Source organism: Camelus dromedarius, chromosome 28 (assembly GCF_036321535.1).
Source record: "Camelus dromedarius isolate mCamDro1 chromosome 28, mCamDro1.pat, whole genome shotgun sequence".
Taxonomy (NCBI): Eukaryota; Metazoa; Chordata; class Mammalia; order Artiodactyla; family Camelidae; genus Camelus; species Camelus dromedarius.
In genome coordinates, this window is record NC_087463.1 from 24,357,224 (window position 1) to 24,428,796 (window position 71,573).

The 71,573-nt window shown below is 47.3% G+C and overlaps 2 protein-coding genes across 3 annotated transcripts; one reads left to right on the forward strand and one right to left on the reverse strand.

Moving 5' to 3' along the window:
• Nucleotides 1-12,953: 12,953 nt before the first annotated feature.
• On the reverse strand, nucleotides 12,954-44,272 carry FBXO15 (F-box protein 15). Of its 2 annotated transcripts, none has more exons than XM_064480433.1 (9): nucleotides 43,934-44,272; nucleotides 40,779-40,883; nucleotides 36,363-36,605; nucleotides 35,622-35,831; nucleotides 32,329-32,455; nucleotides 30,942-31,024; nucleotides 29,855-29,997; nucleotides 17,324-17,448; nucleotides 12,954-13,320 (listed from the first exon to the last, which is right to left on the reverse strand). In XM_064480433.1, exons 1-9 carry the CDS (start codon nucleotides 44,056-44,058, stop codon nucleotides 13,051-13,053), a joined length of 1,431 nt encoding a protein of 476 aa, XP_064336503.1. In that variant the 5' UTR covers nucleotides 44,059-44,272; the 3' UTR covers nucleotides 12,954-13,050. The 2 variants fall into 2 exon arrangements, with proteins under 2 accessions (XP_064336503.1, XP_064336504.1); XM_064480434.1 differs by lacking the exon at nucleotides 43,934-44,272 and adding an exon at nucleotides 37,984-38,127 and having other exon boundaries at nucleotides 40,779-40,823.
• Nucleotides 44,273-51,508: 7,236 nt separating this feature from the next.
• TIMM21 (translocase of inner mitochondrial membrane 21) lies at nucleotides 51,509-59,055 on the forward strand. The gene is made up of 6 exons (XM_010998917.3): nucleotides 51,509-52,130; nucleotides 55,616-55,678; nucleotides 55,775-55,872; nucleotides 58,200-58,273; nucleotides 58,360-58,465; nucleotides 58,565-59,055. Exons 1-6 carry the CDS (start codon nucleotides 51,830-51,832, stop codon nucleotides 58,658-58,660), a joined length of 738 nt encoding a protein of 245 aa, XP_010997219.2. The 5' UTR covers nucleotides 51,509-51,829; the 3' UTR covers nucleotides 58,661-59,055.
• The last annotated feature ends 12,518 nt before the right edge of the window (nucleotides 59,056-71,573 follow it).

A 71,573-nucleotide genomic window follows, 5' to 3' on the forward strand; every position in this document is an offset into this window, starting at 1 on the left:
AGCCTCCTCTGATTGCTCAAGGTGGAGTCAGTTTGAGTGGAACTTGGCTCAGTTCTCTATAACAATGGACATTGGGTTGGCTAATTTCATGTGTCAGTTGCCCTGGGCCACCGGTGCCAAGACATTTGGTCAAACATAATTCTGAGCATGTCTGTTGAGGATGTTTCTGGATGCAACAAATATCCGAGTCAGCGCACCAGGTAAAGCAGGTGACCCTCCCCCACGTGGGTGGGCCTTAGCCCAGCACTGGAAGGCCTGTTCAGAACAGAAGGCTGACCCTCCACCCAAAGACTGCCTTCGACCTGGAGCACTGGTTTTCCCCCTGGCCTTTGGACTCAAACTGAAACATCAGCAGCTCGTCCTGGGTCATGAGCCCGTGGACAGCAGATCCTGGGACAGCTCAGCCTCCATAATAAATCTCTTTTTACATATATGCATTTTTTAGTTGGTTTTATTCCTTTGATAACTATGTAAGTTTAAAAAGCTAAAGATCTAATCTGTTCTTGGAAAAAATAATTAGTACCTATATGTAAACTAAATATAAGTGCAGTATACTGTATATACGTATTTACATGCAATATAACATGTATATAGAGTCAAACTGTAATAAAAATTATAAATAAATAATAAATGAGTTTTAGACTAATTGAATTTAATGATTATATTTACTTCACATGTTCCATTTCTTACTGAATCAGTTTTAGCCATATTTTTCTAAAACATCATTAGTTTTCTTTGTTTTCCATTGAAATAGATGAGTTCGTGCTGTTCTCATATTTTTCAACGTCTGTCATATCGGTACTTCTGTTCATTTCCTCGTTGCTATGACTCTTTGTATCTATGCCCTTTGAGGGTAGTTTTTATTTTCCTCCTTCCACTTTGTTTTGTACTTTTAGAATGTCTTACAAAAAGCACGTATTGCTTTTGTAATCCACAACACTCTAAGAAGTCTATTCCAGTTTTGGGAGGGAAAAAAATCAGGCCTCCGGGAATTCTTCCACAATATAAAGCAGCACCTCACCAGGCAAAAAAATCTCACCCTGACGTGTCTAGTTAACACCCTAAGATTTTACAAATTGGCTTTAACATATACTTCTGTACCTGAAAATGGGTGTCACGTGGCACCTTATAAAACAAAAACAATGTGTAGGGATGACTGTTAAAGGAAGCTGAGTCAGCTTTGTGTCACATCTTCCCTGCAGGAGCCCAGGGCTGTGCTCACTCTGGTGGGGGAAAGGAAGCACACTAACCCCACGTCCTCCTCTCTTGTCTCCTGCAGATACTGTTCCGCTGTTTCCATGACCAGGGTTTCCATGTTCAGATCATCCGGGTGCTGGCATCAAATTTGGGGCAACAGACTTAGAAAGGCCACTTCCCTCAATGGAAAGAAAGTAGATTAAGCTATTTTTACCAAACCCTAATATTCTGAGAAAGTGTAGGAATGCAATGTGTGAGGTAAATTACTTCATTCACTTTTCAAGCAGGAGTTGTCTGTCAATTACTCGACTCCATACTTGCCACTCCCGGGAGCTGCATCTCAGCGTTTATTTTAAACAGTAGTACCACATGACCTCAATTTATCCGTATCTTACATTTTAAGCTATAGAGCAACATAAGTGAAAACATCGTCCTCATAGGTCACTATTTAACTACCAGTTTCTTTTTACTTTTCAAAGACAGACAGGCTCTCCCACTCATAATCTCTTCTTCCCCACTCCGCATGGTCTGCAGAGGTGGCAGGTGGGAAGGTAGTTCTGCACATGATAGAAGTGGTGATTTATCACTGGTGAGGTTCACAGATTACTAAGAGAGCTTCTCCCAGTGTCTCTTAGGGGAGCTTCATCCCAATTAAGTGCGTCTCCCAGAGACTGTCTCTGGCTGAGGAATTTCACAAAAGCTACACTCCCCAGGACAAAGCTATTAACTTCTCTGGACATGCACAGCTCTAACACGTGCTGGGAGCAGAGACTTGAGCCCAATTTCCAGTATTCATTTGCCTCTAAAAATAACTTGCCTAATCACATAAACAAAGCACCGTTTTTCTAACGGCTATTAACGGTCTGTTTGAGTCAAGTCGGGGAAAGACATGTACTTGCATTTACTCCAACAAACTCACTTGGATTCGACATTTGTTGACTGCCTACTACGTGACAGATGACATCAATTTATCACAGTAATTTTCTTCCCTGGGCAAACTCAAATAAGTATGAGGCTTTATCCATTCAATGTGTCCTCTGCGGGCTTTATTTAGCACGCTATCTTGGTCAGCATCTCTTCCAAATGACATCCTAGAGGTCATTCTGAAGGTGAACCACGGAGTCAGAGCCAGGACACAGCATCCTCCGCTCTCGCCAATGCCCAGATGGTCCCGGGGAACACTGTAGCCTCGGTGCCATCACAGTGCTCTCAACTTCCTAAAATGGAACATTTCAGCTGCATCCTGAATCCTCATCCGCACGGCTAACATCTTCCCTCGAGTTCTCACAGGGGAGCTGCTGAGGAGGAGGGAGAGGATGACGCAGCGGCGTTCAATGCCATCTGCAGCTGATTGTTATATATATCAGGTTTCTGATCCCAGGACGGGCATAACCGACTTCCTCTCCTATGGAACAACTTCTCTCAGATTCCAATTCAGCAAGTGGAGAACAGAGTTGTGAGCCCATTTTTAATTCATGGGGAGTTGCGATGCCCTCGTTGAAGGCTGTCCAGGAACTTTTACTCGAGCTCTGAAAATTTAGCCGTATCTTCAGGTGAAATAGACACTGAAGGGTGAAAACAGGGAAATTACTGTTGAATCATGGACAAATTTTATTACAGACTGTGGGAGAGTAAATGCTGTAGAGACAGGTAATCATTTGTACCTGCTCTGTACCAAGTAAATGTTGGCTATGTTGAATCTCATAGCTTGGGAAGGAGCCTGAGTAAAAGTAGCTCTCTCCACCCTGTCATGTTGATCTCCCCTGTTTCTCAGCGCCGGACCCCGTCCTCCACCGGACTCTAAGGGTCTCGTGATCAGCTCCATGAGGGATTTCCACTCTCACTGCCGGATGACTTGTCATACTGTTCCCGGCACCGATGGGACAGTAAGAACACAGTCCTCTGCCTGAGGGTGCATTCCTGGTGAATCTCCAGAACTCTTAGGAAATCTTTTCCCAGAAAATGATCCCTGTTAATGCTTCTGGAGGCAGGAGGGGGAGAGGGAAGCTGCCGCCACAAGACACGTTTGTGCATCAAGGGCTGCCTGGGGCGTCAGGCATGGCCACCTGCCAAATCCGCACCTGCCTCTCCCCTTGGCCAGTGACACAGGGCTGGCCTCAGTCCCGCTGCAAGTGCTTGCGCCGCCCTGGGTGCTTTTACTGCCGTTGCTCACTCCTTTCTCTGGAGAATGCACTCTGGGTTACACATGATACACGGATCCTCGCCATCTAGAGAGGGCACGCTGCCTACTCAGAGAGTGGGGTCCTCTGCTTATCCCAGAATGCCCGCCTGAGTGCGCAGCACCGACCGTGCGGTACTGAGGTCCTGGAATGGTTGCTTCCGGCCTCCTCCACCCAGTGAGGCAGACACTCCCCGGGCCAGGACAGCCCTCCTAGCCGCAGCGCTGCTCTATCTGGAGACACCTGGCTCTGCCACAGCAGGACTCCCCCTCTTTCAAGATTACAGTTCCCAAGAGAGGCCCTGGCTGGGCAGGCTGGGCAGGCTGGGCGCATCTTGAAGGCAGGGAGGATCTGGGATACCCTGACATATATAAATAACATCCCCCATATGCTAGGAGCTTGGTGAGGGTTTTGGGAATGAATGAATGATTGCAGACCCCTTAGATCCTTCTGCCAGCAGCAGTTTCTCAGGGGGAAATGTACAACTATCACCTGGTGGATTCAGGGCAGAAAAGTCCTGTCGCCAAGTTCAGGGGCGGAAACAGCTCTGAAAGTCCCCTGTGCCCACTGACTGCTGCGTCTGTGCAGAGAAAGTGAAGAAGGGGAGGGTGGAGGGCGGTCTGGCCCCAAGGCCATGTCTGATTTGTGCCTGAAGCCAGAAACACAGGAAGAGACAAGTCCGTGGGCTTCTAACCTTAGGGCACAGTAACTGCCTCTTTGTAAATGAGTCACTGCCTCTTCTCAGGGCCTCTACTGGTGAGAGAGGCATTAACTCTGGGCTCACCTGGACCTGCTGGATCCAGAGCTGCAGTTTAACCAGCTCTGCAGGTGAAGCATCAACACATCAGAGCACAGCCAGGAGCTGCAAAGACGGCAGACACAGGGGTGGGGGGGGCCAGGGGGGTGAACAGCTAGAGCAGGAAGGGTGTGGCCCAGAGCCTCCCTTTCCTGACACTCCCCTTTTTTAAAAAATCTCTGAAGCTTTAAGCCTAACAAAACTAACCTAAAGAGGTAGCTGTGCCACTGAGAGGAGAACTTCAGCCCCTGGGGGAGCCCCAACACCGCAGCCTCCCACCCCAGCCCCCACCCCCACCACATGTCTATTGTCCTTGGTAGGGGGAGGGGGAGGGATAAACTGGGAGTCTGGGATTGGCAGATACAAACCACTATATACAGAACAGACAAACAACGAGGTCCAACGGTAGGGTTCAGGGAACTAGAGTCAATGGCTTGTAGTAACCTGTGATGAAGAATGTACATGTATAACTGAGTCACTGTGCTGTCCACCAGGAGCTAATACAACACTGTGAATCAACTATAGTTCAATTAAAAGAAGTTTAAAAATAAATGGGAATAAAAAGATCTGAAGGCTACCCTCAGTGTTCTGTCCAAGAAGCCATGGTCGGCATCCAACACAGGACTGGGTTTCAAGCCCACGCAGACTGTGAAGGGAACAGTTCCCTCCGTGGCCCAAGCATCCATGTATCAGTATGCGGGAGCCACTGCACACAGAACTAGTGCTCCTGGCGGCCATTAGGTTTGTAACATAAGTCACAGTGATTATGACGCATAGTTGTACTTCCTAATTTAACAACACCTTTGAGGAGGACACAGGATGGTGACATAAATCTCTGAGATGACGTTACGCAGCTCTCTGCCTCCAGAATGAAAATGTGAACCTTTTCCCAGAACCAGAGTGGAAGGTTCTCCACAAAACAAAGTTTTGCCATCTGGGGACTTTTTCTTACAGAGAGCTTCGAGCATTTCTTTGAAAAATAGTTATGAATGTTCCATCATTACCTCCTCGTGATAGAGGGAAGAGCCTCCGATGTGTGACTCGCACGGAGAGCACGTGGGAAACAGAAACGTCATGCGGCCACCCTAGAGGGCTGCTTCACAGCAACCCCCGCACAGCCTCATCGCTCAGGCAGAATGCAGGACGGGGCGGGCTGGCAGGTGAGCCGTGCAGCGGTGGCCATCGGAATCTTATTACAGAAAGAAAGGATCTTGTTCTGGGAAAATGGGTGGATGGGGTTTGTAAATCCGCAAAAGACACCACTTGGTATCTCATTCCGTGACAACCACAATTCGTGTGCCCTAATCAAAGGCAAGAAAGCAGGACACGCCGGAGAAGCACAAGAGCCAGGGCGGCGAGGACCCCAGGGTGTAGGTTGTGTGTAAGTAAAAGACTAAGTGATTTTCACCACAGGCTCCGCAGTCCAGCCACATCAGGCTTTAGCAGCAGAGCTCAGGCAACCATGAACTAAATTTCAGATCTGCAAATACCTTACTACATTAGCAACGTTAACAGAATTACAGATAAAAGGTACTCATAATCCCATGGCTTCAACAAACCAAACATGGCCACTAAGCATGTTCTTACATGCTCGTTATTTCTTCCGAGTCTAATGTTCTCATGTGAACATTTAGTTACCATCAGTCTTATTTTGGGTTTACTATTTCCACCAAGTCTAAATGCAATCAAAACATCACTGCAGCTAAAATGGTCGAGTCCAGACACTCCGCTTTATTTATGCACACACGGCATGAACAGACTGCCCTTTTTTCTCATAGGGACAATCTTCCACGACTGAGTGAACTCCCCTCGGGAGGTAACTCAGATTTACTCCTCAGGCTTCCTCCGCTGGTGCTTTGAGATCTCCCTCAGCCCCTCTGTAAAACCAACAGAGGGAGGATCAGGTGGGACCAGACTTACTCGGTGCATCTCCTGGGGGGAGGACTCTGGCTAATGAGTCTCATTTTTCTTTTTTACAGTTAGTTAGAGGCAGGTGTTGGCACGACACGGCGAGAATACTCAGCAAGAGTTATCCAAAGAGAGAGCCCACTTCCTAAAACAGTGAGAGCCTGTGAGAGCTTCTAAAAAGGTGCCTGAACTGAGTGCCCACCAGGGATGTCGGCACGTGGAAGTACTGTCCATGTTGTCTTTTTTAAATAGTGGTAAGAACACTTAACATGAGATCTACCTTCTCAATAAATGTCTCAGTACGTAAGATAGCATCGTCCACTACAGGCACTGCATTGTACAGCGGATTTCTAGAACTTACTCACCTTGTATGACAGCAACTTTAACTCCGTCCCCACTTCCCCCTCCCCCAGCCCCTAGCAGCCACTATTCTACTGCTTTTGTGAGCCTATTTTAGATCACAAACTGGAGTCATCTGGTATTTGTCCTTCTGTGACTGGCTTATTTCAGTTAGCACAATGTCCATAAGGTTCACCCGTGTATGGCAGGATTCCCTAATTTTTTAAGGCTGAAGAATATTCCAGTGTGGTGTACACACCACACTTTCTTTATCCATTCATCTGTGGACGGATATCTAGATCGTTTCCATGTCTTGGCTATTGCAAATCACGCTGCAGAATAACGCTGCAGTGAACGCGGTGGTGTGGGAACCCCTTCCAGATCCTGGTCTCAGTTCCTTCAGATATACACCCAGAAGGGGGATGGCTGGATCACGTGCTAGTTCTATTTTTAATTTTTTGAGGAACTGTCACAGCATCTTCCCTAGTGGCTGCACCGTTTTGCATTCCCACTCACCACGTACAAGGGTTCCAGTTTCTCCACATCCTCACCAGCACTAGTTTATGGGTGTTTTTGAGAACAGCCATCCAAACAAAAGCCAAGCTGTGTGGGATTTTGTTGCTTGCTGGCTTCTGCTGTTGAGTTATAGGATGCCCATCCTGTCTCCCAGGAGCTCTCTTATTTTGCTTTCCACACTTAGGTCTCTGGTCTAGCAGGAACGTGCTTCTGGGTGGGGTGTGGCTGGGCCCACTTGTCTTTCCTCCAGACAGCTGGCCTCCCACATCAACTGGGAAATCCCACCCTCCTCCCTGCTCTGATGCACCTTCATCACCAAACACGCGGGGTGGGTGTCTGCTTCTGCACTCTGTCCTCTGCTCCATTTGTCTGTCCTTCTCCTGCACCAAGGGCGCTCTCACACTTCCTGGCTTTATCCTAAGCCTTCCTCCGTGTAGGCAGACCCTGCCCCCTCCACTTCATAGTGACTGGGTGACTCTCAGTTCTTTATGTTGGAATAACCAGTTTCACTGGTCTAAGGCACAATTCTTTCAGACAGTGATATCCGTTAGGCAGAGCTGGCTTCATTGTGTGTATTATTTACATCATGCAGACTGTCTACTCGATGTCGTGTTCTGGAGGGTCACGCGTCCACAGTGCACGCAGGCGTGTGTGGCCCCAGGCGGGCCCGGCTTTGTGCACCTCTGCGTATGTAAGCTCTGAGCCTCAGCTCCTCATTGTACGATATCACTGTTGTGCCTTCCACCCCACTGGGTCTTCCTAGAGACACAGGGAAGCTGGGTGCTCGGTGCCAGGCACACAATAACCTCCCGATTTTTTAAAGTGAAAGTTGTGGTTATTAATCATGGCGAATTTCTCACTTTCTCCCCAGGCAACATGGAGTCAGTGAGAGACCACTGTGTTTACTCTCAAGTCTCTGGGCACTTCTCTGAAGCAGACACATACAAATAAATGTATTTTTTACACCCATTTCACTGTGACTCAATTGGATGACGGTATGTCAATTAGCAGACACACACACCTGCCTGTGGGGCAGTTCCCAGGGTTCACTGTATGATCGAGAGGCTGAAAGTGAAGGGAAGGGCTGACCAAGCCCAGCAGTCCGGGCTGAGGCTGAGCCAGCTCAGGAAGACGCTAAAACCGACGCCCCGAAAGCAGCCCCCGACTTTTACACACTTCCCTGAGCACACGCCATCCCTGCGCAGCCTGTTCTGGAACAGAACGTAATTTTACGTGCCCCTGAAATGATGCGTGTGTGCGTCTGAGTCCCCGAGCAGCCGGCTTCTCATGTCCTGCTGAAGGCAGGGCCTGCTCGTAGCTGCCCCGTTAAGCCATTCTGGCCCCAGACCAGCCCTTCCTTTTCTGGGCTCCCACCAGTGGGAGATGCACCATTCAGCCCCCTGAACTGTGCAGCGCCCGTTCCCTGGGCGGCCCGCCGTCCCCTCTCCCTCGCCCGAGCTTGGTCCTGCTGCGCGTGCCGATGAGCACGGCTTTCGGCCCCAGTGCTGTCTGCAGCCGGGATCCACGTGAAAGCGCCCTCAGAGAGCCCAGGTGGTGCTCCTTGAAACCACAGGAGACCACAAAGGGCGCGCTAGGCGGAGCTTGGAGGCCGTGCTGTTCCGGGTACCTGGGGTGGGGCACCGACATGTCTGCCTGCAGTTTTTAATGCACGTTTGTTTAATTACAAGCACTGGAAAGGCATTTTTCACAGAGCGATTTTCCTGTGTGAACATTTCCTTCTGCAGCAGTTATAATCATTAGGCTTATAAGGAGGTGCTAATAAAAACAAGAGGCAACTACCAAGTCACATAAAAAACCATCTTACAAAAAGGTCAGTCAGATCTTTGGTCTGACTTTAAACCAGATGAGATTTTACACGTGGAGTACACCTGCAATAAAAATGCCCCTTTGCACACGTGGTGGGAACACTGCTGCGTGTGACTCACACTTGTTTCCTTCGCCAACTGCATAATGAAGTTTGCACCTCTTACTTTTCTTGAATTGATTCAACTCAACGAGCCTGTTCTCAATCCTCAATTCGCATTTGAGACACCCCAGCGTACCAGCTCCTCCTCCTTTGCAGACAAAATGGCTTCCTCTCTGACAAAGGAGTGTGATTAATGAATGCTTTTATTTCACGTGTCTGACAACTTAATTTCAATACATACGGTACTAAGATGGCCAACCCCCAATACAGCCAAATTACTTACATTGGGCATAATCTGTGAACATTTATGACACATGGAACTAATACTCATACGGTGTTAGTATTTTAATCCTTCTGAACCTCCTCTTCCCCCACGTCCCTTCCTACAGCCACACGCGGGGCGGAGCAAGGCAGGCACTGCAGCAGATTGGGGGGGGGGGGTCCGCCTGGCCCAGGCAGGGGGGAGGAGGCCGCACGTGCAGGAGCTGGGGGGTCCTGGCGGAGTGAAAAGCATCTCCTCGGGCAGAGCATCTGACCACAGAGGGCTGGAGCCAGCGAGGAGGGGTGGCATCGGCCAGAGGTGGGCTGCAGGGACGGGACTGCAGGGTGGCCTTTCCGGCCCCTCCACTGTGGACCCACCATTCTTCCCTCTGTAACTGGGCATCTTGTGGAGGGCACTCCAAGCCTACGCCAGCATCTTGCCTCTCATCACTGTCACCACAGATTTAGCACCCACTGATGGTTCTTGCTATGTTTATGCCAAATGGTGAAGACGAAAACTTTTTTGAAAACTAAAAGTTGATAACCCCAGAGACCTGTGTGCAGCATTGCAAACTACAGCCTGAAGGCCAGACACAGCCTGCCGCCTGTTGTAGTAAATCCAGGTTTTGTGGAACGTGAGCCGGCCCTTCGTTTCTGTACTGTCTGCAGCTGGTCTCATCTCTATGGCTCAGCTGAGTAGCTGCAACAGAACCCACGTGTCCCACAGAGCCACAGCTCCTACTGGGCCTTTTACAGAAAAAGTCTGCCAACCTCTGCCTTGGAGAAAGGATTACGTTCATGAAACAGGTACAGAATGTCTTATATGGAACTAGAAAAAGAACTCTTATGTAGACCTGGTTCATCAAAATAAAAAAAATTAAATAGAAGAGTTGAAAAAGAAAACTGAGGCACTACTACAGAAAGCAGTACAAAGGACTAAGAGATGGAAGATGGAAAAGATAAGAGACTTCAGAGGATCAATCCAGAAAAATTTAAAAAAACAAAAACAAAAATAGAACAGAAACTTGTACACGAAGTCTTAGATTAAAATGACCCATAATGAATGCTAAAAACCTACTCTCAAGGCACATATTTTGAAATGTCAAAATACCAAGAGTAAATTCCAAAAGCTTCCAAAGAGAAAAAGGTCAGATCACATGCAAAGGAAGATCGACCCAAGTGGCATTACATACACCAACGACAACCACAGATAAATGCTCATGAAAAGTGTTTTCAAAGCTCTAAGAAAAAATATTCCTCATCCTACAATTGGTAGCCAATTAAATTATTGGACATTTTCAGAAATTCATGGATTCCAAATGCACCTCTCACACCACTCCCTTCAACAGCTATAGGGGGATGCATGCTACTGAAGAAAGGGTCTGCAGTGGACCCTCAAATAACACGGGTTTGAACTGCACGGGTCCACTTAACACTCAAGTTTCTTTCAATAGTATATACTACTACACCACACGATCTGAGGCTGGTTGAATCAACAGAGACTGAGGGACCTAGGATACCAAGGACCAACTTTAAGTTATACTCGGATGGATTTTCAACTATATCAAGGGTCAACTCGAGCATTGTTCAAAGGTCAACTGTAACTCTAGAATGAAGATGATCCACAAGATTCACACAGGGAATGTCCCAGGATGACAGCTGTCCAGCAGGGCTAGAGAGAAGATTAAAACAAATAGAGGCAGAATTTCAAGAATGAAATAGCTTGGGGGAAGTAGTTCAATTCAGAGGTTATTTGATATGTTTAAGCATTTAGGGGAGGAAAAAAAACACTAAAAAATCGACCAACATATGAAAATCTGGACCTAAATCTTTAAGGAAAAAATCTAGGTGCATTGAAAACCAATGCAGGTTAAAAAAGAAGGCAATTATTAATCCAAGAAAAATATAAAGTTATAAAAGAGAGAAACATCACTGGGAACAAAATTAGTCATAGTAACAAACCAGAACAACGTATTTTAAATTGCAGTGATTATTTGGTCTGTTTCAAGAGGAGCAGTGTAAAAAAGCTGTATTTTATCTTCTGTAAATCACTATGTGCTAAAATCAACAAATCCAGAAACACCTACAGAAGAGTATTTAGAAACATGGATACAAATACAAGAAACTGCTTTACAAAGCTAAATATTCTCTCAACCAATGAAAGGGCCAGCGGGGGCGAGGGGGAGGCTTGCAGCATCGCTGGGTCACGTGTGCTGTGAGCACGTGGCTTTGATGAGACTCTTACACACGCTGTGACTGTGAACACCTCGCTTACCCTCCCCAGCCCTGGCCAAAAAACACCCCTTCAAAAGTTAGCCCAGATGGGAAGGGCTCCACATTCATCTATCCCGGCCACCTTGGGGCTCACACAGCTGCTGCACTTCCCTTAGAGCGGCTTCCACTGATGCGACAGCTACTGAGGACAGATGACAAGCCTGGCGCCGCATCAGGTGCTGGAGAAAGAGCAGCGAACCAGATAAGGAGGCCCTGCTCCCGGGACCCGCCGTCTGCGACGCAGACCAGTGCTGTGGCCGTGAGCCCCGTCTTCGGGATTCCCAGCTGTACACTACCCAGCCTCCCACATCCTCCGAATATCCTCAACTGTGGACGAGGACGACAGCTCTCACTTCCAGCATTCCCAGGACACCTAACCCAGCGGGCTCAAAGAGTCACTGTGCACTGTTCAGTGGGTATCTGCAATTCAGTCCTGCAGTCCTGCCACCTGCCCCTCCTGACACCTCATCCTCTTCTGTCTCGGCTCACTGCTCAAGCCTCTCCACCCCCAGATCTCACCCAGGTGGGGCAGGTGCTCCACATCCCCTCTTTGGTGAGACCACAAAGCAGCATCGCCCTGTGCTCTCAATGTTGGACAGAACTCAAGTTCCTCCCATCCCAGCAGCTGCAGCCCAAGACCAAGGAGGGCGGGACGGGGAGGGCACTTTCAGAGGAGGGATCCTTTTCAGCCTCACATTTCTTGGGTCAACAATCTAACGTCTGTCCCAAATCCTTTATCACTGTCTTCAAGCCTTTATTCTATACACACACACCCCTCAAGAGAAAACGGATCAGATAATAAGAGAAGGATGAGAAACTGAGGAGGAGTTTAAACACACATGTTCCCCTGCCGCTGCCCTGGGGGGGAACACACACATTTCAAAAATCACTGAGAATAACATTAAGTGAGAGATACAAATAGGATAAAAACTAATCAGTACAATCCAAAACAAAATTTAGAACCAAATTTAGAACCAAATCCCTGAAAAAATATGCTTAGATCACCTCCATTTGAACCCCAGGTGTCTGCCAATTCCCCTAAAACATGTTGGCCTGTCCTGGCCCCCAATAACACAGAGCTGGGTGTCGTAACCGTATCTGCAGCACACTTCACTCTTCTGAGGAATAACAATTTCTTCTGATGATTTCAGATTCATCTTTCCTTGTGAGGTAGATCATCTGTTTTACTTTTTTTTTTTAATACTGATGTGGCTGCTAAACACCACGAACGTGGCACTTTCTAATTTTAATGAATACCATGAAGTTCATATCTAAATACATTTTCTTATTTGGGGTCCTAAGCAGGAAAGAAAAAAAGCCTAGGTATACAACACACACACACACAGTGACCACGTGCTTAAGTAGAGTGGCTTGTTTTTTAAGTTGTAAGAGCAGAAGAGAAGTATCTTTTCTTTTTATTTTATATGAACTTCCACTGTGATGTGCTATTTTCATGTTTTTAAAATTTAACTTAATCTTCTAAACATTCACTTTAAAATGACTCAGGAATCATTTTGATGATTTTTCATTTTTCATGTGAAATAAGAGGACATCGAACAGACTATGGCTTTATTTTAACTTCCAATACCAAGAACAAAACTGGTTAGTCCAAAATAAACATATAACAGTAATGTGCCACCTGCTGCTAACATTCAGTATTTTGTCCCAAACCAGCGGTTTATTTTGGCCACGCTCAGGTAGAGCACCAGGCTGACGATAAAGTACTCCTCCGTCTCCTCGATCCACACCAGCTCCATGTGCACTCTTCCTTCCGGGTCCACGTAGTCAACATAGTACGTCTGTCCCAGGAAATGAGGGCCGTCAGGGGGCCCGGAAGAGGCTCTCATACAAACCGGGGAACTGAAACACCAGAAGGGTTTCCCACACTCATCCAAAAGAGTTATGTCCATTACAGAGCAACTCTACAAAATAAGCACAAAGATTTACAAGTGTAAGGAGAAAATGGCCAACTAGACTGATTTAATAAATGCAGAGCTGAAGTCTCGCCAGGAAGGGTGAACAGGAGTTGGGTGAAAGCGGGAACAGCATATGCAAACACGTGGAATACTCCACACGGCTGGAACAGGGTGGGGCGGGGCGAGACTGAGGCTCAGGAGGGCGGAGTCAGGGGTCAGATCAGCTCTGTCCATCACTGGACCCAGCCACCCACATGCAGCGGCCAGTGCCAAAAAAAGGCAGGTCAGACAAAGGAAGGAGAGTGGGGGGATGGGGCGAAAGCAGGGAGCACAGTGACGGGGCAGCGGTCACCATCCCACACCAGTGACCAGACAGTGAGAGCCCCAGTGACCAGTCGCAGTGATTCAGAGGAGAGAAGAAATGGAAGAAACACTTATGGGACAAACCGAGCAGAATCTGGTACTGGAGGTGAGGGAGAAGGGGTCTCATGTCCTGTTTTCTCTCCCACAACAGAAGTGCAGGATCTAAAACACCAAGTGAACAGACACCACTCCATGGAGACATGGGCTGGGGGAGGAGACAGCTGGAGACACTGACAATTATTAATACTATTAATCAGCTATATTTTACATTTATTTTTAACTGTGGTAAACTCATCAGTTCTCCAGCTGAACTACTGTGAAGTCCAAGCTCAGTGGCGTTAAGTCCAGTCACACTGCTGTGAACATCAGCACCGCCCACCTCCAGGGCTCTGACCACCCTGCAAAGCCAGAACCCCGGACCCGTCAGACAACAGCTGCGCACTTCTCTCCCCCAGCCCCTGGCAACCATATCCTACTTTGTGTCTCTAAGAGTTTGATACACTAGGCACCTCGTGTAAACGACTCCCACAGTATTTGTCCTCAAGGCTCATCCATGCTGTGGCTTGTGTCAGAATTCCCTTCCTTTTCTGAGGTGAAATAATACTCCACTATCTGTACGCACCACCTGTGCGTATCCCTCCATCCACCGATGGACACCTGGGTGCCTTCTGCCTTTTGGCTACTGTGGATGACGCTGCTGTGACCGTGAGTGTCCAGTGAGAGCTATATTGTTTAGCACATTTTAGGTACCGGACACTAATGCAAGCAGTTTACACGCACTAATTAACTTACTTCTCAAGACGCTGTGAGGTAGGAGCAAGGCTGAAACCGTCTAACACCTTTTCAGGTGTGTCTCATTTCCCATGACTTCTGCCCTATGCTAGTGTTTTTTTAACTGGAATTTAAATGCTTACTTCTAGAAATCAGCAGAAACTGAGCATTGATATCTCTATTATACGCATACAGACATGCTGTCAGTGTCTCTATACAGATAGAGACAGTGCCGATATCTGTCTAGAGAGAAGGGCAGAGAACCCCAGGCATGAGCATCAGCACAGCTTCTGGAGGTCTGCACACGTGGAAACGTGGTCATGAGCACTGGCCACATGGGCTTCTGTATGAGCCATCAAAAAGGGTCTTGACTCAAAAAAATGCATATCTTAAATTTAAGGGACACAAACATTCCAAAATTGAAAAAACCAAGATGGCTTAACAAGTGACTGGTGTGAACTGGTTCTCACCCAGGAGGAGACCCGAGTGAGGAGCCAGCCAGCAAGAAACACCCCGAGTCCCGCAGCAGTGTGCAGACCAGCAAGGGCAGCAGGAGCCCCGCAGAGACTGGGCCTCGCCCTCTGACGCCTCCCCAGGTCCTAGAACAACGAAGACCAGGCTGATGAGAGCCCGGACCATCGCCCCTCTGCTCCGGGCGCCCCAGGGACCACAGCCCCAGGCGGAGGGGAGGGCCTCCCCAGGGGCAGGCGCCCTGGGGCTGAGCACGGGAATCACAGCCAGCACTGGAACAAGTGGCTGTCAGCACGGCCCTCTGAGGGCGGAAACTCCGTGGCAAAACCCCAGATTACTGAGCTGGCACAGGGTCCCGCGAAGCTGGGCTCCCTCTAGCTCGTCGCCCTTCATGATCTCAACCACTGGGTTAGCAGTCCCTTGTCTTACCACTTAAAACCTCACCAAAGCCAGCAGCACAGAGCTGGTGTTAGAACCAGGTGCAGGAAGGGCCATGAGAAGAGAAGGCACCACCCAGAGGCCGACATTTCAGGGGCAGGCCAGGGGAGGGCGCCACAGGGAAACCAGGAGGGAGGGACGCCAGGCGAGCAAACCGCTCACCCTCCAAGCCCCTCAATGACTGACTCTCCTGCCTGGAGCCTTCAGCTTCAGCACTGGGACATCTGAAAGAACATCTCCCAGAACCGCCTCCATCTGAAAGTCCATGCTCTCTGGTCCCTGCACACCCTACAAAGCGCTGAGCACACAGTGGAAACACAAAACCCTCTAACAGCTTCCAAACAACACTTAAACTGAGATCCAGATTCTGTACCGGGGTGGCCTGCCCAGCGGGAGCTGCCCCGCTGCCTTCCCAGCGGCCCTCCCGCCGGAGGTCCAGGGTCCAGGCAGCAGGGAGCCAGGTGACATGCAACACCGCATTTAGGCCCTGGCAGGCACAGGCAGATGGAGGGGTCCAGTGGGCACACAACCTCGTGTACAGTCCTGGGGGGGGGGGCACAGGGGCCTCGGCTACCACCTCCTCCTGGAACCTCACCCCTCCTTCTGCACCCTGCCTGAGAGCCTCCTCTTCCTTTTGGCTCCTTCTCCATAACAAATGGCTTCTGTCCCTCTGGGGGTGGGGGTGGGACGGGGGATGTTTTCAGAACCTCCGTCAAGCCTTCCTCCCACTCACCCTCCATCCTTGTCCTCGAGAGAGCTACTTCCAGTTGTCCGTCCCCAGGTTGCTCTCCCTGGGCTTGACTGTGTAGGCTGCACACCGCAGCAGTAGGCACAACCCATCTTCCTGGGGGCGGGGAGTCAGCCCTCCTTGCCTGCACCCTCTCACCAGTGACCTTGGCCAGATGCAGAACCCACTGTCTGGGGAGGGCACAGGCCTGGCCCACACAGCAGTGGCATCTTCTCCTGAAGGGTTTGATTTTACAGGCATCACCTTCCTTCAGCTCCACTTGACAGCAATACTTGGCAGCAAGCTGGCCGAAGCATCTTTCTTAAGGGGGTGGGGGACAGCCACCTGCAACCCCTGACCCTGAGATGTGCCCTTAGGGGTGCTGCCGACCTCAACTCTCCCTGCGTAAAGCAGAGCCAGAGTCACACTGGAGTATCTCGCTTACATTAAAACTGATGCCAAGCTCCATGCAGATTTAGAAGTAACATCAAAATAACACCACAAATGCCAAGTCATGAAAGAAAAAGCGACAGGAATAAGGACAAGAAAAGCCTCACCAAAAGAATCACCATCAGTCGACGCCCTGAGAGGATCGGAGGGCAGGCAGACCGGGAGAGCGTCCGATGCTGACCGCACCGGACACTCAGCAGGTCTGCCGGCCGCTCAGCACGACTTTGCAAGACAGCAGGGGGACCACTTACAGAGCAACTGCCCTGTGTGGAGCCACCATAAGCATGTCTACATGTATTTTAAAACATAATCTGGCTTAAGAAACAATGACTTGCCTAAAATGTGATTTTTTTTAAGTTGAATAATCTACGATATAAAATACCTGTTTCCTGGAACTTACAACTGCAATAAACGTTAAATTGGTGTGTGAATAATTAAGATGTTTTTGAGTAAATGCTTTTTGCCTGGTCCAAGCTGCAGCTCGGCTCTTCCTCCACAAAACGAGCAGCCGGAAGGGCTTGGACGGAAGGCAGGGTGCGGCCAGCGCTGCTGGGAACCGGCGCTGCGTGCACCCACCCTCCCGGCCACCACGCTAGGTGGAAAACAAAAGGCGCTCAACAGGCATTTGAAAAACCAATCAACTGACTGTCACTGGCTTAGAGCACGTGCACAAATCTTCAGACACCAGAATAAATGTAGGATTTTCAAAGCAGCATCATACATGTATATCAACAGACACTTTTATTATTAGCAACATACAGGTTATTTTAAGAAAAGAAAACAAATTACCTTTATACAGCCATCAAAAATATTAGTTTTCCAAGAAAGGCCAACTTTTCCAATAAGAGGTACGTGTTCGACGTTATTTTTAGAACTTATCACAATGAGCTTCGCATATTCATTTTCTATGTATCCTGAAAAGATGTAAGAGTTTTAACATTACTATATACCAATGCAGGACAACAAGTCAAGACTCCTCAGGTTCGCTGCCCAGTGAAGGAAGCTCCCATAGCTACATACTGGTGGGGGTGGGGGGACCCCAGCAAGGCTGACTCGGGTGTCTGCCGGAGGCCAGGGCGGGACCGCAGCTGCACTCCAGAGGCAGAGAAACGAGCGCGCCCCAGAGTGAGACCCAGACGTGCCTGAGCACGGAAAATGGAAAATCCAATCTGTGGAGCTTAAAAAAACAGATGCCAGATATTGCACAGAAAAGGCACTAAGCATGAAGGAGAAGGAGAGAGATGTCTGGAGAAACAAGGGGCGAGAGCAAGCGGATGTGGAAGAGATAAGGGAAGGAGCCCAGCACACGAGGTCTTGGCACAGCGTGCAAACAAGCAGAGACCCTGGCACGTGCTGACCAAGAGCTGAGACCAGAGTCCGGGCCGCGCCGGCGCAGCTGGGAGCTGACCAGGGGCAGCCGTGCTCCCGAGGCCCCGGGGGGGGGGGGGGCAGGCTGGCTGGGCCTCACATAAGGGTGCGCCCCAGGCACGCACTTCAATGCATCCTGAGGAGGGAGCATCACACGTGACCACGTCGGAGTCTTTGCCCGCACGTGAGTCGCAGGCAGGCAGGTGGAAGGAGAGTGGAGAAGAGCCCACGTCCTTTGACCCCAGGCTGTTTACTTCACAAGACAAGACAAAACCAAAGCGAAGCTGTCTTGGGAGCCAGAGCCCCATTCTAGAATTTCTATATGGTGTCCTCGCTTAAGTGTAACCAAAAGATTGGGAACAGCTGCCTCCTCACGGACAGGACTGGGCTCTGTGTGGGGCTGCAGCCCTGTGGGGCCAGGAGCCCTCCGGCTCCGAGGACAGAGGCACCCGGGTCCCCTCCCCCGCCAAGCGCTCAGCAAGGCCCCTGTGGCTCCTGTCCCGCTCTCCTAGGCAGTCACCTCGGAAGCACGAAGGAAGCAGGAGGAAAGCGAGGTCTCGGAGGAGGCATGGTAAGGTTGTCCTGATCTGACCAGACATGGCTCTGCTCCGTGTCACCGCACAGCCACGTGCCATCCAAGAGGCCCCACCTGGCTGGTGGCCCGCTAGTGCCACCCCGAGAACTGGAGGTCATTTTCCATGTGGCTTGGCCTCAGGGCACTGCAGAAAGTAGACCCCAAAGTACAGGAGCCAATAACATCTCAATGGCAACTGTCTGAGTTAATAGACATGAAATCTCTGTAGGAAGCAAGGACTGCAGCTGTTCCGTTGTTACTGGACATCCTCCCACTTCAGAACAACTGTAACGTCTTCACAAGTCAGAGAGCCTTCCACCAGCCCGCTGTAACTGCTTACGTTTCTCAGACAGAAAGAGGTGAAGCTCTTTCTACACATAAGCAATCTGCACACAGAACATGTGTGAAGGTTGAGTGTGAATAGAACAGGTCATATTTTTGAGTATTTATTGTACACTGAGCGTGTGTAAGCACTTTGTGCCTGGCAGCTTAAAAGAATACCTTAAAATAGCACCATTAATTAGGTGTTATAACTTTTGAACAAACCCACAGGTCACGCTGCAGGTGAGCGGCAGGAACCTGACCCAAACCCTGGCCTGTGTCTAGAGTCCATGTTACAACAGATTAAACAGATACAAAAATGGAGACACATGATCACCTACAGGTTTACAGACTAGCTGAGAATTTATAATGTAGATTTAGGTTCTCATGAAGTTTTGTTTCCATATTACCGCCAACAGAGAAAATCTATGAATGCGCAGACAAGACGCGCTGGGGAGGCAACTACGGCTCCGAAATCAGTGCTGATTTCTCCCTGCTCACCACCTCTCCACCCCGGCTCCCAACCTTCCCCAACTAGATCGTGAGCACCCCGGTGCCTTCACCGAGACATGTCCCTCACACCTGGGTCAGAGTGAACCCTGTGAGGGTGCAGCAGGAGGGAAAACAGCCTCTGACAAACGCATGGGCAGAGGCCTGGTGCTTGGGGCTGGCACGGGCCGCGCTCTGGAGTCCACCACTGGGTGAGAGGACAGTGCTTTCACAAGAGAAGCCACAGTGTGTCACACATACAAATGCAGAGTCCAGCGCTCCCAGAGACTGCGGGCTAACATATCCTTATTAAATTTCCGTGCTGCTTAAACCATTCAGAATAAATTCTGTTGTTGGAGACTCTAACCTTAACCTACCAGTATATAAGACCATCCTCCAAATGCAGAGAAATACAACTCAAAGCTCACTACCCTTGGCTTCTCATGATGAACACTTAGAAGCATGGACTTCAGAGTCGTAAGGACCTTATTCCAAACCCTGCACAGGCATTTACTAGCTGTGTGACCATGGTCAAGCTCCAAGCCAAGCACAAGGAGATACAAATAGTATAAAGCTTTGTGATTAAAGGAACTAAAAGTAAATATTACCAGTACAGGGTGGATTATTATAAATGCCAGGCTAACGTTGCTAAGCACTTTAAATGTATTATCTCAACAATAATATTCTATCTAAAGAGCCAAGCCTATTGCCAAGCAGAAAGCAAAAATGTACCATGTTCATGGATTGCAAGACTCAATACTGTCAAGACATCCATTTATCCAAATTGATGATATTAATAATTCAATGAGAAAAGAAAGCCTTCCCACAAATGGTGCAAGAACAATCTGCTAGTAATAATTGGGAAAATATAATGAACCTCAACCCTTGCCTTATCCTTAACACAAAAATTAATTAGGGATGGATCATAGACCTAAATGAAAACTAAAATCATAATCCAGCTGAAAGAAAGAATATCCCTATAACCTGGAGTAGGAAAGATTTTTAAGGCAGAAAAAAGAAAATAATACCATTTTAAAAATTAATAAATTAGATTTCATCAAAGTGAGAAGCTCTTGATCATTAAGAGACCACTAAGAAAATGAATAAGCAAGCCATAGACTAGAAAAAATTTTACAAAACATATATCTGACAAAGAACTGGTATTTAGAACATATAAAGAACTCCTACAATTCAGGAATAAAGAGAAAAATACTCTTTAAAAAAGAGAAAATGCAAAAGGATTAAGACACTTCAAAACAAGATATGCAAATAGATAATAAGCTTGCGGAAAAAGTGCTTAACATGACCTACCACTAGGAAAATGCAAATCAAAACCACAATGAGACACTGCCCCCAGCACATGCCAGAGCAGCTGAAATTTACAAGACTAATAACATCAAAGGTTGCGCAGGGCATGGAGCAATGAGCACACTCACACACAGACAATGCGAGTATACAATGGTACAACCACTCTAAAAATAAAGTCTGGCAATTTTTAATCGATAAACCTGCCCTAAGATCCAACAGTCCAGTCCTAGGTATTCAGCCAAGAGAAATGAAAACACAAAAAAGATTTTCACAGGAATACTATAGCAGCTGTATTCACAACAGCCCAAAACAGAGAACCACCCAAATTTCCTCTCTATCAACAGGAAAATACGTGAGCAAATTCTGGCATATTCGTTCAATGGAATACAACTCATCAGTAAACAGGAATGACTGTCAATCTGTGTCAGTACGGATGCACCTCAGACACTATGCAGAAGGAAAGAATACAGACACAGGAGAGTACGTGCCATGCGATCCCACTTATACCAAGTCCAAGAATAAACAAAACTAACCTATGGTTGAAAAAAAGAAAAGAAATATGTACATGGGAGGTCTTGTAGTATTCTTGCAATTTTTTCTAAGTTGGAAAGTATATCAGAGAGTTACAGAAAAAGCTCAGAAGGAAGAACTTCAGCCTTGGACATGAGATCCAGAGCCATCAAGAGCTGCTGTGGGAGGAAGTCAACTCAGATCACAATGAGGCAAGAGTGGCCAGAATGGGAGAGAGAGGACAGACAGACAGGCTGCTGGACAGAGAGTCCCACTGATGGGCAATGAGCCCACGCAGCAAACTGCATTTGAAATTAGACCTGCTCCTGGGTCCTTCAACATGAATGCTTTCTGCTAAGCCAGTTTTAGGTTAGGTTTTCTAGGTAGAAAATTAAGTTCTAGATAGCTTTCAACCAAAAATAATCCTTTTTTTAGTTTCAGGTGTAACTGCATTTTCTTAATTGGAGTATAGTTGATTTACAGTGTTTCAGGTATACAGCAAAGTGATTCAGTTATGCATAAATATATATTCTTTTTCAGATTCTTTTCCATTGTAAGTTATTTCAAGATGTTGAATATAGTCCCTAGGCTATATGGATCTATACAGAAGTGCTTTTTTTCTCTTTTAAAATAATTTTTGAATCAGAAAACATGAATACATTTCTAAGTAGAAGAGGAATTGATGGAAAACAGGTCTGAGAGAATGAAGAGACAAGAGACCAAGGGCTGAATAAAGGTCCCAGGACAGGTCGGAGCAAATGTATTTAAACAGGAGCAGAAACAGGGAAGACTGTTGTGGAAAGAAGTGAGACATCTTTTTCTCTAAAACAGGGAAAAAACAAGACTACAAGAAGACTGTGATCCATGGAGACACGCCGGCAGATGAGGGAGGAGGTGAGGACACACTGTGACTCCCGGCACAGCAGGTAGGGAGCCCGGAGACCAGGGAAGACAGCGACATCCTGGGAATACGAGGGGGGCCACCAAGAGCTGACTAAAGGATTTCCGAGCACCGACCAGGGGTAAGCTGAAACCTGACAGCCCCGTGGACGTGTGTCTGCGATCTTCTCCAAGGGGCTGAGGGGCAGTCACGAAATCGCCAAAGCAGCGTCGTGGGCGCAGATGGAGGGAGGCCACCAGGCGACAAGGAAAGGGACTCTACGGGGCGACAGAGGACAAGACCACTGACAGTGTAACCCAGGCTGCGCACCCAGAAAAACGGAGCTAGAAGGGGAACCAGAAGAATGAGAAGAAACCCAAACAGGCAGTAGTAGTGAGGAACAGGAACCACGCACAGTAAAGAAGGTTGTGGTCTGAGACAAGGCTCTGAGCTCCAGGTCCTGGAGAGTGAAGTCCAGCACACTCACACACACCAATCAGACTGACATCAGGGCAAAAACCGGAAAACCCATGATTTCTATTTTTTATTGGACTTAGTTCCTCAAACCACTTGTTTTAAGTAAGAGATTCTATTTCCACAGCTGCCTTATAAATGTCTATTAAAAAAGCACAATATCCTGTTTAAACAATATCCTTGGAAACAAAAATATAAACAAAATAAATAACTCATATCCTTCCTTTCAAATGATTAAAAGAATCAGGTCACCAAAGAGAAAGAACAAATCAAAATCTGAGGTCAAATCTCAAACAGAAGTCAAGAGTCCTGAAATGCAAAAACAGATGAAAAGGGGTCACGTAAAGGTTTTGGGGACCTCAAGGCTCCTCCTCACAGGCCCCGTGTTACAGGTGGGGTGGCCCCAGAGGACACAAACTGTGCAGCCCCAAAGGACCCCTCCTGGTTCCAGGTGCTGCTGTCACCATTTTGAACGTGGTAACTTTCTAACAAGGAGCCCGCGGTTTCACTTTGCACTGGTCCCACAAATCACGTCGCCTGTCCCACTTCAGTGAAGGTGCCAGTGACCCCTGATGAGCCCTGACGTAAAACGTCTGGAGGTCTGCGCCCCCTAGTCTGTGAGCAGTCATCTGCAGTGATGGTTTTCCACAACGGGTCACCAAATGAACACAACAGGAAAAATGTGAGTAACAACCACTGATGAAGATGCTATAAAGAATTATCTGCCCCAATTTCTCTAGATAACCACCACCTAGAAAGCACTGTACGTCTTCTAATGCCTTCCTGGTAGCAGGAATGCTTGGAGAGGATAATCTGACCTAGAAACATAGGAAGTAATTAGTATCGAGGAACAGAGGGAACAAAAAAGTATTTTTGGAATCACAAAAATAAAAATGGGATAACATGCTATTATATGAAAAATACCTTAAACAATAAAAACTTTAAAAGTAGAATTTCTTAAAGAGCGGTTTTCTGGGCTTACCAGTTTCTACTGCTGACGTGTTGAACAGCCCAATTTTTTTGGTAGGAAAAAAGAAGTTTCTAAGGCCCATAGCTTCTTTTTAAGCCTTCAGTATTTTCTTCTGTGCCTTACAGAGTAAGGCACTGAATATTTAATCTGTATTTTAATGAAAAGCATATTGCAAAATCCCTATAGAATATAGGACAAATCTAACAAATAGATAATGGAAACAATCCAGGAATATTTATTTACAATGGCAACACAAAAATGAGTTGAGAAAGGCATAGGACCTACAAAAAAACATTTCTCCCAAGGGCAGTGAAGAAAACTTAAACAGATAATCCAAAACCCTAAATAAAAACACATCAGTTCCTTCCAAATTAATGTACTCATTCGATACAAATCAGATCAAAATCCAAATAAGACAACTGACAATCTGGCCAAGTGATTACTAAATGTATCTAAAAGAATGAATAGATGGAAATAACTGAGAAATCTTTGATCAAAGTTCATGAGTAAGAAATTTTATATTGGGGGAGGGACGCATTTTCATAACAAAATACACAAGTAAAGCTTTAAATATCTTCCTGCCTAGCGGAGATACAAGAGGAAGGGGCCCTGGTCCCCAGCAGAGAGAGAGGGTCCTGAGAGGGACGGGTGTGGGAGTCGCCAGGCTGGTGTAATTTTTATGTTAGTCAAAAGGAAGCATGGGTTTAAAAAACGAAGAGAAATTATCTAAAGGGGACACAGGTGAACATTCCCCTGATCTTGAAAGTGGAGACCTTCTCTGTGTAAAAATTTTGGAAGAAAACAAGAAGAAAAGACTGATTACATACAACTGAAAGCTTTCGAGGGATTCAAAACAATATACACCAGATTAAAAGAAGACAAAATGGGGAAAATATTTGCAACAAATGTAACTCATATAAACCTTGTAAACGTTTAGAACAATGGAGCCAATCAAAAACAAATGAAAATTCAATTAGAAAAGAAATATAAAAACAAGACAACACTAGCAGCACGCCACATTCTGGAGGCACTCCCCATTTCCTCCTGTTTCCGCACTTCCGTGCTCCAGGCGGCTCACCTGGCGGGTCCAACGCGCTGGCACGCACCTGCCACAGGCGGTACTGAGGGGAGAGCCCATGAAGACGCCCCTGAAACGGCCTACCTGACAGCTGCTATAATAACCATAAACCTCTGCCCCAGTCGGCAGGCTTTTCTAAATAGTCCACCTAACATTCAGACAGGTGCAAATGTAAAACTTTAAATCTGATGTCATTTTCACTCCCTGCAGCCGCCCCTACCGTGCTGAGAGTCAGGCCAGGGGGCTCAGACCTCACTGATAACATGGACCTCTAGGGCCGTGCTGAGCAAACATCTTATCTGTGATAGGGAGAAAGTGTTCTTAAAAAGAGGGGCACAGTGCTCTCACCCCTACTGTAATGGCACAGTCGGGATTTACTAAACATGCCACCTGGTACCACAGGAGAGTTTCTCAAAAACCATAGAGGACATTTGAGTTTGTACTTCTGTAAAATGTGAGACCAACTCTGAGGGCAACAGTGCCCCCTGCTGATTCCTAATCACACAACTACACGCAGAGGACCCAGGGGAGTCTAGTGTGAAGTCAGGGTGACAATTTCTTCTTATGAAAACAACAGATGAAACGTGAATTCCTCCCACCAGTCTCCCGTTCTCCTTCATTTACTCAGCCTCGTACACGATAATCATCCGACTGTCTCAGCCGTGGGTCAGCATCAGCGGAACACCGGCTTCAGCAGAGCTTCGGCAAGCCAGCAGAGAAGGGCCCCCGCTGGCCACACTCGTGGTGCAGCACTCTGAGAAGACAGAGGCACGCACACAGGAGATCACCTCCAGAGCACACCGCATGGAGGCAAAGGGACAGAGGAGCCAGTGCTTAAAATCCTCATCTCTGGAGTCAGACTCGGATGCAGACGCAGCCCAGCCAGGCCTGCTATGAGGATTAAGGGAGGTGATGAACGTAAACATAAAATGTTCAGCAGGAACCTATGGCAAGCGCCCGTAAATGCTCTCCGGCACCATCGTCGTCGTCGTTACCAAGGGCCGAGCTCAGGAACGGGGATCACACACACAGCTTACTCAACGTGAGGCTGTGTCTGCAGGGAACCAGGAGGAGGCATCCTCTTCTCTGAAGCTCCAGGCTCCCCCGACTCCTTAGACAGGCCTTAAGCCAAATCCTGGAGAACAGAGATCGTGTCGGGTAAGATGGGCACCGGAGGACCCGGGGCTGGCGTCCAGGGGAGTGGGAGACCCCGGCCTCCGTGAATACCCACCCAGCACACGCGTTTGTGCCCTGAGCAGAGACGAGGGCACGCTACCCCCTCGGCAGTGTATAGCAGGAAAAAGGGTGAGACTTCATCCTCTGTTTCAAACAGCAGGATAAAGGTAAATGGGTTGAAGCAGACAGAAGCGAACCCGGGCCCAGTGAAAGGTGGAGTCGGCACACCCTCACGGCAGTGGGCGGGCTGGTCCCCGGGAGCAAGGCCAGCCCAGCAGGGGCCACTCCCCACACCCTCTTTCAGCCCCTTCCCGAGTGTGAGCGTCTGAGAGTCTGGGCACAGCTGCAAGAGTGCTGCAGAGAATCAAGACGCCTGACAACTAAACAATCCAAGCAGCCTGAGAACTCCAAACTCCAGAAAAAGACCAAAATAAACCTAGACAGACGGTTTCCAGGAAATCATTCAAATATTAAAACTACCTCAGTGAAAAGCAGGAAACCTGATGATAGCTGGATCAGAAGCAGCTTTTAAAAATTAAAAAATGGAAAATATAGATACTCTGTGAGCTTAAGTAGGAAACACTAAAAACCAAATAACAAACTAGTAGCTTAAAAATAAGCATGTGTGTGACAAGAGGAGCTTATAGAGATTCTAGGATGTTAAACAATAGAAGATGTGCCAGTGAAATTCACTATATTAATGGTGTAAAGGAGAAAAAATCATATCAGTAGTTGCCCAAATGTATCTGGTAACATTTAACAATCATTCCTGATTTTTTAAAAATCCTAAAATTCCAAGAAAAAAACATACTTAGTGATAACACATTTTATTAACTTAATTCCCCATTAAGTTAAAAATACCTTCTCATAGAGGGGAATTTGCCAATGTCTTTCAGAGTTAATGCACGCATTTACCTTTGAGCTAGCAATCCTATTTCTAGGAAAGCATCCCAAAGACAAGCCAGCAGAATACAAAGTGATAAATGAACAAAGCTACTCACTATACAGTCGCTGCACCATCATGTGCAGCAGCAAAGGCTGGAAGCCACAGAAACAGACATTAAACTACCTACCTACACGTGTTTTAAAAAAGAGAACGAGAAAGATCTGTATCTCATTCTAAAGACTAATCTCCAAAATGTATTATTAATTGGGAAAAACTAAGGAACTTAAAAGTAAGTACAGTATGCCTCATTAAAAAAAGACTGAGAGAAATATGAATATCCTGATGTATAGCATTACATATTCAAAAAGAAACATTTACAGAGTAAACCTTAGGCTAATATAAAGGGTTACGTTTGGAGGGAGGGAAAGAACAGAAGTGAAGGACAAGGACACAAATGAATGTCTCTGAGCTACACTGTTTCATAATTTCAACTTTGGATCATATATACCTGATACGTAATTTTTAATGTAAAAATAGAATCAAAGCAGTCCCGAAAAATAAAAGATCAACTGAAACAAATCACTGTGATTGTATATCAATGTGGTAGCATAACCACACAGAGAATTACTTTAGGCGACTTAACTTTTTCTTTCTAACATGATATATCTTAATCACATAAAGAACCACAAGGAAAATCTTAGTTAAAAGAACATTCAACAGGTTCATCGTTAGTAATAATATCAGTATTTTTCTGAAATTATATATTTTGATATTTGGAACAAAGACTTTCAGCATAAGAAATGCAAGTATATAGTCAAAAAAGTTAATTAAAAACCCTAAGATCTTTAATGAATGCATGACTTATTTTTTCACATTATAAAATCTACAAACTTTGTAGCTCTGCCTACTGAAAACCCTAAAAGGAATGAAAACCCAAGAGCAACGTGCATCCCTAGGGTCTAGGTTATAGTCTCTAAATACCACAGTGTAGTGGGAACTAAAAGGAACCAGAGCTCCTGGGGAAAACAGCCAACTCCAGGCCTGAGCAGGAAACAGACAAGGTGAGCAGTACATTGTCACGTTAGAACGCAGGCGAGTTACCAGAGACGACCAGAGTCATGTGAACAGAACAGGAGCAGATGACCAACGACAGGACAATCTGAATATCACAATAACAATAAAAAGAAGAATGGCTGCAAGTAGACTAAAATGTATAATGTCTATTTTTTAAACCATGACTTCATAATAATACCCACCCCCCACAAAAAAAACACTTACAAGTCATCTATGAAGACTACGAGAGCATTAGTCCCTATTCTGTGAGTTAATAAAGAATCAAGCCTGTCCTGCATTAATTATATTTCATGGTAACTAATTAGTTGGTAAGAGAAAACTCTTCTTTACAGAAGAATCCTAGTAATAGATGTAGAAGGAATGACAGAACTAGGGAATCATCATTCTGCAATCTCTAATAAAACAATGGATATAAGCACCCCCCATCTCTAATAAAATAATGGCTGTAAGCACCCATGATCAGGTAAACATAGAGAAATCTACAGTAGAAGGAACAGGCTGAAAAATCCCTGAACCCACTGATCAACCTTAACATAACTAATATTCAGACAAATTTCTTGAAAGACACAAAATACTAAAGCTCACTCAAGAAGAAACAGATAACCTAAATAGCCCTACATCTATGAAAGAAATTCAAACTGTAGTTAAAAACGTTCCCACAAAGAAGCTCCAGGCGTAGATGGCTTCACAGGTGAATTCCACCTACCGCTTAAGGAAGAAATACTGCCAATTCTATGCAAAATCCTCCAGAAAAATTCCCAGCTCATTCTATGAGATCTGCAGTGGCCTGAAACCAAAACCACACAAAGACATTACAAAATAATTAGAAGATATAACGGAAGAGAAGTAACAAAGACGAAACAGTTACTAAAAAATCTTAAGAAATGTGCAAAATTAGTAAGAAGAAAATTCTGATTCACTCCCAAAAGACATAAAAGTATTTTTGAATAGACTGAAAGACAGTCCACATTCCTGGGCAGGACAGCTCAACAGCAAAGGTGTCAGACCACCCCAGGCTAACACATACATTTGGCATAATTCTAACAGAAGTGTCAACAAGCAGAGAGCCGTAGAACCCTGCCTGAGCCAAATGCAGAATGGAGGTGAAGACTGGAGAAGAACAGAGATGTACCAAAAGGCAGAGAAGCCAGCCTGAAGTAGATCCCACTGACCAAACTGGGGACAGTTTTAGCTTCACAAAGAATAATGTCTGTAACTGATTATAAGTTACTGAGTAAATAAAAACCCAAAAGTCCAAAGCGACACTAAACAAGAGAGAGAGAGAGAGAGAAGAGCATGCATTCAAAATCACTTCCACCACAGGAGGTGACTATTTGACTATCAATTTCCTAATCTGAAGATTGGTGGTTAAAAGAGAAAGGACTAAAGCATTTACCTGCCATTACAGGAATTCATCCAGTTGATGAGGGAAAGTTCTATACAAAAGCTCTGCTAATAAATGTAGATGTAACGACAGAATTTAACAATCACCATTTTCTGAACTCAAACAAAAAAAACTGATTTAGGCAAGGATTATTAACAGATGTCAAATTCTTCAGGTGAAAGAATTCAGGGAACAGGATGTTCAGAAATGAAGTATATAACTTCCCCCATAAAACATTCTTACACCAGATGTTAAATTTGAATCTATGCAAGCCTCTCCCTGAACTTCAACATTACGGGATCTGGAGGGATGACAGCAGAGGAAGAAATCAGAGAGCCCCGCACAGGGCAGGCGCATCCTTTCCTCTCTTCCTCTTAGCTGCAGGCTCTCCCTCCTCTGTCTGCTCCAGTCTGCGTCTCAGCTCTGGGGAGCCTGATAAACATCGGTGCAGGGCAAACAGGGGCTCATTTTTCTTCCTTCTCATCCTGGACCAGCACTCACTGGCCCTGTTGGCAAATTTACCAAATTCCTTTGAGAAAGGGAAGAAGTTGGGGTGGGAGGTGGGGAAGTGGTAGGGCAAAGCAATGAGGAAAGACTCAGCAGAAAGGTCAAGGAAAGAACATTCCAGAAGGTAGGGCAGGGGTCATGGTGATGAAGGCAACAGAGCTGGCAGCTGAGGTACCTCACAGAGTGAAGCGGGGGCGTCAGTCCAGGACCCGGGTAAGTGGCCAGTCAGGGGCGTAATTCTTAAGTCAGAAAAAAAAATTGGTCCCCTCGCCTCTCTGACCTTTTCATTTCACACTGAAACCCACACTCAGCGAGGTTCACCTTTCTTGGTGAAGAGGTTGCGGAATGTACCACACAGGCAGAAAACTCCCCCACTGTGCATGTCGACATGGAGCTGGTAGCCATGCAGTCCACACTCTGGGCTGTCATCCAAAAGGGGGGTATGAGGAGGCAGCTCATAGGGGCTAAAAAGCAAAACAGAACATACACGCACATTTGTCAACACCAGAGGTAAAACACTACAACTGGAAAGAATCTCTAAAACATTAACATCCATTCAAAGTACCAGCTCCTAACAAACCTCCCAGAGTGCCCAGAATGTTCAGTACAACAAACTCAGAAGAACAGCCCCATGTTCCTTTCACCAACATCTAAACAGGCAGAGGTTCCCTGCGCACCCACAAGACCACCACGGCAGAGCGTGGCCCTGATCTGCCTGGGACAGCAGCCCTGCTCCCCAGTGGTCATGGAGCCCAGGGGACGGAACGCTCAGCAGGAAAACATGCCAAACAGCAGCCCTGCAGCTCAGGAACCTGGCAGGAGACCCAGAGCCATGAAGAAGCAGTTTCAGTCAGCGAGAAACACGTTTCTATATAAGGCAACACGCTCAGAAGCATTCACGAGCTTTTCAGGTTCAGAAAAAGGCGGGGACGGGGGGATAGGGAGGCTAAGCCCTGTGGGTAGGGGATGAGAGGTTCAGTGACATGCAAAGCCCCCACCCATGACCTTCAGGATCATTAACAGACAGGTTATACCAACCAAGCAAAACCACACCTGCAGGCCAGACCCAGGGGCGTCGGTCTGCCTGCCTCTCAGGACACGAGAACGCACATCCGTGCAAAGTACCTGCGGCGCCTGGGTGCGCCGGCATCTCGTCAGACGAGGCGACCCCGCCTGGTAAACCGTCCTCTGCAGGGTGCGTCACCCCCAGCCCAAGCAAACAGCGCGAAGTGTTGCTCATGGGTAATTCAACTGTCTCAGCAACAGCCAAGTAATCATGCCTGCTGGCTTGTGTCTACTGACTAAAAACAGTACCCCTGTGGCCGTTCTCAGGACGTCAAAGCGCTATCAGCGTCTAGCCCCTCGCGCTGCCGGCAGCACGCTTCACACACCGCACACAAATACATACACAGCAGCCGAGCCCAGCGCGCTCCTCTCGACCAGGTGATGGAAATGCAGGTGTGCCATGACAAAAGCCAGCTCCTCCTCCCTCTGAAAAGGTAATTAAGAAGAATACATTTTTCAACTGAAATATTTTAATTTTTCACAAGGCTGTTGTGAAGATCTCAGCACATTCATCTCACAGAGAGATGGGGTTTCTCATAACTTTAAGGTCAGCACAGTGCGAATGCATTATTGCCGTCTAATAAGACTTACACATCACACTGACAGCAGGGCCACAATTCACCCAAGTATGCAGAGCACGTGGTGCAGAGGAGGAACACCCCAGTGCTTGTGACCATCAAAGTGCTGGATCACACATGATGACTGTGAAAACACACACTGCTGGTTCCTGGTTGTCTCAAACTCTTTTCAAAGGTAAGGGTAATACTGATAAGACCTTTGCAGTATGAACTGCACACACGCTCAGCAGCCGTGGCATGCTGTTCCTCTCAAGGACCCATTTGACTTGGCAAACCCGGGAAGGACCAGACTCAAACATCACTCATCTAGCAGGGTGAGCAGCAGAATACAGGAGCATCCAGGAACACTCATCCATTTCTCCCCGGGCTCAGGGGCATCGCCAGGTGGAGGTGACCTGTCGGAGGCCTGAAGCTGCCCTTTTCCAGTGACCAGTGGGACAGCTGCATCAAGTGGAGCCCTTGCCACTGTGCGGCCAATCCAGACTAAGTCAAGAGCCCAGAGCCAGCCAAGGGCTGCCCGGCCTGATGGCCACAGTGGGGCAAGGATGGAAGAGGCCCGGGAGGCTGGCATGGAGACCTGGGCTCTGCTGGTCGTGGGCACAGACAACTGCTGCTCTCAAATCAAACCTGGGGGCTACTGTCCTCACAAGTCCACGGGCCACAGCACAGATGTAAACAAGCGCATGGGGCATGTGACCCTGATGCCGTCTCACTGGTGGGATCGCCCAGAAAATGACCCCCAGAGGAGGAGCTGGTGGATGAGAAACGTCACCAGTGGGAGCGGACACTCCGGGACACCCTCCCGAGAGGACCACTCACCCACGTCCACAAGCAGGAACACGTCTGGGGCCCCCGGGTTAAATGCACAGGGAGAGAGAGATTCTCTGGTGGAGGAAGGACATGAAAGGGACAGAGGCAGGACCACGGCTGATGAGGAAGAGGAGAGGATGTCCCAGGATGTCAGATGTCAGAGGAGCACCTGACCCCCCAACCCGGCTGGGGGAGCAGAACAGCAGCGCAGCCCCCAGGAGCAGAGGGCCACTTGGCCGGAGAAATGACGACGTTGGGGACCGTCTGAAGGACTTCACCTCGGATGCCACGCACAGCAGGGAGTGGACGCGGGGCTGGGCCAGGTCAGGGCGGGGCGCTTACCTTCCACAGCCCGACTGCGAGGCCCGGGTGCAGGCAGAAGAGCCGGACCAGCGTGTCGCAGCCCATCATGGTGGCTTCGGCTAAGTTACTCAGATTGTACTTTGCAATTAAAGAATGCCATCGGGGTCTTCAAACATCCGGGCCGAAGAAAGGAGAGAAGAATGAGCTTCTGCATCCATCGTGCTGTCGTTCTCTCGGTGGATCTGAAAACACTCGTACCCACATGCTAACCGTGCACACTCTGCTAACGAGGGGCACAACTTGTATAAATGAAAGGCAGAACGGTTAAGTCCAAGCTTCTCACCAACTTTCTCATTCTTCCCCCTGCCCCCTCCCCCACGCCCCTTCAGAAGGGGGCTGCGGAACCACTCGGGTGAAGATGGGGCAGAACTGGCTTCTACTCTCTTCCCCTCAAAACCCAGCTCAGCGCTACAGTCAGCAGCAGATCCCCACTCAAGGCGGGGACATAAGGCACAAGCAGAGAGGAGATCCCTTAAAAGATCCCTTAAGTGCTAGCTGAGCGTGGATGTACCTCTTCAAGTTGTTACAGAGAATAACTCAGACACAATGAAAACTGTCACATCAGAAAATAAACTTAAGTCAAACCCACGAGTGTTTTCATGAAGGAGATACAGTGCGAACGCTTTATCAGAATCAGTGTCTAAGAGTAAATAACCCAAACGTGTAAGAAAACACAGTGCAACCCTACTATTCACCATGACACGGAAATCAGAAGAGTGGGCCCTCCTCCATGCACTGTAATGGTAGACGGAGGCGTCTGTCCCTCTCAGGGACAAGGCAGGAAGCGAGAAGGGAGAGGAGCCCTCAGTGGTGGGTTAGCACAGCTCCACGCTGGAAGATGGTCTCTGAGGAGCCGGGGCCAAGAGCCCGCCTCCAGCACCTGAGACACAAATCAGCAGGTGACAGTTGTTCAACGTTCATTAAGTCAAAGAATTTAAGAACCAAGTGCTCAGCAGAGGCACGAACACATGTGTAACCTAGAACTACACGGCGTGGGCCGAGCACACCGAGTGAAGGCCGAACACGAGGCTGGGGACCTAAGCGTGGAGCCAGGCGGACTCGCTGAAACCTCAGCCCGCACCCTGCAGACTGCCAGGATGAGCTCCACCTGGGTCTGCGAGGACCCCAGCCCCTTGAGGGGAGGGCGAGAGATGGAATGAGAACCCTCAAGAGCACGCGGCGCACACGAGGTGCCCAGGGCCCCGCAGTCACCGCTGGGATCACTGTCAGTGTGGACAGCGAGGCCGGGCAGGGAAAACACAGCCAGCATGCCTGAGGCCGGGACCCGCACAAACCCGGCTCCGGACCAGCTGGACAGACCCCACAGCGAATGCGCTCGTCCCCGCTGCCGTGGCCTCGCAGGCTCCAGACACAGAAACTAGGGCTGATCTTCACCCAGCGTTTCTTGGAAACCCATCACCTGCAGGGTGGAGAACCCTGGCAGCAGAAAACCTACTGAGACTGATGGAAACAGCACACATCCAGGGAAATCCAAACTGCGAGTTACATAAATAAGGCTTCTAGTGTTTTTTAAAAAAAATTCTCATGGAGGAAACAAAGATCCAAATAAAAATCATCAAGTCTCTCCTTTGCCATCACACAGACGCACACAAGGATTTGTATTCCTGCAGGAAGAAAGATCTGCTCACAAACTCGCAATAAAGTGCAGATCAAAACGGACTCCTGAAAAACACTTCTGGTGTTTGTTCACCACCATTTATCAAACGCTGGCTGAGGTCCACTGAGTTTTAACGGAAATAAATCACATTATCCACGTAGGGTCCAGTATGCCTGACTGGATGACTGTTGCGTGAACGCAGTGTCTGAACTGAACTTTACAATTCAGCACGTCCATTTATGATCTTTCATGATCATTTTCATTGACGTTAACAATCTTGTCCTCGTCCCAATGAACAACATTTCATGATACGTCACATGACATACTGTTCAGCCAACCTAGCACAGAGGCTGCAGATTCATTCTCCAGGTATAATTTCATGGTGTATAAAACCTAAGTACTGCATTAGGAAAACCTGGGGTCCACCACAAAACCACATCAAATTTCAGAAATTTATCCAAAGAAAGGTAGCATTTAAAAAAGTAACTTGTTTCCAAAGTATCTTTGGTTAATATAATCAGAGGAAATAATTCCCATGTTCTTCACGGCACTAAAGACATTTTCAGAACACAATGAAAGCTGGATTTACCCGCACTAGACACACGACACTCTTCCATGCACAGCATGACAACCAGACCAGGGATCACCGAAACAGTCCTCAAAGAGCCAGCACCAGAGGGAGGAACCACAAGCCAGGTCCCCAGGTATAAAGTCGCAGCAGTGTGTCTGTATCCAAGGAGACTATGAAAGTAGGCGGTTTCCCCATGGAGACAGCAGACACTAAAGCGAGGTCTCAACACCCTCCATCGTGGGCTGGGCGCCTGGGGAGATGCTCTGCCACGTCAGAGGCGCTGAGCGCACGAGGAGGGGCCTAGGGGAAGGTCACCAGCACTGAGAAGGTGAAAGCAGCCACAATCTTTTTACACCAAAAGGTCAGGATGCTACGTGAGCCACAGTTCAGCTTTCAGGTGAGAAAAGCAAGCATGAAGGGTTTGTTGGGAAAAGCAAGATTCAAGGCTTATAATGAGCAGAACCCAAGGCAGAACCGCCTAGTGACAGAATAATAAGTGCTCGACAGACTGAGCGATGTGACACACACATATCTGTCTCATGCACCTGGCAGTGCAGTCATTCCACCTCCACAGCAGCCATGCAGCCAACACTGCATCCCACCACTATCACCCTATTTTACAGCTTAGGAGACGGAGGCACAGAACGACACACATCTAGTAAGTTCAACAGAAAAGCACATGAGGAATTAAAAATTATGACTTCATGATCTAATGTTTAAACTATGATTACTGCATCATGTACTAAAGAAGGAAAATATAATTATTTTAAATATCTTTGTGTTAAAATGGTTAAAACTTAAACCTCAGAAGGTCAGCCACCAACCATCCAGGAAACTGCTTCGAGAATACCATTCCCTAAGCTACAGATAACCAAGGTTTGAGGGCCCGAAGCTTAGACTTAATCATCCCTGTGACAAACGCACACTTCCCCATCCCACAGTGATCCAGAGTGAGAGAGAAATAGTCCAGAAGCAATCAAACTAAAATACACTGGTGGTATTTATTTAATGACCAAAGTAATGCCAACTAGCATTTATATGTTAGATGTTCTCACCCAAACGCTCTGCTGAGTTAGGACTTACCCATTTTTGGTGGGGGTTTTAGACTGGTCCATGAAAACGGGCATCACCCCACACAAATCTAGGGTTGACAGCGTGGCAAGACGCGGCCAGTCTCTGCCAAACCACAGGATGGTAACGGATGAGTCGTTGATGGAAAGATCAACGTGCTCCATGACATATTCTCTCCCACTTTTCTCTCTCAGTATAATTACCCAGCCTAAACCAGATATTCTGAAGAAAGAGAAGCAAGCAAAAAAAAAAAAAAAAAAAAAACAAAGCTAAAGTCTATCACGTCACCTCTAAAGGCATCTGGTGCCCTAAAGCCAGAGTCAGAGTTCTCAGCACATGCTCAGCCCGCACATCCAAGTCAGCGGCATTTCTCTGAGGACTCCTCCCTCCCACACACTCAGAGCATCTGCCTTGTCCTAGAGGCTGGCAATACAGAGACGGGGAAGACGAGGGCTCTGCCCAGAGGACGGGGGCCTTCGGCGCCCCTGCTTTACTGGAGCAGGTTACTAGGCCCCCCCTGCTGTTCACCTCTGGGCCAGACACATGGAACAGTAAAACACTATGTATTTTACAGATACACAAAAGCACACAAAATATCAAACAGTCCCTCACGATAGAAATTGCACATATATCCTACACATACACAGTACTTTCAGTTTACACCATCCTTCTTTTTTTACAGTGTTTGTATATTTAAATGTTTAACAGTCCTCCCAAGTGACCACCAGGCCCACCTCAAGAAGACACTCGTACCTGAGGGCCTCTCTGATTTTAACCGGAAGGCCCAAGTAAGGGTTGACAGGTTGCAGAACCCGAGCGAGGGCTGCTTTTACAGATGTGATCTGTTTTGTAATATATTCTCTCTTCCAATATCCAGCTTCTTTATCCCCAACTGACAGTAAGTTCATAGACACAGCTGTCTTCTCCACTGAATTAACCTTCCAATTAGATCTTTTAGGTGAAAAGGCAGCTGAGTAGATTCTGATCCAAATAAAACTAGGGGAAAAGAGGAAAGATGTTATGTGTCTAAGAGACACTGTCACATACCTATAATAATAATACATTGAATTGGAGACACACAATTATCTTTAAGCAGCCTGGCTCCATGAACAAGTGAGGCCACACACTGACAGCTGTCCATGTGTCAAGGTGAGCTGCAGTTTACGTGTTTTAGAGTCAACAACCCTAAAAACATGCACTAACAGGAAAAGCTTGTTTCCAGGGCAGAGTTAAAACGAGTGATTGCATATTATTTGGTATCATCACGAATAAGAACAGCCTTCTTATACCAGTAATTGAACAGGAGACCCATTATAGAAAACAGCAAGTAGTGTATACAATGTGATTTCCTATCTTAAGTATATACATGTTTTTAAAAATATCAGAAAGGGTGTGTGTGTGTATATATATATATATATATATACACACACACACACGCACACACATATGTTCACACAGAGAAATGTCAACAGTAACTGAATTGTACATTCTATTTGCCTTCAATATTTTAACTTGTCAACAATGAACACGGACTGCTTGCACAAAGAGGAAAAAAATGAACCTTATTAACAACTAACAATGACGTTAACATCTTTTGATCACCATGTGCTCAGCACTGTTTCAGCACTTCGAATTATGCATTAAGTCATTTGATCCTCCCACAGACCCATGAGGCAGCTACTCTTACTGCCCCCACTGAGCAGAGGATGTGACTGAGGCCGAGGCAGAGTGATGGGCCCAGTCTGTGCAGGGGCGTGGCAGAACCACCATGAACCCCTGTACCCCTGCCTCTTCAGCAGCACAGGGAAGGGCCCGAGGAAATGGAACAATTCTACCTGCATTCAGAGAGCCCACTGGCTGCACGCTGCAAGGCGAGCCCGTGATGCTCCCGCTGCCCGTGAGGAGCCCATGAGGAGGGGCAGGAACGGCGCAGGGAGTGGGCCTGAGAGCAGGGTACCCCCAGACACCCCATACACCCCATCAGGGAAGAGGAGAAATGTCTGCAGGAAACTGTGGCAGGGGTTACATCAATTTCCTCAAGTGAAAGGTGAACTTTACATGAATAAAGGTACTGATTTGCTAATTTATGCCTCTACACTTGTGAGGCAGAGAGGGATGGCCCAGGGACAGCAGGGAGAAGGAGCAGGTCCAACCTGCAGGAGGACCGGGGGCCGCGGAGACCCAGGAGGGCGGACCCGTCGCAGAGCTGGGCCTGGTGCAACCGCGGCGGGAAAGGGGTGCCTCCTCCGTCCACGCAGTACCTGGACTTTCCACCCAACTCGCACATCCGCACACCTCTACCGAAATCTCTGTCTCATGTGAGGTTTTCAAGTCACTTCTCCCCTCGAAAACCATTTCATGGCAAGATTCATACCTTAAAGTACTCATGTTTCAGCCCCAAGTGTCCGGGCCTCCCTCGATGTGCTAGCAGGTGCACAGTGATGACAGATGAGTCCATGTAGGCAAGTCTGAGCTGCTTCATCAAAGTCCCTTGAGGAGACACTTTTAAAAACTCCCTCTGCATAAAAGTCCATTCATGTTTTCTTATTTATTTTAGTTCTCATTTCACTCCACTTACGTGTTCTTTTACTTCAGCGAGTCATCACTGAACCCCAAATTTCCCTCCTGAGCACCCCAGGAACCACAGCTGCTTCTGCTCCTTCCGTGCTCCCCCCAGTGCACACAAAGTGCAGGACAGACCCCGTGTAGGGAGACAGGGGGACGGGGCAGGGGCAGAGCATCAGCGCCACACAACCCCGTTACCATAACTGCCCTGACCCTTGTACGACGGACCACTTCCACATGCATCATCTCACTTAATGTACCATCAGTGGAGCCTCAAGAGAATAAAAATGCCTTAGAGAATTAAAATATTATATATTTTGTTCCCCCTGATTATTTATAAAATACAACCGTCAAGTTAAAGATCCTTTTAACATCCTGCAAACCCCAAACACATTCATTTCTCCATCACTAAGCGCTATGTCTTGTTAAAAAGCTAAAGTGGATTTAAGGACAAGAGCCTGTTTGTCTAATCTGACACTCAGTCAAGCACAGAAAAGCTTCAATCAGGTTGTTCAGGAAACAGAGCCAATCTAACATTCTTGTTTCCATGATGGCTGGAAAACAGACCCCCCGCCCCCGTCATGGTCCAGGTCCAGCCCGATCCGTGCCCCCTGCTATCCCCACTAGGCACCAGTGTGCGTGCTGAGGCTGCCACATGTGGGGCAGGGAGGTAGTCCCCCTGAACAGTGGGGCTGCCCGGGGGACCCCATCCTGGGAGGAGTCCCCGTTAAGTCAACAGAGTAACTGGCTATGGCACGTACTCCTGGCCTCTCTTCCAAAAGCAATGTTCAGAAAGTACCATTAACTTTCCAAACACATTCACTGTTTACCTATTCAACTGTTGATACATCCTTTTAGGAAGTCTGACTATGAAATCAGACTCTTAAAAATACAATTCAACTTATACAATTAAGATTCATTCTCTAAAAATAAAAACAAACATGAGGATAACTTCATAAGCAGCTCAGATTCTTAGAGGACAGCTTCCAAGAAAGTGGGACAGGCGCGTCCTCAGTCACAGAGCCACGCAAAGACCACTCCTAGAACTAAGGCCCCAAGCCCGCTTCGGCCCAGTGTCTGCACCGTGTGGGCCTGGAAGTTAAGTGGACGGAGGCGACGGAGACTAAGAAACTTATAATCTATGAGTTTATCTAAATAGTCTGAGTTCCATCCTTAAAGTAAGAACCGCCCCTAGAAAGCCAGTTTTGGACACTTAGTTGACTCCTTCTTTGACAAACGTCTCACTGCACCCTGGGTTAGCGGGCATCTCCTGCTCAGGGTCACTAAGAAAGAGACACAAAAACTGCGCTACACTCATTAGAACTCCTTCAAGAACTGATACATGATACAGACATATAGTCTCTCCAACAGGAAACATCTTTTAAGTTAAGAGAGAAGAAGAGCACCCTGCCCAACCAGAGAATGGTGTATGTCCCCTTGTCATGAGAACTTGACTGCTTATTAGTATGACTCGGAGAGATTTTTAAAACACAAGATCCTAGAGCACGGAGTTAAAACCTCCAGAAATGTACACCAGTGATCCAAATGTTTTTTTACCTCTCCCAGTCAGTCCTCGGCTGCTCCATGCACTGGCAGCGAGGAACCTGCATAGATGCTTCTCGCTCACTGTGCTCAAGGCTCAGCCTCCCGACAGCCCCAGCTGGTCCTCAGCCGCTCTGTGGACTGGCAGTGAGGAAACTGTATATATGTTTCTCGCTCGCTGTGCTCAAGGCTCAGCCTCCTCACGGCCCTCCGTCCACTTCCCCATCTACTGAACCACCAGTGAGATGTGCATCCCCACCTTGATCCTTCCCCTGGTCGATGTGCAGGGTCTACGTGGGATCAGTATCTGTCTAATCTTTTGGTGCTGAAGTCGAGAGAGGCACCTCAAAGCCAAGACACTCACTTGCAGGCCACAGAACTCACCAGAAGTTAGAAAAAGCCCAGCATCTTGCCCCCCAGACGAAATTCTGAGTTGCAGACGAAGATCAGAGTGACAAAACAGAAGAAGCAGTTTCATCCCTTTTCTCACAGATGCCCCACCAGCCCAGGCGAGCTGGGTGAACCTCGTCACTGCGGTCTCCTGCTCCCAGGAGCAAAGGCTCGAGGAGGACTCACCCTCGCCACCTCCTACGCCCATCACGCTTCCCCGCCAAGCAAGTTCCATGGCTGACAAGCCTGCGGTCTCCCCAGACACACCTAACCGAGCCCCTCCCTTGTCTTTCCTTAGGCTCCTCTCTGCAAGCCCAGGGCCGGGGTCAGCGGGGGCAGGTCCCGCTGTGCTGCCGGAGAGCATGCGGCCAAGTCTCTCTGCCCCGGCAGGTGCAGCAAGTCCTCCTGGCCAGCAGACCAAGCGCCACTTTCTCCAACAGCTGCACCAACAGCAGCTTTGATCTTCTTCAGCTCATGCAAAGAGTACTCCCTTCTCAAAGCACGTCAATACAAATCTTTGAAAATATCACACGTTAGACATATTTCTATGTCTAAGACTACTCTTGAAATTCTTTCAAATTTTAAAAAAATGGTTAAAAAGCTCTTACTAGTTTTAACTATGTCCATCAAAACGCCATCAAACATGACAGAGAGATTTGGTTTTCTCCTTACTTGTCATTAGCCAGATGGTAAAAGCGCCAGTTCACACACCCAGTGCACAGAAGGGTCACAGCATCCAAGTAGGACAAGATCTTCAGCAGGATTTCTGAAGGCAAACTGAGAGAGGGAGAAATCAGAGAAGGACCGAGAAAACAACTGACCATCTCCAAACAGACGGCACTGAGCAGACCCTCCCTGTCCTGTACAAGAGGCTCACTGCGCCCTCACCTGCAACTGTTTCTCGATTGATGTGCTCTGGTTAGTACAGTCTCATGACATAAACCAACACAGAGGTGCAAGGCTACAAAAAGCTAATAACTTCCTTGGCATTTGAATCACATTCCTACACTGTGAATCAACAGACAGGATTTCACAGTCTCCCTCATGAAACTATGTACTATTCCTTCATGCGATAAATGGAAATAACAGTCAGAGAATGCATTCTTACCTACAGGCATACCTCAGAAATATTATTATAGGAGGGTCAGTCCGCAGTAAAGCTTATATCGCAATAAAGTGAATCCCTTTAACTCTTCAGTTTCCCAGTGCATATAAAAGTTACGCTTACACCATACTATAATCTAATAAGTGTGCAATAGCATTGTATCTAAAAACAAAAAGTACATACCTTAACTACAAAAGACTTTATTGTTAAAAAACATTAACCATCATCCGAGCCCTCAGTGAGTCGTAGCAGTAACATCAAAGATCACTGATCACAGATCACCGTAATACATAACAATGAAAAAGTTGGAAATACTGGGAGAAACTACCAAAATGTGACACAGAGACAAGAAGGCAGAAAAATGCTGTTGGAAAAATGGTGCTGACAGACATGCTGGCGCAGGACTGCCACAAACCTTCCACAGACACAACATCTGCGGAGCATGATAAAGCGAAACACAGTCAAACGAGGTCCGCCTGTATTAATAAGAAAACACATACCTCCCCCCACCCCAAAACCACCAGTGGAACATCAAGAAATATCAACCTGTTTCCCCCCAACCTACACCACGCCCACGCCCTGCTCCTGCAGTCCTGACAGCTGTCTCCAGGGCTTTGAGGAGGCCCCAAGGCCTGAAAGCCTCTCTGATGTATCTTTTTCTTTTTCATTTATCTGGCTAAATAAATATCACTTTGAGATGCATTCTTAATCTCCCATCTATTTCTATGATCTTAGAATTTTACAAAACAGCGTAAGAAACTGACAGTGCCAGAGGCATTACTAGCTTTGCGAAGTCAGGAGTGGGCACTTTGGAGTCTCAGACAAAAGGAAAAATGGAAAAGAAGCTACAGAAGATTTTACTGGGGTGGGTGGTGTCTAGGGATAAAGGGTGAGCGGGAAGTAAACCCTTGGACCAATTTAAAGCTGCTGCCCACTCTCCACCTGTGATGTTAACTACTTTAAATGTTTATGACAAAAATCAGCTTAACGAGTGTTTCATAGGAAAATAATCAGTCCTAAAACTCTGATAATACTGAGAAAGAATGAGGTTGATCCTTGGAAAAAGACATATTTGATACATGTTACTACGTAAGCACTACCCTGGCTCAAAAGGGTCTGAGATATTTTAACCTGAGGCATTCTGAGAGTTTAAACAAGTAGCTTTGCTTGGATATTAGTTAAATCCCTCCTCTCAAATAAAATTCCTTAATTCACAGTCAGTAAATTAGACACTAATAGTGAGCAAAGGTCTCCAACGCTAGGGACAGCAAAGGGTTGCAGCACCCCCACCAGCATGGGGTCAAGCCACAGTTTGGGGTTCCCACCTCAAGTCCGCCTCCCCACCTAACTCATAAATGAGTCACGTCAGTTCTGCCCCAAATATGTCTCCAATTTGCCAGTCTCTCTCCATCTCCCCTCCTTCCAGAGAACCGAGATAGTTTTAGAAATCACAACACACCGCACCTGTGCTGAAATTCACCACACTGTGAGTGACGGTCCAGGCTCCTCCCACAGCCCGACCCGGGCCGCCCCACTCTCGCCCACCGCCCACCGCCCAGCACCGCTGCTCCGTCCACAGGCCAAGGCCCCACCTCTGCCCGCCTAGCATCCCTCTCCGAAGGCTCTTCTCCAAGCTCTTTCATCTCCATTTTCAGTTCTCAGCTTGAACGCCACCTCCTCAGAGAAGTCTTTCCTGACCACCCTGCCCCACTAACCTGGATGATGGAGCCCATTTCTTTTCTTGACAGCATGTATCCCAATTTATGATCCACTCCTTTTTTCCACCCTGTCCCCTCCGCAAGACCATGAGCCTTGTGACATCACATGTGCTCACCACCTGTGCCCTGCCCCGAGCACAGCGTCTGGTACAGGGAAAGTCCTCAGAGTTTGACAGACAGAGTAGCTGAATGAATATTTGTTCTATTTCTCGTATCAGATTATTGTATGACAGATTCTATTCCCAGAGAATAGGGTTAAAGCTTAAATCCATGTTCTTAATTCTTTCTTTTCTGGCTTTTTGTTTCTTTTAAAACATAGTAGGAGTCTGTACACTGTTAGCTAAGCTGGTTATGACATGGTATTAAAAGTTCAAAAGTGGAAGTCAGGCAATGTACGTTTGAATCTGAATTTTGCAATAGTGCCCAGTGTGAGCCTCACTCCCTCCACTGTAAAACATCTATAATAACACTGCCCTCTCAGAGCTCCACACGACACTCAGCACATACTTGGTGCTCCAACCTGTCAGAACAGTACTAATCCACAGCCATTTCAGCATCAATTTCAAATAATCCATTTTTGTAAAAGTTTCTGCAGGTCCCGTTGCTGCGGGTCAAGGTACAGAACGCGCCACGGCAAAACGGGTCCCAAGATGCTAAAAGGTAAGAAAGTCAGAGACCCCCTGAGCTTTCAGAAGAATGTACTTTAATCTTCTTTCTCCTTTTTCAAGGATCTTTATCAACTGGAAAATGAATAATTTTGAAGAACATTTCTTAATGGGAAAATGAAATTTACTTGACACTTAGAGTCCAGCTTCACGAGACTAGTCTAACGACGAGGGTGGTGGCAGGCTGGTGACTCACGTCAAACTCTCTGGGCTGCACACCCTTCCTACACGAGGCTATTCTTAGAGCTTGAAAAGCAGCTGATATACACAGCACCACACTCTCTCTCTAATAACTCCACCCCTGGAGCCCCCCGAGTGTGGCAGACTTCTGCTCCTTACCTCTCCAGACACACAGGGCAGCTGGCGGAGGACGTCTCAGGGTGCAGGTCCTGGTGGGCGCAGTGCTTTACAGTAGTACAGCCTGTGGCCAGTCTGACACTCGGCCCCTTTCTGAAATCAAACATGGAAAACACAAGCTTTAATGAAAGGTGAACTGTCCGTTCCCCTCTACAAAACTATAGGGGATTCATGAACTCCAAAGATTCCTCCCTGTGAAACTTCACTGAAGAAAGAAAGGGGAGGGGAGAGGGGAGGAAGGGAGTGAGGGCTGTGAAACATTCAATGTCCCAAGTAAACCTGAAAACGGGACTCACTGTGATGTATTTTATTACAGGCTTTCAGTGTATCAAAGGGGTGCTATAAAATGTACTTAATGGAAACAAAAGGGAAAAACATAAAATGCATCAACTGTCTGGTTTTGATGATACAACAGAAACCTAATAAAGATAACATCAATAGAATAAAAAAGCTTAAATCTGTGAACCAGCACGGCCGTCACCATCTCTGGCTTGGCTGATCCCGGAGGGGTGACGGCTGCTTCCAACTCTGGCTCTGGCAGTCACACCCTGGAGGGACCAAACACTCATCCACAAGTGTATTTACCCTTTAACATCTCACATTCAATGGAATACATTTTAATTGGCTATTTTTTATTATTTTAGGAGTAAATAATAAACATAAAATAGTGACTCTTACAATCAATGGCTTTTAAGATTTGCTGAAAGAAATAGACTCACAGACACAGGAAACAACTATGGTTACCAAGGGGGAAAGGGAGGGGAGGGATGAATTAGATATTTGGGATTAACAGACATGCATTACTATACATAAAATAAACAACAAGGATCTCCTGTATATCACAGGGAACCATATTCAATTTCTTGTAATAAGCTATACTGGAAAAGAATCTGAACATACATATATGTACATGTATAAATATGTGTAACTGAATCGCTCTGCCAGACACCTAACCTTGTAAATCAACTACACTTCAATAAAAAATAAAATTAAAAAAAAGATTTGATGAAATAGGGTATGATATTTTATGCAGTTAGTGATTAGCCCCTTTCAGAAGTTCCTACAATAAATTTGTATTAAAATCAGTCCTAGCCAGCAGTACTCAGCAGCAGCTTGGGAGGGACCGGGAACACCTGGGCCATCCAGCTCACAGCTCCCCACTTCCAGGCAGCAGCCCCCAGAGCATGTCTGGGGGACACGCTCCTTCTCTCAGGAAGACCTGGAAGCTGCATGTTTACCCCCGCCAGATACACACACACATATACACAATTACCGACGCCCTCCAGCCCAGCCTACTTCAGAAGTGACCAAAACCCAGAGTACACATTATCCACATGCTTAGTTTACCAAGGCTATGGCTCTGAGGATGATTTCCTGGACACATTCAGACTAATTCTCAAAAAGGATTTGGGCAATAATTGGGGGCAAGATGAAGGGAGGTCCTAAGAACTTGGAAGTAAGGGCAATACTCTTTCTGGAAGTGGAAAAATGCAATCCACACAGACAGATCTGAACAGAGGATGGCCCTCAACCCCGAGCATGACCCGCTCTCAGAAGGCAAGGGGAGTGCACTGCCCACAGGCTCGGTGTGGCCTGATGCCTACGGCAGAGATGGGCAGGCCCTCAGAGCCCCTGACAATCCCCTAGGTGCTCCTGAGCAGAGGCTGAGTCTCTCTTCCCTTGATAGAGACTTCCCTTCAGGATGGCCCACGGTGAGCCCCCAAGAAACATTAGCTCTCCTCTGCATGCTGGCATCTCAACCTGGGAGAGGCTGAATCCGGTAAACCCTTCCAGACCCTGCTGGCTACCCAGGCCTCTCCATCCAGCTTCAGCAAGGCACTTGAGATGTTCTTTGTCTTATCTGACCTCCTAGCCCACGCATACTTGGGAAACGCAGAGCAGCAAGAGGCCAGGGAGAGTGCTAATTTGGGGAGCTCTGCAATGCCCTCTCCCCTTTCATCAGAGAACTGCACCTGTGCAGTATATTTCTGTACTTCTGTTGAAAATTTTAAGCAAAGATTTCCACAGTAGAAAAGCTTCAACTCAGCTTTGACCTGGCTCTAACATGGCAACCAGAGGTAAAGCATAATTTCCTAATTGTATTAATTTCCTATGGCCGCCTTCACAAAGTACCTTAAACTGGGTGGCTTAAAATAACAGACACTTATTGTATCACAGTCCTTGGGGCTAAAAGCCCAAAATCAAGGTGTGGGGAGAGCCACACTCCCTCCCAAGGCTCTAGGAAAGAATCCGTGCTGGCATCTTCCAGCATCTGCTCCTTGCTGACAGTCCTCGGTGTGCCTTACTTAGCTGGTGACAGCCAACTCCAATCTCTGTTCCATCCCTACATGGCGTGCGTGTGTGCCTGTGTGTGCCTGTCTGTCTGTCTTCCTCCCAAACATCACATTCAATTTAGGACACACCCTAACCCAGCATGACCTCATCTTAACTAATTACATCTGCAAAGACCCTATTTCCAAATAAAGTCACATTCTGAGGTTCTGGGTGGACAGGAATTTTTGCTGGGAGACGGGGTCACTATTCAACACAGAACACAATTTTTCAAAGTATTTTAAAGTGGTTTAAAATAATTCCTCATTTTAGGTTGTTAACTGTTCTTGTAAACTCTTTATGGCCTGTGTTACATAGTCAAAGAAAGTATCTTCAGTTGACAAAGGTTTCTAACACTTAAGCTTTAAGCAAAAATAATTTCTATTACTTTTCCGTCAAATAGTAACAATACCCAGTTCCCAACCAGCGGCCCTCAGACCCCTACAAGTGTGGAGTGTCACGTCAAGAAGTCTGAGAGTCTGTACACACACTGCATGAAGACTGAAGGAGGAATGACTCTGATACTGTTTTTTAACTTAAATGAAGACTGCTGTGGTTAATCAAATATACATTTGTTTGGGAGCATTAGTAAATTAGTAACAGCTTTTTGCCATTTTGTATTTTTCTCAAAAGATGCCCAAAAAAAAAAAAAATCAAAACTATTACCCTAGGCCTTCCCAGGGGAACTGAAGAAAAGTAAATCAATACATCATTCAGTTTCAATCCAGCAACTGGCAAAGCCCAAATCAAGGGGAAGCACAAGCACGGCTCTCCTGCAGACAAGCCGGCACTCTCCCTTGCTGTGGGGAGCACCCCTGGCGCAAACGGTATGGAAAGCCAAATCCTAGTACAGATCAAGATCCCTAAAAGTTACATCTATATACATATACATACACATACACACATATATATATATATTTTTTTAAGCCAAGAATTTCACATCTACAAGTATACTCCAAGACAAGAAAATGAGCCCAAAGACTTCACTCAAGAACGTCCATATCAAAATTGTCTGCACTGGGAAAAGTACTGGAAACAGCACAGGGATTGGCTAAACTGCAGGGCCTCTGTGATGCGAACAATGTTCAGCCAGTTAAAAGGGACCGTTTCAAGTGGAAGTGTGTGCAACTGAAATGAGCACATGGCATCTCCCAGATGTCCACGCGGTTAGCTCCCTCACCTCCTACAGGCAACCATTCAAATGTCACCATCTCACTGAGACCTCCTTTAGCCCTGCTCTTGAAAACTCCAATCCGCACTCCACACACACGCACACACACGATACCCCTTCCCTAGTTTTTCCCCAGCACGTGTCCCTGTCCAAAATGACACTTTGCTTATCTACCTGTTCACTAGTACTGGGGTGTGAGCTCCAGGCCGGCAGGTCTTTTGCGTGAGTTTTGTTCACTGCTGGTCTGTCAGCACCCACAACGTGCCCAACATGCAGAAGGCATTCAATAAATGTCTGCTAAGTTAATAACCTATCAATTGAGAGAACAGGTTATATCGGTATGTGCAACAAAACCTTATTTTTGTATTTGTCTCTTAAAGGAAAAGGCAAACACATACAAAGAAGAGAGGTCTGGAAGAAGAGGTAGCAAAGTATTAGCCAATAATACACCTGATTCACAAGGTTACAAGGCTTTCTGGTGGTGGTAGTTTTAAAATTGGGGCTGGAGGATTGAAGAAACAGAAGACCATGGACTTTCTAATATTTCTTAATAAACCGAATATGTAACAAATTGTGGGGGGTTTGTTGTTTTAATTGCAAAACTGAGAACACAATACACAAAAGGGTTTGGGACCACAGTTTCATGGCACAATCCTTTAGGCTGGAACCATGGTTCTCAAAGGCCTCCATTCTGGGCACTAGGTCCCCCGAAATCTGGGAGCACAGCCTGGAGAAAGCCCAAAACTTCTCTGAAATCTCTTGTTTAAAAATTAATGCACATGCTTCATTGTATGGGTGTTATCAGTGTTTCTTTCCCTTACTTAAAAAGTGTACCATGTTCCTCACCAGGTATTTACCATTTCCCCCCAAAGCTGTTACATTGATCTTCTGAGCCGATGGGCGCCCTGTGCGTCCCCTGCCCACTGCTGGAGAAGTAGAGCCTACTTGTTGCTGTTTCGTTTGGCCATTATTAAGACGGATCTCCTGAGTCCCTCATTTCACAGGTCAGGAGACTAAGGCTCTAACGAGGCACTTAACAGTGACTTCTTTAAGGTCCCAAGCTAGAGGCCGAAAGCCCCAGGGCCCTCACCTCCTGACTGTCCCTCCAGAGCTCTCTCTACCATGTTCTTATACATCTTATCAGTGTAGATTTTGGTACCATTGAAAGCACATCTCCACGTCTCCATAAAACAAACCAAGTGCACATTTTAAAGGGTCAACTACAATTACCAATCAGTAAATTCCATGCACGTTCTCAGGTTGATCTATACCTACAAAACGCACATTTAGCTGATATAATTAGTAAGATGACACTTACTTTAAAAACACTTTTTTTTCCCAAGTGATAAACTTTACTTGATCGCTTTGAATAAGTTCAGTATTTTAAAAACCTACTTCCTGGGCCTAATTTTTAATACCTGAAAGAAATTAAAGAAATTAGGCCAAGTAGAAATTAAGCCAACTTGCTATGCTTTCTGCTATGTTTAAGATATTTATACATATTTATTATTTTATGTTAAAAAGATTTATACATATCACATAATTTGTGTGGTTCCTTGTTAAAAACTAATTTTTCTGCATTAAGACATTAAAAATAACCACCTTAGACTATATTCAATCATTCTTAGAAGCTGACTCTTCTTTACCAAAAAGAACGTATGTATCACCAAATCACAGGCTGACGTGCAGGCTCTCATGTCAGGCATAATCACAGGCATTCTAATTAACATCATTTCAATAGGAAGTTCACTCAACTTACAAAGTAATAGATGATTCATTATATAACAATCACTCTGCTTCCCACTAACAGAGCATTAAATGTAAAGACTAATTTTAGTAATCGTGGCAAACTGATTTAAAGTTCAAGCTTCCCATTTAAATTCCAGTCTTTCTCTCCTACATAAGAATTTTGCAGGCACTGTCACCATTTTGTCCCAAGGCTTGTGATCTGTCGAGCACTACAGCTATTCTTAAGAACCAACTATCACTGCAATACTAAGGGACAGGGCCCTGCTTCTGAAACCAGGGTAAGTGGGGTAATACATTCCAGGATGAACATGGGACACAGTCCTGAAGATTCAGGGGGGAAAATATAACTTAAGTAGTTGAGCTGTAAGTAACAGATCCCTTTATTATGCTTAAACACAGACACTCGGTTTATCAGGTGTAATATGCAGGGCTTTTTATATCTATAAATCAAGAAGACTTACAGGCAAAAAGATAACCCTCAGAATGCAAACAGTCCTTAGTCCCTCCACCTGGTAATCTAACTGCGATGATGGGTGCAGAGCTAAGGACAGCTCACGATAGAATGGGAGGGGTTTAATGAGAGGGTACCACGATGGCACATGGATACTTCTGACATCCTGGATCATTCACTTTGTGAAGTGAGCCATTATCTTTGGAGTTAAGCTAAAATTCCTTTCGGAAAGCTGCCGCCGCGTCCCGCTCCCTGCTTCTTCCCTTCACATTCCTCAAAGTTGCCTTCCCTCACTGTAGAAAAGGACCACCCTTCTGTTCCAGGACACTGCAAGAGAAGCGGGGCAGAGACGAGCCTCCAGACACCAGAACAAGAATACCATGTGCCCTGCGCTTGGGGAGGAAGACGGCAGGAGAGGATGAGACGCTGCGCACCAAGAAGTGGGTGTCTAGAAAGTACCCCTCCAGGGTTTGCTTAGAAACGCAGACTCGCCCTTGACGTCGGAGGCGCAGCTCCCAGACCAAAGTGCCTAAGAGAGGTACCTGCTTGAGGCCGAGTCCTCCAATCAGGAACCCTGAGCGGGGAGCAAAAACCAACGTTTTGACGGGCAAGGTCTACTTCTTTAAGTTATAAACTCACGAAGAAGACAAAAGGAGATTCCCGGTCCCAGAGTAAGGAAGCAACTTTGGGAACGCTCTGGAAGGGGGGCCTCCCAGCGAGCCGCGGGCGGAGCGGGATGGGGCGCACCTGCCTCCGCAGGTGGAGCGCATCCTCGCGGCGTCTCCGCGAGGGCAGCTCGGGGTCGCGGGGCTTCCCGGCTCTGCGCCGCTCAACTGACTGAACTGAGGGTGAAGGAATATTCGCGGGAAGCTCCTCTACTAGTAGCATAACTCGGGGCAACCCCCCGCCAAGCTGTGGAGACCTCCCCACGCTGTCCTTCCAGACCTTTCCCGCGCTGAAAGGAGCCGCGAGCGACCCGCGGGCGGACTGACGAAAAGAAAGAGGAAAAGCTGAGGGAAAGTGAAGGGCTCCACTCGCGGGGCTCCCCGGGCGCACTCCCCCGCCGGGCGGACCCGGCATGCGGCCCCGAGGGTCACCTGAACTCCGCGCTCCCGGGTACCGAGCAGAAGCCGCCGAGCGCCGGGCGCCGCGCCAGGAGGCCGAGCCAGTGGAGCTGGAGGAGCCGCCCGCGTCCGGTCGCCATGGCGACCCAGCGCCAACGCGGGCTGCGCGGCGGCGGCGGCGGCGGCGGCGGCGGCGGCGGGGAGGAGCGCGCCGCCGGGCCACGCCCACCGACGCAGGCGCAAGCGCAAGGGGCGGGGCCGAAAGCGACAGCGCCTTTCCACTGGCCCCAAGAGCGCTTCTAGAAACTTCCGCGGCCCGGCCTGTGCCCACGGCCAATGTGCTGACGCCGAGGATGCCAGTCGGCAAGATGGCAGCTTGGAGTTTGGGGCACCGCGAGGGCTTTGCGGCGGCTTCCTCCCTCCCCACCTGCTGGCTCTGGGCTAGTTTGCGCCCCTTTCCCAGGGAAGAACAAACGCAAAGTTTGCATCATGTGCCCATAGGAACCAGCAGAGCCATAGTCAGACTGAGGATTTCCCGGTCCTCCCAAGAGGGTCGCAAGAACATGCAGTGTGTAATTGCTAACTAGACAGTTGCAAATTCAAGAACTTCGTGAACTAAACAGAGCCCGCGAGACAAGTCCTGCGCACGCCTTCCTGTTGCGCCAAGAACAGGCCGCGCATGCGCAGGCAGCCTGCCCAAGGGTGTCTGGGAAGGGGAGAGAGGCTCGGGCGCTCTGCCACCTTGCATTGTGGGAAATGTAGTCCTTGTGCTTTCTCCGCCGGGGCAACTCCATGAGAGGTGCCGCCCTCAAACTACTGTTCCTAGGAGTCCCAGGGGTTTCCCAGGGTACCTCGGGAAGGCCTGGCGGGGACAGTGTGAATATCAGCATAGCAGGTACTCATAATTAAAGTAAAAAGAGGGCCGAAGAGCAAGGAAAGTGGACGTCAACTCCTCTCGGGAGGCTTTTTGTCTTGATTTACGCTGTTGAGCCAGCGTTTTTGCCAGGTGGATGTGTGGACCTGGGTGCACGTCCGGCTGGGCGTGTAGCTGGCAGTGACGGTTTGCTCGTCGCAGTTGCGTCTTCCCCACCGCGGCGCAGTTTTCCGTGAACATGATCTGTACTTTCCTGCGAGCTGTCCGCTGTACGGAGAAGCTGCACAGGTCCTCGGGGAAGCGGCTGTTCTTGCCACAGTTGATGCTTAACAAAGCTGGCTTGCAGACTGAGCCCAATCTGAGGTGGAGGCTGCAAGAGCAGAGGAAAATGGTGCGGCCAAAGTGTATTTTAGGAGTCACCCAGAAAAACATCTGGACGCAAGGACAGAGCCCCCCGAGAGCCGAGGAGGACAGCGGCAAACAAGTGTCTGTGCACAGAAGTCAGAGCGGGGAAACCGTCATCTCGACGTCACAGAAAGGTAAAAGGGATTCTCTAACGATCAGTCTTTCAACAAACGTGACGAGAGCTGGTAGTGCCCTTTTACACAAGTTCAGTTCTAAGGATAAACAGTTAACACAAATTAAAAGGCAGAACCGTTAAACACAGTTTAGAGTCAAAGAATATAGGCCTACAATTTTCTTCACAGATTTGAACTCAAATTTGAAAGTTGATTTTGATATAACTTTGTTGAATTATGTCTCAAAAAGTTTTCTCAATTTTTATGTTTTCTTGTGGAGAGAGCTAAATAAAACTTAACCTCCTTTAATACCTTCTAATAGACAAGTAGATTCTCCAGATGTTATTTAATCTCATTTGAGTATCACATTTTACTCTTTAAGATATTGGTACTCATTACTACATAGGAGGTATGTTTCCCCAGTTTCACACAGCTAAAAATTGAATGTGAATTTTCCTAATCTCAGGTTTGTAATATCCAGGCCAGTGCTTTTTAGGACAACCATTCACAGGTATTTCTTGAGCTTCCATTTTTCTCTGTGCTTAGCACTTGAACAGTTCTAATGAGTGTGCCAAAGACATCTAATACACGAATAGCTTACCACTTGGGAAGAAAGTAAGAGTGTGAAACAAACAGTAAAAAGGCAGCCTAACTGTGCTACCAAAAAAAAGTAGGGAAGATATGATAAAGAGTAACGGGATAGAATAAACAGAAAAGAGAGATTATTGAGTCATAATCCATAGGGATTAACTCAGGCAGTTCAATTTGGTGGTGGCTGTTGTGCCCAGATACTGAGTTAGACTCCGTATAGTACAGAATTTAAGATATCCAAAACATCACCCACCTTCATATGATATGGGCAGTAATCAAAAATACAGTAGTTCATCCCTGATACTTGAGCAGGGTTGTGAGGGATGATTAGAATTTCAGCACACAAGGAATAGCCTGTACGCAGAGGTCAGAGGCACTGAAGTGTCGAACAGCAGAGGTCAAGTCCTCTGGCTGGAGCTCAGCGCCGCTTACACCGTGGCGGGCAGGGCCTGCTGCAGAGCCACATCCTGGTCTGGCTCCATTCGGGGGTGGCAGCCTTCCTGTAACCTAGTGAATGGGTGGGAGCGGTTTTCCCAAGTATGGAACGTGCTGCCTCCAGAGTCCAGAGAGTCCTGTCCCCAACTGTCATAGGACGTACAGGATGTAGGTAATAGTTGTCTTTTCTTGGGATGGGATGTCCCGCAGCCTCTCCCCTACTCCACACCATACACTGCACTTCTCAGAGTTTTGCTGGTGTGGGCGGCAAACCCTGATCTTTGCTGGGCTCAGCCCCCATACTTGGAGTACACCCAGCATACCTGCTGCTTGTTACTCTGGGTTTTGACGACCATGATGGCACAAGTGGAGTGGACAGATGTGTTGCGAAGTGTCCAGAACAGCATTGTCCAAAGAAAACTCTGTGCAGTGAAGGAAACACTTTATATGCCTGCTGTCCCAGTGTGGTAGCCAGTAGCCACATGTGGCTGTTGAGTACTTGAAACATTGCTATTGTAATGGAGAAAGAGTTTTTATTTAATTTTAAGTAAATTGGAAGATTAAACTCAAAGTAGCCATGTGTGGCGTGTGGCTGCCCTGTTGGACAGTCCAGATCCAGCCCTCTGGGCCCTTCACGCTGTATTAAAAGCTGGTGGGAGACCTAATGAGTCCCGGCAAGACCACGCAGACACGGTTACTGCCAGTCTCAGGTCGCTACGCGCTCCTGCTGTGGCGCCTTCTCAGTAGCGGTGGAGAACGTGTTCTCCAGGTCAGTGGCCGATACCATGAGTCCGTTTTAACGTGCTCCCCTAAAGTTATTTAGTTGAGTTTGCTGCAGCCCCCCAGGCGCTGCCTGGTTTCTGTCAGGGGCAGACTGGTGAGTTACACTGGAGCAGAATGGGGACCACTACCTGCATCCTTAGTCTAAGAATAGCGCTGCCTCTGTCCCCCCACCCCAAGACGTGAAGTGACACAGGGACAAGCGGCTGCAGGGCTGTGTATAAAAGTGTCAGGTCTGCAAAGGTGGGCAACAGGCAGCTGCCACTGACGATGGTGATAAAATAACAAACAGACTTCAAAAATGTGTGGACGATGGGTGATCCTCAGCACAGGGCCTTGCGCATAGTAGATATGGTAGATGTTTCTGGGTGAAGAAATGGGGAAGAAGCTTCCTGAGAGCCTCGGTGCAGCCGCGGAGATCATGCGGGAGGCAGGTGGGAGTCCAGGGTGTTGGGGCCCAAGGCCTGACTTGGGTCCCAGGGAGTCACCCGGCTCCGGATCAGCACAGCCAGCATGTCCTCACATGGCCTGGACCACAGCTGGCGGGTGATAGGTATTGTGCTTTGTGGCCTTAATGGAGAACGGAATGAAGGGTTCTCCTTGACAGCCTCTCCACCCCTGACCCGTGTTCAGCGATTGTGTGGATCAGGCCCAGGGATTACACAGGTTTTGGCAGATGCAGTCTTTTTATCATTTGAATCACATCTGTTTAGTTAGGAATCTGGACTGAAAGCCTAAAGGATTGCACTCTGCCAAAGAGTACTTCTAAATAAGCATTATTTCATAAAAGTAGCAGCAGCTTCCTATAAAAAAGGGAAAAGTAGAGAAGATAGTAATAGTGTCTTAACATTTTGTTGTTCTTCTGGGAAAAAAAGATTTTGTAAGAGATTTATGTTCCAGAAATATGTGTTCTTTATGTGGCGAATAAATTAATTTATAAATTCAGGAAGCCGCTGCCTTTCCAGCACGAGTGAAAGAGCCTAGTTGTTAACAGTAACACTCAATCCTTTGCACGTGAGTGTAGGTGCGTCTGTAGATGTAAGTACACATACATGTGTGCTCTGTCCCGTGATCGCATCTTGATTGGATTTATTTCACTCTCAGAACTTGTATTTAATCCATGTGCACATCTTTTATTAGTGTTGGAAAAAAAGTGCAGTATCTGTGTAGTTTCTTCATCTTTTAAATCTGTCGGATTCACACATCTGCCCAGCCAAGTAAATTCCTGTTCTAAATTCTGTTTTGTGTGTCACCGTCAGCAGGGTGGCAGGACAGGGGAAGGTCACTGACTGTTGAGGCCCATTTGATCCCCTGACTGCAGCTGACAAAGCCAACACTTAATGTATGAACAGCACACTGGCCAGTGGTGCCTAATCTAGGCCAGTTGTTTCCACTCCAAGGGCCTGGATCACTTCTTCAGAGGATTTCCTCATCTTACCCAATAAGGAGGTGTTAAAATCCTGCTACTTAAGTAAAATTTCTATTCCTACGCGCTGCTCCCAGAATTCCACTGTGGTTCTTTTAAAAAGCTTCTTCAGGTGGTTCTGATTCACAGGGAGGCTTGACAACAGCTGCTCCAGAACACATGCAGACCCACTCTTTAGGTCCTGAGCCCACATCTCACCTGCTAGAAGTCCTGTCGCCAAGAGCATCCCTGATTGTCTGGCACACGTGTAACCAGTGGTGTTTTCTCTTTACAGTGAAAGAAGCTGGAAGAGATTTTACCTATTTAATAGTGGTGCTTGTTGGAATCACCATCACAGGTTGAAAACACAGCAAGTATAAAGCCCCTGAGTATCTTTCACTTTCCACTTGTCCCGTTCTTGCTTCGCTTGATCTTCCTTTTCTGTGATTTTCAGGTGGCTTGTTTTACACGATCTTCAGAGAACTTTTTTCTTCATCCAGTCCTAATAAGATATATGGGAAAGCCCTAGAAAAATGCAGATCGCATCCCGAGGTTAGTCCTCCCCAAGATGGAGTTACACGGGCTCTGATAACAGGGAGAGAAATGTTGGGGGTTGTGGGGTGGGTGGTGGGCAGAAATCACACACTGGTTCCAAGACTAGAGCAGTTTACATAATAACACAATATAATGGTTGGACTTTGTTTTCTGTACTTGAAATGCTTTGATTAAGAGCACCCAAAGGTCCATGTGGCAGTATTTCGATCCTAATTGTACAGGAGAGTCGTTTGACTAGTTGTCATAGATAATAAGTGCTTAGCATATACCAGAGTGTTAAACTCATGCAATAAGCTTCCTGTCATCTTAAAAAACTGACCCATAACCTCATGATCATACTAGTAATTGTTGACACTTTGCGAGCAAACCATGTGCCAGGCACTATGCTCAGTGTTTGAGCGCATCCTGTTTATTAAATCTCACAAGAGCCATTTGTGTTGGGAACTACTGTTACCCTGTTTGCCGAAGGAACCGACATTTAAAGAGATTAAATAACTTAGATCACCGAGCCGGTAAGTGGAAAAACCAGAGCCTGAATCCAATTGTCTGATTCCACGTCTGAGGCTCTGAAGCACAGCCCAGCCTGTGCAAACCACTCCTGGAGGAGGCAGACACAGGGAAAAGCCGCCTCGATTGTTTTAAGGACCCTGTCCAGAAGGAAGCTTCACATAATGCTTTCCAGTCACAGCTAGAAGCCAGCGTAGCCTGTGAAGTGCCAGGTTTCTGACTCCCTGGGTGGAGAGCTCTGGCACTGAAAAACATCGCTTGCTGAAATCTTAGTTCTTGCACTCTGAGAGAAGGTGGCAAATAGCATCATAAACGTTGGGCTCCTTCTCACGCAGACCAAGGAGTGATGGCAGAGAAACAGAACGTGCAGTCCATGGGGAGGGAAGATTTGGAACCCACCGATGCCCTCAGTGTCGATGCCCTGCACTGGCGTTCCCTGGGGCCCGGCCTCCAAGTGCTCCAGCAGTGTCTCTGAACACGTCTGGGAGGGAACCACAGGCGCTAGCCGACTCTGGCATCTTTCTCTTCTTACTGGACCCTGGGCAGTCTGAGAACCGTGGAGAAGGAGGCAGGGAGGGAGATGCCTCTGAGTAAGCTGAAACTCAGCAGGGAATAAAGGAAGTCCCCACTGTGGTTACTGGGAGTCCCACTAATTCCTGACAAGAAAGGCTTTACAGGCCGCAAAAATAAACACGAGCAGTAGTGTAATGAAACGTCAGGGTGCGTCTCCAAGAAGAGGTGAAGGGTCGCTGTGTTGCTCTCAGACTCGGCCTTATGGATCTGCAGCATTTTAAACAAAACACCTTTACAGGATGAACACAAAGAGTGGGGTGTTATTAAGTCATAACTTAATCTGCTGCCTAAAAAAGCTCTGCAAAGAGTCAACTTTAACAGTTCAGTTCTGCTAACGTTTGTCAATGGGCCGCTCTTTGCTGGGCACTGTGCCTGGTTGAAAAATAGCAAATCCTGATGTTCTGACACTGACGTGTTTAATCTGTTACAGTAAATGATTTGGACAAGCGTTCCAGTTGTTTCAGCTACCCAGTTCTTAAATGTCTCATCTTACATGTTCCTTTTTATTTATGCCTGAAAATTTTGATGCTGAAGACAGACAGCATGCTGACGCCCAGCAAAGAAAAATTTCCAGAGTTGAAGCAATATTTTAGTTTGATATCCAATTCTGTTTTTTTGAAAAGGTTCCAAAGTTTTTTCTTTTTTTTTTTTTCTTTTTTTTTTAGTAAAGGTAGATTTATTCAGAGAGATACATTGAAAGGCAAGAGAAAGGCCATGAGGTGTGGGAGTTGGGGTGCTCAAGTGTTTTTGCATTTTAAATACAGTAAAAATTACATTTCCATTTCATTGTGAGTTTTCCCATTAGGAATAATTGATTCGTACCTCTAGATCTGGTTTGTTTTAAATAGATCATTACTTGTTTTCATTTGTGTTTAGTGACTTAAAAAATCATTTTGATCTGGGAGCTTTGAGTATTAGCCACCATTAGATAAACTGCACTAAAAATGTTCAGAGTTTTAACATTTGAGCACTGCTTCATCATGTTTGTTTTTCGTAAAAGGGGAGCAGGAAGGGCCCACTGTTCTGAGACTACAAGTCTCTGCATGAAATGTTTGATTGTTAATTATGGGATGATTTTTGCATAACTTTTTCCCAGTTTTCTTATCACTGGAGTCGTCATCTGGAACGAGTCTCGGGCTTACTGATTTTTTTTCTTAAAATAAATCACTTGGTTTATCAGAAAATACTTCCCTAGGAAGCTTTAAAAAAAATCTCATGACTGAAAGCGTGGTCCTCATTCTCAGGTCATCAGCGTCTTCGGGGAGCCCGTCAAAGGCTACGGGGAAGCGACGAGACGCGGGCGGAGGCAGCACGTCAGGTACTGCAGTTGCTGAAGCCGCAGGGCTCGGGGCTGAGTTTCAGGTGAGAGGAGCTCAGGCTTGTGTTCTTCCCTCTTCTCGACAGCTTTGTTGAATACGTAAAAGACGGGCTGAAACACATGCGTGTGAAATTCTACATCCAGGGCCCCGAGCCTGGGAAGCAGGGAACGGTGCACCTGGAGGTGAAAGAGGTGAGGGCCCGCCAGGAAGCGGTGGCGCGGAGCTCGGAGCTCCGCGCGCACCGGGGGCAGAGCGACGCCTCATACGGGTTTGTTTTTCTTTTTTCTCAGAACCCAGAAAGTGGCGAATATGAATTTCGATATATATTTGTAGAACTTGAACCCTACTCCAGAAGAACTATCATCGTTGAAGATAATCGATCCTAAGACGGTTAAGAGAACAGCAGGCGTGTGCTTCCTGATGGACATGGGAGGGGGCAGGCTCTGCCCTTAGCCCTCTTCCAGAGTCTATTTTGAATAAAATAGGAAAGAATAGAGCTCATCAAAGTGAAGGCAACTGGGTAGTTGTTGCAGTTAAACAGACTGAATTAGAGATTTCCTTGAAGTGAGAGATCATGAAATAGAGCATACTTTGTTATCTCATCAAACCGCCAGTCATGGGCAGTGTTTCTGCTCTTAACATCATCTTTGTGGTAAGAATTTTTGGTTATGAAAAATTTTACACCATATAAATAAAAAAATAGAGTTCAGTATTTTATGCTTTTTTTTATGTTATGTAACTGTGTAAAATCTGTGAAATAAAGTTGAAACTAACAAAAAGATGTCAGTAGCCGCTTCCTTCCATGTATTTTGGAATCTGACTCGACGTGAACATTTGAAAATATTTGAGAACTACAGGGAACGAAGCCATACACTCTTCAGAATCATCGTAGCTGGATGCACCCATTGCAGGGTCTAGAGTAATCTGATCTGTCTCATATTTCCCCCTGTGAACGGGGCACATTGTACCCAGTCTCACAAGGGCAGGCTCTGAAGTCGGGGGGGATCAGGGTTCTCACCAGGTGCGGGGGCCCCATCAGGTATCATCACCCTCACACGCACCCGGAGCAAAGAACAAGATCCGTAAGAGCAAAGACGTGACCAGTTTGGGTGGAGGAGTGAATAGAAAAGTACTGTGATTTCAGTTATGGTCTTAATGGTTGTGTCCCTGCAGAGCTCGCATGTTGAAGCCCTAACCCCCAAGTGACAGTGTCAGGAGGTGGGGAGGGTGATGAGGTCATGAGGGTGGAGCTGTCATGAATGGGATTGGTGTCTGTAAAGAGACCCCAGAGAGCCCTCCCGCCCCTTCCCCACGTGAGGACACGGCTAGGAGTCTGCAGCCTGGAAGAGGGCCTGAGTGGCCTGAGCCTAGCCTCAGCCTTAGATTTGATTTACTTAGTTACCCTGAATCCTCGAGTCTCCCCAGACTTTATGCATTCGCATACAAATATGTGAAAACCCTGTTTTCTGTTCGTCACTATAATATTGTGTCATTCTTTTTGTGGCCTAAATTATATCTAATTTTACAATTTTGGCTACACCTTTTTTCTCCTTCCTGCATACATGAGTTTTAATCCACTCCCAACTCCCTGTTCCCACCGCCCCCTTGCATGCCAGGTGCTCCCAGAGGCCTTCAGCCAGGAGGTTAGGATCGGTCCCCACACCATGTCTCTCCACCTTGTCTCTCCCCAACTAATCTTCCCTCCTCACTGCACGAGCGCTGACCTAAATCCTGGGTTGACTGCTCCCTGCCCCACTCACAGCCTTCAGTGACCTCCTACCGTCCTGAAACGCTAACTCCAGTCAGCAGAGCCAGCGCAGTCAGCTCCCATGCTCCACCCCAGCCCCCCAGCCGCAGCCCAGCCACCCAGACAAGCTCACTGCGGATCACTCCTCCAGCCCCTTACGTTGCAGAGTCCACTGCTAGGCTGTTGTAAGACTGATGTGTTTTGCTACTAAACATTCTCAGGTACTTGGAGTTTTCTTAATGCTTAATTGGGCCACTCACATCCCTTTCTTACCAGAGCAGTTACGGAAGCTATTGTTCTGTTGGGTAGGACTTCTCTGCCCCTCAGTGGCATTTTCAAAAGCCTTCTACTGAATTCCGTAACATTCCACGAGAAAAGCGGGGTCACGCGGCATTGGTCCTCAGCCATACGGGGCGGTGAGGGGCTCCAGTTTTACTGATGGGGGGCACAGGGCTTTATTATTTCTTGGGAACCAGAAACAGGATTTCTCAATCATTCAGTCTCTTAGTGCTTCTTAACGCCTGGGTCCGCCAGCTGCGGAACAAGAGCGGTCGCCACCCACAAAGGGACTGAGGCCAACCTCTTCTGGTTTTTTTAAATTTTATTGCTGTATAGTTGCCTTACAATGTTGTGCTGGCTTCAGGTGTACAGCAAAGTGTGTCAGTTACACGTATACATATATATATCCTTTTCCATTATAGGTTATTACAATGTACTGAATACAGTTCCCTGTGCTACACTGTAGGATCTTGTTGTTTATCTGTTCTATACACAGTAGTGTATATCCGTTACTCCCAAACTCCTAGTTTATCCCTCCCCCCACCCCTTTCCCCTTTGTAACCATAGTTTTCTGACCTTAAGTCTATTTCCAGTTTGTACGTAAGTTCATTTGTATCTTTTTTTTTTAGAGTCCACATAGAAGTGATATCATATGATATTTCTATCTGGGAACCAACCTCTTCTGATTCCCATTTTGTTTCACCCTCCTGTGCACCCCAGACCCTCACAGTGTCACAGACACAACACACACACAGTTTGACAACAAAGCCACAAGTGGTGACAGCAGGAGAATTCCTAAGGGGACACTCCAGGCACAGGCCCTGGGGCTGGTGAACCCCAGACCCATCACGGAGAGGAGTCAGGGCAAAACCTCCAGGAACAGGCCGCCCCAGGCCCTACCTGCTCCACCCGCTGAACCCCGCGTGGCCAAGTCCTTGGCTGAAGCACATACCCCGGCTGACCCCATCCCTTCAAGAGCCTCAGTTCACTCACGTCTCTGGCCTGTATTACAAGGGAATTCTCACAGTGTGGACGGATCTTTGGAGCCCAGCGTTCAGGAGCAAACAAGAGCACCTGCTGGAGCAGCAAATGGCTCGAGCTCATCCATTTGTGGGAGCCTAGAGCCAGGGATGTGACCCAGGCTTGTCTGACTCTCACGTCCTGGGTATTCAGCCACTACCTGATGTTCCCTTTCCCGTTTCTTTACCTCTTAGCAATTCGGTTTCCTCATCTCTCGTGTGAGGACAGCAATACCACCTCACAGGGTTTATGAGGATTCATGAGCAGGTGCAGAAGGCACTCCCTCTTTGGCACCTGCTACACGGCAGCTGTCAGTGTATCTCGTCTTCCCTTTAGGTTTAGATCATAGATAAAGTATCATTTTCATTTTTGTGTCCCCAGTGTTTAGAGTATTTGGAAGATAGTAGGTTCTCAAAAATTCTATTAAATCCAAGCCTTGGAAAAATCTACAGCATACTCCTAAAACAGAGGCAACACAGTTTTCAGAAGGTGACTTAAAAAGCTGGTGAATTCCTAGTATACCAGTGAAAACAGAAGGCGACAGAAATTGCGGATGCAGACTTGTCACACCCAGAAGCATTCCTACATTAGTGAAACAAAACAACAACGAAAATAATATAAATCTAATTCCTCTAGAAGGTTGAGGTTCCCCCAGGAGCAGGGATGGAAGAACAAAAACGTACACTGCTCTTCAGAATACACACACACACACACACACACACACACACCAGCAAAAAATGGTTCATGGAACAACCAACTTGTAAGACCACTTCATAACATGATAAAACAAGAATACAAAGAAAAGTAGTATTTTGATCAAATAGTTAGTAGAACTGCAGTAAATGTTTTGATTGGTGTCTACTGATTTGACCCTAAAGGGTGTTTTTTGCATTTTTAGAAAAGAATGTTTTCAAAGTAAAACATTTCTTTGACTGCAGTGAAAATGATCTAACCATTTGCATTAACCAGATACATTGGATATTCTGGAATTATCCATCGACTGTACAGAGTGGCACCACGGCCCCACCTTGTTTTCCACCACAAGGCATGTGGTGCTGGCGGCGGTCGGTGATTTGCACATATCTTGTAAGAAAGGGCTCCCAGGTTCCCCTGACACCCAGATGACCTGTTGAGGCCTCTGCCCCTCGTCCACCAATATCCCATTTCCAGATTCCCTACCCAACCTAGAAAAACATTAGTTGGGGCTTCTCTGGTTCACAACCATCATTCTCAGATCTCTGGTAAATTACAAAATGCCTCCCCTTCTCCTCTTTCTGTCCTCTCTCCTTTTTCATGAAACTTGAGAACTTTTGTTAAAAACAGTTAACAGCAATGCAAATACCTCATTAGATGTTGAATGTGTATCGATTCCATTGGTTACATTAAGATCTGATGATTTTTTAAAAAAGTCAAAGGAAGCATGCCAAAATGAAAACTTAGTTGAAAAGGTCAGATTCATTGGCGAGAAAATCCTGACTTGACTCCCGGCCACTGTCATCAGTAGCACCCATACCACTCACACGAACTGTATGTGATACGCGTTGTAGCATCGAACTATGGGGAGGGGCAGCAGGACCATGAAGGAAGGAATCAACTGACACTCGTCCATGGTGACACTCTAGTCCCAGGGGAGCCTCCTTTATGCGAATTCATTGTCCACATTTGCTTCCTGCTCCTGCCACGTGAGAACGTGGAAATGGGAGTGCTCATTTATTTAAGCAAAATGGTCAGTACGGTTTCAGAGAGGAGTAAATGCTATAAAACAAATGCAGGCCAAGTGAGGTGCATGGCTTTCTGCCTACGGAGGAGACTCGAAGGACGATGTATTGATTTCTCAAGGAACCAAATGGGCACAGAAGATGAAAGCCAGCTGTTATGTCTTTCCAGGAAGCTGCTGGCTGCTGTGTGACAGGCTGGCCAGTGAATGCTGCCAATTTTGTTTAGGAACAATTCAGATGAAAACCACAAACCTATTAAGCTAAATGTCACAGTCATTGATATCAATTTGTATTTAACCTATAGTTATACAAAATGGACATCATACATAAAAATAATATATGTCATTTTAAATAGTTTCAAGTAATATAATTGGATTGTAATAGGTTCATTATTCTTCATATCAAAGAATTATGAAAGTGTTCATTTTTGTCTTTATAAAATGTGATGGCATCGTTATTGGTGTTATTAATAATGCCAGCTTTCTTTATTTCTAATTTGTGTAACCTGGGCACACTAATGCGCGTGCTAAGACCCGGGCGGAATTCCTCATTAGTGGTGCCACCTGGCAGCCCTGGCTCTTACGGGCTCGCCTTACACTTTAACAGCAGGGGACGTGTGTACAGCCCTTGGCTTGATCGCTTCCGGTCTTTGAAGTGTTCTTGATTTGGTTCCTGGGGCTGCAGCCCTGAGGATGTTTATAAGTGGGCTGCTGGTGTTCCTCCCACACAGAGGACACCTGCAACCTCCAGAGTCTGGACTAGAGCTTTGGGCTTCCAGGGAGGGGAGCTCTGAGCGACAGGCACGCAAGGCCACACACTTCAGTATCCAGGTGACTTCACACACAAGCTCGTGTCCCCGGGAAGCAGCGGATGCAATCTCTAACTCTCCTTTAGAATCCATCAAACCTCAGTTTTCCCCACGTTTTTCTCCTCGGTGTGCCCCCCTCTCCATCACCCTGCCTCTCTTCTCTCCAGCCTCCCTCCTCCCGTCTCCATCCCCTCATCTTCTCCCTATTTGCTCCTTAACAGACTGTAATAAAGACTTACAAACATTTATGTTCCTTCTTCCTGATTTAAGTCCTGCAAGATGGATCCTGTGGGTCTCACTGGATCGGGAGAGGTGAGAATGGGTCTCACCAATGGGAAGAAGCATAGAATTGGAGATGCGTCGTTTCACTAAGCCACTCAGTGACACGGAGGAGCCCACCCATCTCCCTAACGCTAACAGAGAGGGAGACCTGCTCACAGCCCGTGCAGTGATCACAGGAGGTGGTGGAGGCCCAACAGAGAGGCGACAGACGTGGGGACACCGAGGCAGAAACACGGCCGGGGGATGCCAGGAGGGAGAATCTGTGAGGAATGGGAACACACACAGCATGGGTCTTAGCCAAAGATGGTCCTGAGGGAATGGTTCTCAAAATTCACCCCATGGATGTTATCGGATTTGTATTTAGGAGAAGACTTTTGTCACCAAGTAATTTTGAAAAACTGAGTGCTATTTTAACTTTTAACTGAAGTTTAAAAGGCTTCTCGACCGCAGGACTTCAAGGGCATTTATATGGCGATTTACCATGGTCAGCCTCCAAGGGGGAGCTAGAATGAAGGTGGCTCACGTTACTCGATTGTAGACCCTCCCCCCACCACACACACACACACAGAATGTGTTTACAACCCGAGGAACAACCACAAGTTTGGAGAGCACTGCCTGAAGGTGTCTAATCTTCTATTTGAGGAGAATGATGGTGTCAAAGTGGCTGTAAAAGTTGCCGGCATAGAATAGAGAAGAGGTTTTGGGGACTGATCTGACAAGCTCAGTTCTGGACTTTGAAATGCCACCGAAACACAGATGCCCAGTGTTCAGCTGCAAACTCTGCCCTCAGAAGAGGCCAGGAATGGGGACACGGCTCTGGGACTCCTTAACATAGAGGTGACACTTTACAGACAAAAAAATTAGAGACCTAGGAAGAGAGGAAAAAGAGGAAATGGGCAGGAAAAAAAATACTTGAAGACACAGCAGCCAAAACAATTCCAAATTGAATGAAAAGCAACAGCCCACGAGCCTATGAAGCTCAGTGAGAGAGGAAAACAAAGAAAACTACACCTGGGCCCATCGGGGTCAAAATGATGGAAACCAAACTAAAGAAAAAACGCAAAACAGGTCGAGAAGACATCACAGCTGGGGGGGCAAGCACAGCGGGGCCACGGTGATAAAAAGCGCGGCACGGCTCTCCCCCACGGGCTGGAGGGGCGCCTGGAGGGCACGGTGGTGGCCAGGCACGTGCCAGCTGGAAACTGGCACTTGCCATCTACCTCTACGAGGATTAAATCACGGGCCGCCGCAGCCACTGACTTCCAAACTCCCTGAAAGGAGTTCAGGATGGAGATCAGGAATGGGGCGCTCTGTGCTCTGGGAAGACTGGCAGAACAGGCCTTCGGATAGTTAGACATTTTCAGAAGATTTAATGACCCCGATTCTTGCGTCCTCCTCATATCTAGAAAAGCACTGCCATCGCTAACAGGGACACCTGCTCGTCGTGACCAGCAGGAAGCCTCTGCTCAACATGTGCTTGACGGCACGTCCCCCTTCACTGAAATCGTGTGTAATACTGACCTTCCCCGCCTCTGCGGAGCACTTACTCAGAGCTCTCTGAGATGCTGTCTCCCGGGCTGTGGTCCTCACTTTGCTCCAAGTAAAACTCCCGCCTTGCGCGACTTTATTTCAGTCGACACACACAATGTCAGAACTCCGGTGCGATCTGCATGTAAACAGTGCTGCTCTTTAAACAAAAGGCACCAGCGGAGGGAGAAAGGGCAGGAGGATGAGGTGAGCAAAGCGGCCAGAGCGGGGCTGCCGGGGAGTCGGGTGGAACCAGGACCAACAGGACCCACCTCCACCTGGGTGACATCTGTGCCGTTAGCGTCTCTAACGTGCCCCCATCCCCGGGCTCGGCTCAGCTCCGCCCTCCCAGTACCTGGGGGCGTGGCTCAGGCAGGTGGGGTTTTTAAGCCCTCCGGGTGATTCTACGAACACTAGGCGTCAAGAACCTCCCAGTCAGACCAGTGACGCAGGGGGTATTTTTCAAACCTGACCATCAGAACGCTCTAGGACTTTGTGAAACCGGATCTCACCCCCGCGGAGTCTCTTTCGGCAGGACTGGGGCGGGGCGTGTACCAATCTGCTGGGCCAGAACAAATGGCCACACCTGGCTTACAGGCGGCGATGGAGACCCGAAACCGAGGTCCAGCTGCGGGCGGGGCCACGCCCCTCAGAGGCTCAGTGGGAAAAGCAAGCGCAGGGTGCCTGTTTCCACCTCTGCTGGTTCCAGGTGCTCCTGGGCGGTGCTGCATCAGTGCGGTGCCTGCCCCCCTCATCACACAGCCTTCTCTCTCCGTGTCTCCCCTTCTCTCCCCTTACAAAGACACCTGCCGTGGGGTTTAGGGTGCACTGTGTCCTCCAGGACGGTCTCATCTCAGGATCTTTCACTACATCTGCAAGAGACTCTTTCCTAATAAGGTCACAATCACAGGGTCCAGAGATTCAAGCAGCGACATGTCTTTTCTGGAGGGGCCACCATTTAATCCACAACAGGGCCCAAGAATCTGTCATTTTTAATGGATTCAGGTCCAAGTAATATGGGTGAATTGGGAACAAGGGGCCAAGGGAGCACCCAGCATCAGCTCCACCTGCTGAGCGGCCTCACCTCTCTCTGCGTTTCCAGTGTGTGTCGCTGTCTCTCTAACTAGGGGTCTTCTCACTGGGGCCCAGAGCCTCGGCAGGGACTCAGTAAACACACAGCCCAGAGAAGCTGGCATCCCCGGGAGAGGCTGCATTTAGCACTTATTTCTCTGGGTCTCAAACGTGACGTCCTGGCCCCTCCACAGCCAGGCTTCCTGGGGGTCCGCTCCCATCTGCTAACACGCCATCTGCGGTCATTTAATAGAAACTGCCACACAGACGGCGACTCAGTTTCGGAAGGACAATTAGCCTGCTGCAGAGGTAAATTATTTGACACCACCTGGTGAGAGCAAAGAAGGCTGCCTTGAGTGCAGCTTATGTTGGGCTCCTGTGTGCCCGGAGGGAAGGACAGGCTGAGCTTCTCCAGCCGAGCCTTCCCCATGGCCAAGGACCATTGAAAGCCCAGTGTCAGAAAGTAACAGGGAGCAGGCTGCAGCTGACCAAGTGCCACAAAACCCTTGACTTTCCTACAGCTGTCTCTCCTTTCCCCTGAGAACCACTAACCACAGACAACATTACTCCATAATGACGGTGCTCTGTAAGGTGGCTGATCAGACAGCAGAAGCCTTGGTTAGAAATAACCACAGCGATTTAACAGTAGGTGACAGCCACCGTCATCCATCTGCTCCAGGTTAAGACCACAGCAACTTTCTTGCGTTCAAAAAGATAATTCAGGTCTTTGTCTACTTTAATGCCTTTTACAGGTGCTACAGTGAAGTCCTTGTGACATGGTTACCACAGGGAAATCCCACATGTGATCTTTTTCTGCTTACCTGCAACAGACTTTAGAAATACCCTTAGGCTCTTTATGGAAATTGTGACATTCTGAAGCAGTACTCAAAGAAACCAATAGTACATTACAATTTATTGGAGACAAACCTTCAGATCTGAGCATATTTGCAGAACAAGAAAGAAGACAGAATTGTTTAATGGGCTTTAAGGGTTTAGCTCAATTAGATTCTATCTTTTGGTCAAAGTAATCTACATAGCAAAAAATAAATAAATAAATCCTTAGCTCTGAAGTATTTTTAATATGCCATTCAAATACCTGTTTGAAATTATATTGAGCAGAACCATTTGGAGAAGTTTTAAAGCTGTGTGTCTGTCTTAAAACCTTGTCCTTCAGTTCAACTGTATTTTAAAACTCATGGTCCGGATTTATAACTGGAAAGAAGAAATGGTTTCTTTGTGCTATGAAATCTGTGCTCACCCACTGCACAGAACATTTTATTTTTATGATTATCTTCTCTCACTGGCCTTGTTCATTATTATAACACCCAGTCTCAGGAGCATGAGGAGTGGGGCAGGCAGGGCTCCGATCTCAAGCTCCCCTACAGTGTACTGGACAGAGGGTCCAGGAGCAAAGCAGGAGAAAGAGAGATGCTCCTCTGTGCAGCTTTTGGCTGCGGGAACATCACAGAAATCAATTATCAGACAATCTACATCTCCCCTCTTTCAGTAAAGAAGTCAGAAACCCTGACAGCACTGTAAAAATCAAGAAAGTGTTCAACTATGACGCGAAAATCAGTCAACGTTTTATGGTCAGGCAGTTAGGGGCACAGCTTTAGAGGTAAGGAGACCCAGAAGTGGAATCCTGGTTCTGCCTCTGACGTGGCTGAATGACACGGATAGTTTTCCTTAACCTCTCTGAGTGTCAGTTTATCCGCAGGTGACATAGAGACCAGGAAGAGTGAGGGTCGGGGTGAACATACTTCTCCAGCTGAGCATGAGGTTCGGAACATAGAAGGCTCGTAAACATGGTCTGCAATGACCACTTCATCTACTTGCTTTGTTCAAAAATAACTGCTCACATTGACAAAGACCAGAAGTTTTGGAATTAAATGCCACATTTTTCTATACAGTAGGAAATGTCCGTCCACAAGAATTCCATTTTATTTTCCAGGGACAGTCTATGCATGTAATCCAAGTATGCAGTGTAAAAAGCCGAAGAATAATGTAGAAATGAGAAGTTGGGAGAAATCTCAACACCACCACAGCAGTATATTTTTAAAGAAAAATGTGCCCTTCATCCCCCTCCTACTTTGTCAAATGCCATTTTTTAAACTCTTTTTTCCTTGTTACTTGCCCTCTATAAATGACCTGCCTGCTGGTTAGTGAGAACTATTGGGTTTGGTTTTTAAATGCTTGGAGAGTAGCAAAAAATTTTAATTATTTTATTTGAAGCTGTGAATGATATAATAATTTACAATAACACATTACTTAGCAAGTCTGAGCTAACTTATAATTTACCCAAATACGGGTACTATGCCTTAAAAGGAAAGTATCCCCCATCATTTCCTTCCCCAGCCAGCCGAGAACAGGGCATGCTGCTTCTCTTTCATCACCGTAAATTCTCCAATTGCTACATCCTAGATGACCCTAAAAATTTTAGCTTGGATCATTATAAAAATAAAGATGCCTCTGGCACAGGGGAGGAGCTGGGAGGTGGACCTGGCTGGCGGGGGACAGAGGGACAGAGAGAAAATGAGTTCACACTGGACATGATGGATGTCGGTGTCAGGCACGTCGGGACAGAGGGCAGACAGCTGAACTCATCAGACTCTGCACAGCTCAGGACTGGAGACCAGAACTGCATACTGTGCACGTGCATCCTCCAAGGGTCCCATGAGCCATGAGAATGAGCATGAGCATCTCCATCTCACTGAGGATGTGGCTGTGGATGAAGAACAACTGTCTGATGGTCACTGCGGTCAGAGCTGAGATGGATGCTGAGAATCAAAGACAAGCCCCACACTGACCCTGCACTGAGTTACGAGTGTCCCCCCAAGCTCACATTCATCTGGAGCCTCAGAATGTGACCTTAATCAGAAATTGGTTCTCTGAAGATGCGATTCAGGTAAGAATTGAGATGAGATCATACAGGGTTAGGGTGAGCCCTACATCCAATGAGAGAACACAGAGAAGGACGCATGCAGGAAGGCCACGTGCAGGCAGAGGCAGAGATTGGAGGGGTGCAGCTGCAATCCAAGGAACACCGAGGGATGCCTGGAGCCACCAGAAGCTGCAAGAGATAGGGAGGGATCCCCACCGAGAGCCTTCAGCGGGAACACAACCCAGCCAACACCTGTACCTCGGACTCTGGTCTCCAGAAGTGAGAATACACTTCTGCTGTGTTAAACCGCCCAGTTTGTGGTAATTTGTTATAGAAACCACAGGAAGATGATCCAGAAACCCAAAGGGGGGGGTCTCCAGGAAGCGAACGGGGGCAGCGGCACGTGCTTCAGGGGTGTCAAGAGGAAGAGGAATGAGAGGAAGTTCAGATTGACCGATGGGAGAATTCATGCCTGCAAGTCAGGTAACAAAAGACGGAACTACAAAGGCAGAACACAGAAATGGTTGGGAGAGTCAAGAAAGGAATTTTAAGGTGGAGAAGATCCACCATATTTGAAAGCTACAAAAGACACACAGACTGGGTCTAAGAATTATAACAATCACAGAATTGAGGGTTAGACCGCTGTATCAATAAAGCAAAGATCCACTTGCACTTGACTGTCATGTAAGTTCTATATTATCAAGAAACCAAGAATTCAGCCCACCAGATGGGTACATACATTTCAGCTCCCTGAAGAGTGACTTACAAGCTGCTGACATCTCACACTAAGGTTAGACGGCCCAGAAAATGTTAGCGGCTCTTTTTCCCACCTGTGGTCAGTGGAGGGGAAGAAAGTTGGAGGGGCTCAGTCACTCCTGGGGCTACAAGCAAGAGCCTTGTGACATGTTCCAACACGGTTTATGGAGGTCTTCTAACACAGTCACACGATCGTGGGTGCCCTGTTGTGAGTGAGTCTTCACAAGGTGAAATTTCGTGAGTTAGCACATAATTCTTACCCAAGGAAAGCTGGCCCCATCACTGCACAATCAAATCAGTGTGGAGAAAAAAATAGCCATTAGTTGTGACCAGACAAGGTAGACATCTCCATAAGTGGGGGTGGGCCAGGAGGACTAGGGGTGTCCAGAGGAGGGGTGACGGCGGGTAGGATGCCTTCAAGTGGAGACGTGGCCTGGGGTGAGGGTCAGAGCTGAAGAAGCATGAGAAAGCATCCATAGGGGCTGAGGGGTGTGTGGGGGTCTCGGCATCTGAGTGGGGAGCGGCGGTGCTGCTGTGGGGTGTGAGTCCAGACAGGTGAGGAGGAAGGAGGGCGCCACTCAGATCTGTTGGGAGAGGTATCAGAGCTCAAGTGGGTAAGGAGGGGTCACCGGGGGGCTGCGGAGAGACTGGCCACATGCGGAGAAAGCCATTTGACCATTAGATGTATGAGGGGAGCCAAGTTCAATGTCGGAGACGAGAGCTGCAAACGTGGAAAGGGAGAAAGCGACAGTGAGCCTTGTGTTGCTGGATGAGAGACGGAGGAGTGGGGAGAACCTGCTAATTCACATGGATGGATGTAGAAATAAATGTGGATTTAACACATATGTGTACTGTGGTCATGTGTGGTATGTGTACCATGGTTGTGTACTGTGATTGTACACTGTGGCTGTGCAGGTGCATTAGCTTGCAAGGGCTGCCATAACAAAGCACCACAAATTGAGTGGCCAAACAACAGAAACTTATTTTCTCACAGTCCTGGAATCTAGAAGCCCCTGGGATCAAGGTATGAGCAGAGCTGGTCCTCCTGAGGCCTCTCTCCTTGGCTTGTAGATGGCCGTCTTCTCCCCCTGTCCTCTCGTGGTCTCCTGTGTGTGTGTGTCCACGTCCTGATCTCCTCTACTTATGAGGGCACCATATTGGATTAGGATCTACCCCTATGATCTCACTTCAACTTAATCACCCTATTCAA

Coding starts and splice junctions, on each gene's coding strand:
- FBXO15 (XM_064480433.1), bottom strand. CDS start 44,058: ATGTTTGATTTCAGAAAGGGGCCGAGTGTCAGACTGGCCACAGGCTGT. Junction 31,025..32,328: donor TCGCAGTCGGGCTGTGGAAG/GTAAGCGCCCCG, acceptor TTACCTTTTCAG/AGGGAGGAGGAGCTGGCTTT. Junction 29,998..30,941: donor GCGCTGGGCTCGGCTGCTGT/GTATGTATTTGT, acceptor TTTGCTTTTTAG/CCCCTATGAGCTGCCTCCTC.
- TIMM21 (XM_010998917.3), top strand. CDS start 51,830: ATGATCTGTACTTTCCTGCGAGCTGTCCGCTGTACGGAGAAGCTGCAC. Junction 58,274..58,359: donor GGGCGGAGGCAGCACGTCAG/GTACTGCAGTTG, acceptor TCTTCTCGACAG/CTTTGTTGAATACGTAAAAG. Junction 58,466..58,564: donor TGCACCTGGAGGTGAAAGAG/GTGAGGGCCCGC, acceptor CTTTTTTCTCAG/AACCCAGAAAGTGGCGAATA.